We start from the raw sequence: 60,948 nt of genomic DNA, 5'->3' as shown, positions 1-60,948 counted from the left end.
AAAATGTTCACTTGCTGCCTAATATATCCCACCCACTAACAGGTGCCATGATCATCAGTGTTATACATATCACCTGGCAGTAGTCATAATGTTATGGCTGATCAGTGTATATATAAATGTTACCAGATGCTTTTTAATTTTGTAAATTAATCCACGAAAAATTAACATAGGCAACACATGATCACGTGTTCACGAAAAAAACATAATACCATGATAGAGAGAAAGTATGAAGGACAAAAATAAACAAATGCAGTTACTTTATTTGAAATGAAAGCTATGCTACAAGCAGAATTCGCCAATACTTCAGACTGAGCAAATAAAAAACAAAACAAAACAAGCAGCACTGAGAGAAACAGTGTATGCAATAACTTCCGTTTTAACACACAACAATTGGAATATGATGCCAAAATTAACTAAGAAACTGTGCCAGATTACTCAATACACCACAGATAAACATAGTGTTAATCTATATTATGACAAGTATTCCTTATATGTAACCATCTTTACATAGTAAATTAAGGTTACCGATCATACACAAGAACAGAATTGCTTGCACAAAATAAATACACTAATTAAAGACATTTCATCTATAAAGATCACATCAACAGTTTCATAATGCTTTGAGGCAGTAATGAATCGGATGAAGTTTTGCAGCTTACTTAGCTCACAGCCACTTATTGATAAAAGAACGTGTCCTTGTGGCAAGTTAAAAGCTTGGTAACATCATTTAGCAAGATCATTTACAAGAACGGTTCCTTAAACAGATCACATGGGTTTTGATCAATGATAGACTGACAATACTTAACATCTATCAATATAAAAATGGCCTTTACCGAATAGATTTCATCGAACATTATTCTTCAAATGTTGATAATCAGGTTTCAGATGATTCCTAGGTGATTTCCGTCACCTTTAATAAATGTATGTTAGCACCTAGAACAACAGTCTTGTAGTACGTTGATGTTTGCAGTTCCAGTTCAGCCATCTACTAGATTATTTGTTATCACAGTTTATAAATACAATCATTAAACTTAACGAAAAGTACACGTTTCTCTCTGGAAGGTTCTACACGTTTTTGCTCACAATGGTGACACCTTCATCTGACGTATACGGTGTCAGAATGCGGTGTGGGGACAGTCGGTGTTGGAGAATCGTACAGGTCATTTTTCGAACAATCATGTAAACTGGAGATCTAAGGCTCAAAACATACAGAGGGGGTTCAATTTCTACCACTTAAAAATGCTGACTCTACAGTTCTCTCTGGAAAAGAATGCGAAAACCATCCATGCATTTCAATACTGTTTTTAAACTAAATTCACTGTCACCATCTCGAGGGATGCTCCAGTGCATTGATGACCAAGTTGAATATTAAAAAAAAGGTTCTTTGACTCCTTGAAGGCCTTTGAAGGAATCCAGTCAACTTTACTGCAGACTTTGACATCCAATACAACTTCCTTTTCAAAACAGCATATAATAATAATAATAATAATAATTATTATTTAGCACAGCTTTGGCTAACATACTAGCATGTATGACTATATGACTGTACAAAGTTCAATGGAAATACACTTTATGACCAAAAATATGTGGGCACCTGACCATCACAATCATATGTGCTTGTTGAACAGAACATTCCATATTTAGTCCTCCTTTGTGGTCAAAATAATCTCCACCCTCTTCTCGAAAGGCTTTCCACTAGAATTTGGAGGATGGCTGTGAGGATTTGCTCATTCAGCCACGAGAGCATTACTAAGGTCAGGCACTGATGTTGGGCGAGGAGGCCCGGCGTGCTAATTCACCCCAAAGGTGTTCAATGGGGTTAAGGTCAGGTCTCTGTGCTGGCCACTTGAGTTCTTCCACTCTAGCCTTGGCAAACCATGGCTCTTGTCTTGTGCACAGGGGTTACTGTCATGCAGGAACAGGTTTGGGTCTCTTAGTACCAGTGAAGGGAAACTGTAATGTTTCAGCTTACAAAGACATCCTATGGAATTCTGTGCTTCCAACTATGCGGCAACAGTTTGGGGAAGAACCACATATTGGTGTGATGGTCACATGTCCACAAACTTTTGGCCATATAGTGTAGCTTTACCCAGGATGTGCTACTCGTTCCTCTTGTGCTCCAAGTGGTCACTCATGAGACGCAGGTGATGCACACTTGTGAGTTGTGTGGGGAGTTGAGGTGGTTGGGTTAAAAACAGCATTGAAACACATGGCACACCTTGCCAGAAAATATCAAGATGGAAACAGTGCCCATGCATGATAATGATTCTTCATCCTTTTAAGTGTAAAGGGTCCATCTGTGCATTATCAATGCAAGTGAGGATTCTTGACTTCCAGCGACCTCAAAGGAGCTCATTGTGTCCAGTTGTAAGGTCTCTGCGTGGCGTGGAGGCACGGGAAGACCCCCTGTCCGTACTCTCCGAGCTGGAGCTCAGGTGTTGCTGTTCGGAACTGCCACTGCTGGAAGTAGCAGTGGAGGAGGAGGTGGAGGAGGAGCGCGTCTTCTCCTTAAAGTCTGTGATGATGACTGTAACATTGCCCACCGTTATAGCCAACTGCTGAGCCGAGCTTCGGTCTATGTTCTTTAGCTTAGGCCTGCAACAAGAGAGAAGAATAAAGGCTAATAATTAGAAGCCATTTTATTTATTCATGTACGTAGTTTAATATTTTAACTGATCCTGGTTAAAGAACACACTATTGCAACCAATAAAACATAATAAATTTTGTCGGAAGGACCCTCCCATGGGTCATCACAGCAGTTATCAAGGCATGTCATAACTATACATGTTTACAGCAAAGTGTTCCAAGTCATTTATGCGGAATATGGCAACTTGTCATTTCTGTAGACTTCAATCTGAAGCAGAGGGAATATGCAGGTGTAAAACTAAGTGAAAGCAACACCTCTCTGTGCTTCCCAAGCAAGCTTTCAAGTCAGACTGTGAACCAGATATATTCTGAGGCACTCTGACATTTTCTATGCGACATTGCACACAATATGTGACTAACATTCAGACATGAGCTCCCTTGACACAAGAGCAGCGACATATTTTACAACATCGGTATGCTGTGCATGTGGAGATATATAGCTATGCATAAAACCAGATCAGTTGTTAGTTGACAATACACTGACAACCCTACACTCCAGGATGAAATGCAGGGTGCATAAGGCCAAATCTCTGTGAGACATGATGCAACACTAGGACACACTGACTGGCCTGCAAACTCACGATACCTCAATTCCTAAAGACTTGTGGGATTCACTGGAACAGAAGGTTAATCACCAGTATAGGCCCTATGAATTTTAGCTGAAATTGTGGGCCCAGTGAAAGGGTTGGCTTAAACCATCAGAAATAATCTTTACCCTTCAGGATGGGTGTGGTTATTAAGGGGGGGGGGGTCGCTACACAACCATCGATTATTAATTTTCTTTCCAGGGAGTTCTTACAGGGAACTTATATCCAATGCTAGTGCAAGGCTAGCAGTGGACAGATGGATGATGATAGTGTATGTATGCTATCTATTAAGAAAAAGGAGGTAAAAGCAAGTATAACTGTAATAAACTTACCTTGAAATAACTGATTTGTTGCTTTTAGTGGCTGATTTGCCAGACTTCATGCTGCTTCTTTCACTAGGAGGACCTTTATTAAGGATCTTGGGCCTGAAAACAAGAAGACAACTTAAATGAGTGAAAATAATAATGAATTTAGTTGAAGCTCAAACACATGAATGAAGAGAGACCCAATACACTCCCTGCCACCTTTGTGTTATCAGGTTACCTCCTAATTTATTGGTACCCTTCATAAAAATGGTTAACAATAAATGAACAACCTACAATGAGTGCTATTTTGAGCTTAAACATATGGGGATGATAACATGGTGCAGTACTAGGCTTAACACACATGCCTGCTAGACCTATAGCCCCCTGTTGTTTGAAGGTGTTTTAATAATTTGTCTTGAATATAGTGGAATATAGTTCAGATTTACAAAATATAATCCAGAAATGCTATTAAAATCAATGGACATGTTTATATTACAGTTTTGTACTGGCAAACTGGGTTAGTTGGAGTGGAAGTGGTGGGCGTTGTTCAAGCTTGCCTAGCGCACCATCAGGTTATAACCTTGGCACTCCATCGTACGCAAAATACTTGGGCATATAGACTGCACTTTTTCCATTCAGACCACAGGTTAAAAGCTGGAGACTAAGATGGCTGCTCCAGTGACACTTAGTACGGTCCCTAGCTGTTCCTCATTTGCTCTCAGGTTGCTTCTTCCCTGAAATCCTTCCAGACTGCTGTGGCATTATACTGTATAAAAACTGAACCGTGTAATTCAGTACTCAGACCTCTATACCCCTCCTCACTGTGTAGGGGGGGTTATGCTCACACATCCTCTTTCTCTTCCAGAGTTTGGAATTCTTTTATGACCTTCATTGTGCTGAATTATAACTTCTCATACATTTTATATAGGTCACTAACTATCTGTACCATGCGCTATGCCTAGCTCATCAGATTCCCCCACACAGATAGCTTACAAAGGAGTTTTTTTTTTTTACATGTGAGCAACCTAATATTTATACCCCAAAGGAAGGACATGGCTATAAGGAAATATAGAGTTGCTGAAAACAAAGGCTATACTTAAAGACAGACAAGAACACTGAAAAACAGCAAATTTTAATGTGAAATGTTCATGGCAATAATTTTGCCTCATGCATTTAGAAAGAAATTACTTTTTTCTTATGTAAATAAGAAATTATTATTTTGGGATCTTAAATGGTGCTGTATATCCTGGATTGTGCTGGATCTGGATCTGTACCTCTAGCAAAGTGCCACTTACTTCATCTTCTTCGCAGTAGGCTTTTTGTTGGCACCAGGCACCTTTTCCCTCTCTTTGTGCTTGTCCACCATTGCCTTCTCCACTTTGCCTTTCTTCATGTCCTCCTTCTCGGCCACTTGTGTCCCGGATGCTCCCGTATGATGTTCTTTTTCCATGTGTGGCCTATGTGAATGGACTTTATCTATAAGTTCTCTGTGCAGTTCCTGGTTTAGACTTGGTCTCTCAGGCCTCCGTTCCACTGGGGTTTGTACTAGCGGATGTTTGTCCAATCCGACCCGCTCCTGTCTCCTGTCCTTATGCGCGTGTCCTCTGTCCAAGTGACTGCTGTCTGGGCCCAGTCTGTCCGAGTCCGAGTTGTCTACGCTTGGCCTGTCCGAGTCGGAATTGTCTATGTCGTAGTGGTCGTCTCGCTCTGTGCGCTCCCTCCTGTCTTTCTTAGCTGGTGGAGGGGTGGCGTACTGCTGCGCTACTTGTTGCGCCACGAGCTGCGAGTTCAGACGAGGTTTTCTACGGAAGGAATAACATACGTGTTTGGTTCAAAATGCATGTTTTTTATTTTGGAATTTTACATGTACCTTTTGTAGATGTAGATGCTAAAAATTCCTAATATGATAGATAAATTTCAAATGAGTTTTCATTTACAGTAATTCATGCGTATATACAGTGGAATAAATACCGCATGTACACTACCAGTCAAAAGTTTGGACACCTTTTAATTCAATGTTTTTTTATTTAGGGATTTATTTTCTACATTCTAGAGCAATACTGGAGATTTCAAAACTATGAAATAACACACATGGACTTAAGTAATCCATATGTAATGACAAAAAGTCAGTTGTTATTTTAAGACACGAAGGTCAGGTGTTCTGGAATAGTTCTTGCAAGAACAGTATTGTCAAGTGCATTTGCAAAACCCATCAAGCACCATGATGAAACTGGCTCACATGAAGACCATCCCAGTAAAGCAAGACCAAAACTTACCTCTGCTGCAGAGGAGAAGTTCATTTAGAGTTACCAGCCTCAGAAATCACCAATTAACAGCACCTCAGATTAGAGCCGTTATGAAGGCTTTACAGAGCATCAGTAGCAGACATATCTCAATATCAACTGTTCAAAGGACATTATTGTGGATTTAGGCCGCCTTCAGCATTGTTTTACAATGTAGAAAGAAATAAACATCAGAAAAGACCATGGAATTAGACGGTGTGTCCAAACTTTTGACTGGTAGTGTATCTTAATCAAATACATTTCTGAAAAATGTAGATCAATACACTGAATTCACCCCATGAGCAGAAGGTGGTCTCTCCAAACAGGCTCTGGAAGAAAACATCAACTGTGCTAGGTTTGCAGAGGTGAGCCATACAGCCAAAGGGTTTATAGAGCTGCCTGAATGCACAGGAACTTGATTTAACCACCAGCTTCACTTATTAGTACACAGGAAGCCCAGCAGAAGAAGCGGATCCCCGGCATGTTTTAAACAAGTTTGAGAAGTAGACAGCTAGCCACCAGCTACCTGATGCTGCTGTACATTATCTCCTGCTTGTTTGCAGTGATAAGGGTGCTGGCACACAGCTAGAGTAACTACTAGCAGATAGGAAACATAGATAAAGGCCCTTTATTCTGTGAAGGCAAGCGAGATGACCAACACCGAATAAGCTACAGTAAATCCTGTGGAAAGAGAACACATACAGGCAACATCTCCATTTGTCCATGAATACGTTATAAAAAAAAACCCAAAAATTCATAAAATCCTGAGTATCTACTTTCATGAATGATTATCCACCACTCTGGAGTGTCACAAAGAAACTCAATGCTGAACATACACCGATTAGGCATAACATTATGAGCACTGACAGGTGACAGGTGAATAACACTGATTATCTTCTCATCATGACAACTGTTAGTGGGTGGGATATTAGGCAGCAGGAAAAATGAGCAAGCGTAAGGATTTGAGCGAGTTTGACCAGAGCCAAATTCTGATGGCTAGACGACTGAAACAGAGCATCTCCAAAACCGCAGCTCTTGTGGGGTGTTCCCGGTCTGCAGTGGTCAGTATCTATCAAAAGTATCCTTTAAGTCCTGCAAGTTGTGAGATGGGGCTCATGGAGGAGCTTAAAGGATCTGCTGTTAACATCTTGGTGCCAGACACCACAGCACACCTTGAGGAATCTAGTGGAATCCATGCCTCGACGGGTCAGAGCTGTTTTGGCAGCAAAAGGGGGACCAACACAACATTAGGCAGGTGGACATAATGTTATGCCTGATCGGTGTACATTCTGTTTGAAATCCTGCTGTGAAGACTGCAACAGTCTCAGTTTCAGCCTCAAGATTTCACAGAAAAGCCTGGATCAGTAAAGTCACCGTAAAAGCTGAGTGGTGAGGATTGAGTGGTTTGGTCTTTCGAAACCATTTCCAACACCGCTAGAAACACTTCACTATTTAAAAAAATAAATAAAAGGCTCCATGCCCTCAGTTCTTCTTTTCAAAGGCATCATCAATGTCACCAATGTAATGTTACCCACGGAGCTCAAGTTCGTTTAACACTGCAGTCTGCATTTCTCCCCATCAGTGCCAACATCCCTGTGATGTGATAATCTTGCGTGAACTGATCACATTCACTCTGCATAATTTAACCTAGTAGATTAGATGGGTCTAAATTAAATTTCACATACGCAATGAGACTCCTTTGGATAAGAAACTAAATATTTTATGTACACTATACATATTATTTTCTCTTAATTGTAATTAACCATATGCATTTCTTTTTTTCCAGAATGTAAGCATCACAAACTAGAGTTTTGCAGTGCTTCAAATATCTTGCCGTCCAAGATGTCCGTTCTCCTATTCTCCATTTTACTTAATGAAATATAATCATAATCAATATAATTAGGTTTTAAATCACCTTCATTATAGACTTTCGTTATGGTTTCGTAAGTAGCAAATCTTTATCTTCTCAGATTTAGATGCAAGGTCGTTACTGAAGTGGAAATAACCACAAGATGAAAATGGAACTAGGAATGTCACAAAACCATGATCCCATTCTAAGAGCTTTGGTTGGCTGGCGTCCTTTTTCTCACGGAGCTCATGGTCTGCTAGTTCCCATTGCCAAATTCTGGGGAAAACCACCGAGTTGAGTTTGCTAGACATGTACACCGATCACGCATAACATTATGACCTGCCTAATAATGTGTTGGTACGTGTTTTGCTGCCAAAACAGCCCTGACCTGTCAAGGCATGCACTCCACTAGATCCCTGAAGGTGGGCTGTGGTATCTGGCACCAAGATATTAGCATCAATTTAAAGGATACTTACAGGACTTAAAGGATACTTTTGATAGATACTGACCACTGCAGAACGGGAACACCCCACAAGAGCAGCAGTTTTGGAGATGCTCTGATCCGGTGGTCTAGCCATCAGAATTTGGCTCTGGTCAAACTCGCTCAAATCCTTACGCTTGTCCATTTTTCCTGCTTCTAACACATCAACTTTGAGGACAAAATGTTCACTTGCTACCTAATATATCCCACCCACTAACAGGTGCCATGATGAGGAGATAATCGGTCTTATTCACTTCACCTCTCAGTGCTCATAATGTTATGCCTGATCAGTGTAAATTTCAGCCAGTGAGTATGCTAAAAGCCAGAAAATGAGGATGACAAAACCTAAAACCAGCAAGTAGCTAATGTGATGTCTGGCCAGAATCTTCATTACACCTCGAAGGGTGGTTAAGTATAAGTGATGTAGACAGGTTGCACTAGCAGTAGAGCTAAAATGCCATTGCAGCAGTAAGAGCAAAGCTCGCAATGTGCTCATGTTAATCAAAGACGACAAAGAGGCTGTTGCTGCGGTCACAGGCACTCCAAACGCATTTCATTAAGCTAATAAACTTAATTTAATTGTATACCTTTTACTGTAACACTTTTGTACTAATCTTAAGGCTTAGCTCTCACACATACCCATTATATTTACACACAGAAGTCACAGGAGTGAAGCTCTACACTTCTCCTGTATAAGGAGATCTGCCCAGTGTTTCTAATAAAAAAAAAAAAAAAGTTTAGATTGTACAATAAATGAAGACTGAGGCACATAATACTAGGAAATGTTTCAATGATGTATACCTAACAAAAAAGGCAAAGCAAGCAAAAAGAGAAATGTTAGATCTGTTTAATTAGTCGTTAAAATCGGCATGTGTTTTAGCGAATTTCAACACAACATTTGCCTGAAAGTTGCATATCAGTAGTCTGAACATCGGTGCAAACTGTTACACCCCCCGAGATCGAGAGAAGCAGGAAGGAATATTCAGATTTTTTAATTTAAACACTAATTTAAACACACTTCTGTCCATTGCAGGGTTTTCGACTGAATCAAGCTGCTTATTTTAGTGTTTCTCATTCCTTTTGTGTCTGGCTGCAACTCACAACCCCCTCCCTCCCTCTGGACACCCTCTAAATCATGCTACAGCAACCTCCATTTCTACACACAGGGGACACGCTGAAAACCCTTTGGCTGAGTGCACCATGTTAACTCACAGCCATGCTCCCTTTTCAAGTCAGAACGACAATGTGATCAACACTGCAGCTGGGCCTCATTTATCAAGCTGGGTATGAAGGAGTTTAGTTGTGGATTGTTTGTACATTTGCACAAGGAATTTAGTCGTTATGAAAATCCCGTATAAAACATTCACCTCCTACTCGTGTAATTTTACGCATGGTACAGATCAGGCATGGAATACTAACTAACCCAAACCTCGGCTTGATCCGCTTTAAGTCATGTGACTTGGATTGCTGCGCTTTTTATGGAACATTCTGTTAAGTTTAAATCCATTTATGTATTACATGTACAGCTTTTAGCAGCTGCTGTGACGTACAGAAGAGCACTGAGGAGAGTCATTATCGAAAAAATATCCTCATGCGAGTCCACCAAGTTAGGCGGCACTAAATATGAAAAATAAAGGAACGCAAATCCATAAATTAAGACAAACAACACAAACCCTTTAAGTATGAGATATGGAAAGGTCAATAAAATGGTCAGTCTCTGCAGAGCCAAGATACAAATGCCTCAGCTAGTAAAAGATTTAGTGCTTGTTGCTTATTATTAATATTATTAAAACTACATTGACAAAGGTTTGCAGCCACCTGACCATCAAACCCACACATGGGCCTTCCCCACTGTTCCTAATGAACACCTTCGGGATTAATTGGAACACTGACTGCACAACATCAGCACTTGAACTCACTAATTCTAGTTCCTGTGGCAGTATGGCCAAAATCCTCCAGTCATGGTCCAAAATCTATGGAAAAGCTTTCCAAAAGGAAGGAAGGTTATTGGAACAGCAATTAAATGTGGACGTTTAAAAAGCATATATGGGTGTGATGGTCAGGTGTCCACATAAATCTAGCCATATAATGCATCATGAAACAGATATTTTTTCTTTTGGACTAGTTTATTTCTTTTATTTGTTAATCGAAAATTTCCCAGCATCAATTAAGCCTATGCTCCATTTCTGTGTGAAATAAAAATGTTCCGCGTAACTGACAAGATACGGAGATGTTCATTCCTGTGGCTTCTGCTAGCTTAAGGCAATTTTTAAGGAGACTGTATGTGTGCTCCCATTTCAGAAAAATCACTGATTCATCTCATCCATGTATGAAAACTGCTCTGTGATGCATTTTAAAGGACCAGTTTGTATTCCTGCTCTGTTTGTCTCTTTGTATTTGTGCCCTTTTTTTATTAAATTAACTTTAATGAGGAACATATTTTAATCTTATTGAAACGAATGGGCAAGGGCAGAGACGTACCATGGCTCTGTTTTTCTAGCACATTTTTGTGGCTAAAACATCAAACACCATGTTGTAAATGTAGGACACGTTGTAGGGTGTAAAAGTCAATTATGTAACACCGTATAGAATTGCTTTTTTTTGTGCTGGTTGTCAAAATTGATGCCTTACAGCGATTAACTTCTAACAACAACAACGAAAAAGCACAGTCTAGAACCCACCATTCCAGGTCTAAATCAGGAGTGAGGCAAAACCGGACACCGCTACACCATCATACAAGGTGGATCAAGATGGACAAACCGAGACATCAGTGTGTGTGTGTTCCTGACTGCGTGTGCGAGAGTGTCCTGCACACACAGTAGGCAGCCAGCAAGATTTATATACCAAGTCTGTATCAGTGGCCGTGACATGAAAACACAACACCCAGTGATAAAAACTTGCCCCGTGTTCAACATGGACAGGTATTTCTGTACCATCAAGTCATGGCTAATGCACGAGCAAATGACCTCACTAACCTACATCATGCCGAACTTTCTTGCACGTTTTAACCAAGTGGTAACATATACAAAGAGCTCCAATGCACTCGTGCAAACATGACAGCGGATGTGTGTTTGTGAGTAAGAATCAGGATGCTCCGGCATGCCCGAACAAATCGATACTGCATGCTTTGAGAATATCTAACTGTTCCAAGACGGTGGCTGGGTTTCCCCCCCCCCACTCTTGGTCCCACCAATCAGTGAATCAGTGCCACAAGGGACATCTGCTGCAGATACAGCGCTTCATCCACCTTTTTCCACTAGTCTCATCTAAAGTAAAGTAGCACTCTGTCTTTCATCTGCTGTTTTATACAAAAAGTACTTACAAAATTAGATGCAATCAACTAATGACAATTATGGCATACAATGTGATGAAGTGCAAATAAAAGCTATATATATATATATATATAATTTAGCAATTAATTTAAACAAAATCTATCATTTCACTAAGAAATTAAGTCTGGATGGATATTACCTCTGTATTGGGATACTGGGTTTGTGTGTCCTATGGGAATGCTCAAAGGACACCTCTGGCATGATTTATGGTATGTGCAGGTTATATATATGTAATTTATAAGGATCCACAGGACAAAAGAAATCCTTGACAGAAGTCATATGAAGGGTTAAGATGAATGACCCCGATACCTCCCCCCCCTCCTCCTCCTCCCACAAACACAGATGAAAATTTGTGAAGCTGGGGGAAAATAAGGAGGTCCAGAGCTGATGGAGAAAGTTTACCTTGTGGACGTGCCTTTGCGCACATCACACATGCTGCATTTGAACGCCTCGGCGCTGTTGCGGAACGTGCAGACACTACAGTCCCAAAATCCGTCGTCTGCACAGGGCTTGGCGTGTCTTTTTGGCCTGTAGGGATTTCAAAAAGAAAAAGAAAAAAAAAAAAAAGAAAGAAAAGATTTTGCATGTCATATGCATGGCTGTATGCAAACGTGTCACTCACCTACCCGTGATCCTGATCAGTATTGGCTCTAGTCATGCATCGAAATGAATTCAAGTATAAAAAGTAGAACCCAATTAAGGTCGGGTACATTACAACCGGACCACTAATAATTGCATTGTGTCATCGGAAGTGCGTGGATGTCAAGGACACGAGCACGGACTAGAAAAAAAAAGCACAAAGCACCGAGGAGGCGAGGCGTCTCCTGAATTCCTTTGTCTAAATCTGGACAGCCGGGAATAAGGATCCGCCATTGCTGCGCTTTTTTTCTCTCTCTCTCTCTTTAACATGCCGAGCGAAAAAAACACATCTCGGTCTCGAGTCCTCGCGCAGGCACTGCAAAAATGCATCTCGAAAGACGAGGTTTGAGCAAATACCTGGATGGGCTTTTCTTGTCGCCCATAATGGGAGAAGCGCTGTGTTCCTGCAGTAATTTACAGTGTGGCGCTTCCACACGCAGCCAGACTCGCCGCTGTAGCACAGAGCTGAACCCGCTGCGGCGCCAGGCGGCCACGCGTCACGTGACCGGCGCCTCCGCCAATCAGCGCTCTCCCGCGTTAAAAGTCCACAGATTTGAGAGAAATGGAGAAATGAATACACACACACACACACACACACACCAGTTTAGGGGGCACTGGGTTCACCATGGAAGGAGGGTGATGTGGTCGAGAGGAATTTTTGTTTGTTTGTTTAATGGTACGTCATATAGATAAATAAATGCTACATCATATTCAAAGGAGAACTACTTAACAATACATTATACTGCACTTTATTTGCATCAGAAAGACAAAGAATGAAGGGGCATTACGTTTACAGGTACATCATGCAGGTAAAGATAAAGATACCTGGTGTGCAATGTTAGATCATGTAGGGGTCGAGATAACAAGAGGACTACACTATATTGCCAAAGGTTTTGGGACACCCATCCAAATCATTATTTATTTTGGTTGAATTAGAGCGGATACTGTCTGCCTTTACATGCACATGAATTTAATATGGAGTTTGCCCTTTGCAGCTAAAACAGCTTCAACTCTTCTGGGAAGGCTTTCCACAAGGTTTAGGAGTGTGTTTATGGGAATTTTCGACCATTCCTCTAGAAGCACATTTGTGAGGTCAGGTACTGATGTTGGATGAGAAGGCCTGGCTCACAGTCTCCGCTCTAATTCATCCCAAAGGTGTTCTATCAGGTTGAGGTGTAGGTCAGTCAAGTTCCTCCACACCAGACTCGCTCATCCATGTCTTTATGGACCTTGCTATGTGCACTGGTGTGCAGTCATGTTGGAACAGGAAGGGGTCATCCCCAAACTGTTCCCACAAAGTTGGGAGCATGAAATTGTCCAAAATGTCTTGGTATGAAGCTGAAGCATTAAGAGTTCCTTTCACTGGAACTAAGGGGCCGAGCCCAACCCCTGAAAAACAACACCTGAATTCAATGATTTGGAGGGGTGTCCCAAAACTTTTGGCAATATAGTGTATTTAACAGTACACAAAGCAGAGCCAACTGCATAAAAGAACTGATATGAAAGGTTACATCATACATAGCCTACAACTCTTGCCTTCTACATAGCTGAACTCAAATGCCATTTTTGAGCAAGATATATGATTACAGACAGCAGGTTTTTTAAGAATACATTTATGAATTTGTGGATTTCTGATTAAACACTCAGGCGTCACAATACATTAATCTGAAGCAGATAGACTGTTTATAACTGCTTATAACAATTCGACTGGACTTTTAGAAAAAAAGATCATGCTAATTATTTATCAGCAGCAGATCCTTATTAGCAGAAGTCCTGTAAGTCCTGTGAGGTGGGGTCTCTGTGGATTGGACATGTTTGTCCAGCACATCTCAAATTCTCAATCATACTGAAATCTGGAGAATTTGGAGCCTTTGAGATGATTCTCAAACCATTCCTAAACAATTTTTGCAGTGCAGAAGGGCGCATTATTCTGCTGATTGAGGCCACTTCCATAAGGGAATACTGATGCCATGAAGGGTTGTACTTGATCTGCATCAATGTTTAGGTAGCTGGCAACATCCACATGAATGCCGGCGCATCACATTGCCTAGGCCAACTTCCCTTCTTCCTATAGTGCATCCTGGTACTATCTCATTCCCAGGGAAGTGATACTCACACACACACAGCTATCCACATGATGTAAAGGAAAATGTGACTCATCAGGCCAGGCCACCTTCTTCAACTGCGCCATGGTCCAGTTCTGATGCTCACATGCCCATTCTAGGCACTTTCAGCAGAGGACAGGGGTGAGCATGGGCACTCTAACTGGTCTGCGGCTACACAACCCCATGCACAGCAAGCTACTCTTCACTGTGTGTTCTGAAAATGTTTCAGTCATAACCAACATTCAACCTTTTCAACTCATCTGTGGGATCAGACTAGATGGCCAACCTTCACTCTCCAATTCATGAGTCTTGGGTGCGCATAACTCTGTCAACGATTCATTGGTTGTCCTTCCTAGGACCAATTTTGGAAGATTTTACCACTTTTAGACAATTTGGTCTGATTGTGTTCGCTCAGATTCATACGCTTGCCCATTTTTCCTGCTTACAAAATAACAAATTCGAGAACTGACTATTCACTTGCTGCCTAATATACCCCCACACCTTGACAGGTGACATTGTGATATTATCAATGTTATTCACCTGTCTGTGGTTTTAATGTTATGGCTGATCAGGGTACATAACCTCACTGAAGCACTGCAATGTCCTGTGAATTCATAGTAGTATTTTGTACTTGTTTTTACAAAAATGCTAGTACACTGATCAGGCATAACATTATGACCACCAGATTGAGACCTGGGGAGTTTGGAGGCCAAGTAAACACCTCAAACTCGTGGCTTGAAACTTGAACCATTTTTGCTTTGTGGCACCGTGCATTATCCTGCTAAAAGAGGCCACAGCCATCAGGGAATACTGTTCCCATGAAATGTGTACATGGTCTGCAACAATGCTTAGGTAGGTAGTACATGTCAAAGTAACATCCACATGGATGGCAGGACCCAAGGTTTCCCAGCAAAACATAGCACTTCCTCTGTTGGCTTGCCTTCTTCCCATAGTGCATCCTGGTGCCATGTGTTCTTCCCATAGTGCATCCTGGTGCCATGTGTACTTCCTATAGTGCATCCTGGTGCCCATTGCTCCCCATGTGCATCAATAAGCCTTGGCCGCCCATGACCCTGTTGCCGGTTCACCACTGTTCCTTCCTTGGACCACTTTTGATAGATACTGACCACTGCAGACTGGGAACACCCCACAAGAGCTGCAGTTTTGGAGATGCTCTCATCCAGTTGTCTAGCCATAACTATTTTCCCTTGTCAAACTCACTCCTTACACTTGTCCTGCTTCTAACACATCAACTTTGAGGACAAAAAGTTCACTTGCTGCCTAATATATCCCACCCACTAACAGATGCCATGATGAGGAGATAATCAGTGTTTTTCACTTCACCTGTCAGTGCTCAGAATTTTATGCCTGATCGGTATATATAATTAGCCTCAGCTTTCTGTTTTTGCCTGTCTGGCACAAGCAATTATACCATGGACACTGAGAACACAATTTTCTCCATTTTGATGTGGTTGATATGACCATTACCCAAATCTGCTGGCCTATATCTGCATGATTTTAGGCATCCACTGTGGGCATGTGGTTGGCTGACTTGGTAACTGAATGAATGACTAGGTGCACAGGTTGTATTATCGTTCCTAATAAAGTGCTTGGTGAGTTTATATTGTTGCTGTTAATTCTCCTCTGTCAGTGTGCAGGCCATGCACCTAAGGCAGAAGTGGGTGCAGGTTTTCATCAAGCAGGACACACCTGATTCCACATGTTTAATCGGTTTATCTTGGCTTTCAATAGACTCAGGTGTGGCTTCTGCTTGGTTGGAATGAAAACCTGCACCCACACCAGCCCTTTCTGGATAAGATCGGACACCCCTGACCTAAGGGAACTCATTGCAGCAGCAGCCCAGCCAGTGACCCTTTTAAACCAGAACCTGAGTGGTCTGAACATTACACCATCTTGGAAAACTGGGCATTTTTCATCCATACATTCATTTTCTATACTGCTTATTCTATACAGTGTGAAAGGGAACCTGGAGGGATGGAGAAGTCTCCAGGGACTCTAGACAGAAGGCAAGGGACACCCTGCATGGGGTCTCAACTCATCACAGAGCACAATTACACACACTGACACACCCATTCACACACAACAAGCAATAAAGAGATGACAAAGAGCCTACAGCGCATCACTTTAGCCTGGGTGAGGAAGCTGGAGTTCCTGAATGAAACAACTGAGACACAGTGAGAACACACACCGGGTAAAGGTGGAAATCAAACTAAGACACTGTGACCCCCCCCCCCCCAAAAAAATACACTACAATATACATATACACCAATGAGGCATAACATTATGACCACTGACAGGTGACGTGAATAACACTGTTAGTGGGTGGGATATATTAGGCAGCAAGTGAACATTTTGTCCTCAAAGTTGATGTGTTAGAAGCAGGAAAAATGGGCAAGCGTAAAGATTTGAGCGAGGTTGACGAAGGGCCAAATTGTGATGGGTAGACCACTGGATCAGAGCATCTCCAAAACTACGGCTCTTGTAGGGTGTTCCCGGTCTGCATTGGTCAGTATCTATCAAAAGTATCCTTTACGTCCTGTAAGTCCTTTAAGTCTTGCGAGGTGGTGCTCTTGGAGGAACTTACAGAACTTAAAGGATCTGCTGCTAACATGTTGGTGCCAGATACCACAGCACACTTTCAGGAATCTAGTGGAGTCCATGCCTCGACGGGTCAGGGCAGGTGGTCATAATGTTATGCCTGATTGGTGTATATAAACTATATATTATAAATTAGATGATTTTGAGAACTGTGGTAGAGTTTTAGCAAACCAATTGTTTTGAAACTAGGCTGAACCTTGATATAGGTTTATACAGAAAAACAATAACCCAATTTTATTCTAGAATAATCTGCCTCGTGAATGTTCCTCACAGGCACAAGATCACAGCTCCATTCATTCATTTAAGGTGGAACTACGAGGTCTAATAAGAAGCTGCGAAACTTTCAACCTTGTCCAAAGACTCGAAAAAAAAAAGTTTTTAAAAATCCATTCTGGTGCATATTCACAGGATAGGTCTGGTGTATAATTTTCTATAATATTTATATTGGAGGGATTTTAATTTTACTGCTTCTCCTAAATGGAGCAGCCGGCAGTGACGTCACCGGCGCCATATTGGTGTAGCTGTTGTCTTTCTGTTTGCAGCTGGGTTTTTAGGGAGCTCTGGGGAGAGAAATCACGCCACCATGGAGCTCAGTACACTTCTCGGCGCTTTCAGAGGTACTCTAAAACATTACTGTGTCTTTTGGGTTTGATGTTATTGAAGAAATTCCTGAGAAACTGTGAGTTTTTTCCTGTATTACGCTGGTAGATTAGCGCCAACGCTAAGGTTAGCTAGCTACCGGTTGTGTACGGTTAGTTAGCTCGCTACTAAGTTGGGTAGTTAGCCGGTAAGCTAAAGGCTAGGTCACTCAACTAAACGATCAAAAATAGAAAACGTGTGTGTTTGTTTTGTTTTTTAGTATATAACTACTTACATGCGTTTATGTTATCTCATTAACGCAGAGAAATCGCAGAGAACCGTTGTTTAGCACGGAGTTAGCTGTCAACTTTTAGTTCAGTGAAACTCACTTTGAAGCATCAGTTCATTTTCTGATATCGGAGCGAATGCGAATTGTTTTTCTGATTTTATTTCCTTTAATTTCGCTAAAGTGTGTAGGTTAGATCAAGAGTACTTCACTCCATGCACTGAAACACGTAAACGACTGTTTGTTTCAGATTTTGAGAAGAAAGGGAAAAAGGAAACATGCCCCATTTTGGACCAGTTTTTGTGCCATATAGCCAAAACTGGAGAGACAATGTGAGTTGTTTACAAAACCTTTTCTCATAATGAATGATTATATATATCCTTGCTTTTTATAGCATTGATGATTTCAGATCAGCAATCTGATGTCATTCAGATGGATAAATAAATAGTAATGACAGCAGACTGCACCGTGGCCAATGTGGAGTCAGCTTAGTTTACACTGTATTGCAAATAGAAATGCTTCACCGTTTCATTTTTGTCCTCTTTTAGGATTCATTGGTCCCAGTTTAAAAGCTACTTCCTTTTCAAGCTTGAAAAAGTCATGGATGATTTTAAAGCTTCGTCTCCGGAGCAGAGGGGTCCGGCCAATCCAAATGTTGAATACATTCCCTTTAAAGAGATGAAGGACCGGATACTAAAAATCGTGGATGGCTATAACGGGTAAGAGAGTGTGACGTAATCAAAGAGTTGTTGTCCCTCACCAGTACGTTTTTGCCAATTTAATCTGCCTTGCATGTTTTATGGTGCCACTTTGTTATTACATAATAGTAACATATTCGCCAATAATATTAGGCTATAATCATATTACTGGACCTGGCAATCTTTACACAGTTTAAGTAGAACCTTTAACAAAATACTCCGAGAGCCGTCGTCTTCTACGCATTTAAACGGTATGTCATCCCCAGACTCGCCCATCGTGTTGCCAGACAGAGAAGTGTGATTGGTCACTCCAGAGAACATGTCTCCACTGAGTCCAGTGACGGCGTGTTTTACACCACTGCATCTGACACTTTGCATTGCACTTGGTGATGTAAGGCTTGGATGCAGCTGCTCGGCCATGGAAACCCATTCCGTGAAGCTCGCTGCACACTGTTCTTGAGCTGATCTGAAGGCCGCACGAAGTTTGGAGGTCTGTAGCTAATGACTCTGCAGAAAGTTGGCGACTTCTGCGCACGGTGCTCCTAGCATGCACTGACCCCACTCTGTGATTTTACGTGGCCTACCACTTCGTATCTGAGTTGCTGTTCCCAACTGCTTCCACTTTGTTGTAATACCACTAACAGTTGACTGTGGAATATTTAGTAGTGAGGAAATTTCACGAATGGACTTGTTACACAGGTGGCCACCTATCACGGTACCACGCTTGAATTCACTGAGCTCCTGAGAGCGACCCATTCTTTCACAAATGTTTGCAGAAGCGGCCTGCATGCCTAGGTGCTTGATTTTATACACCTGTGGCCATAGAAGTGTTTGGAACACCTGAATTCAGTGATTTTAAGGAGTGTTCCAAAATGTTTGGCAATAATTTGAAAGGATTTCTACAGAAATTTTGAACTCTCTGATGTTACTGCTGCATTTGTCTAACTCGTAACTCCCACCCCCAGGTTAATTTTGGATAATAACATTGCAATTGTCTAATGAGAAATTGCAAGCAGCGTAAAATCAATATTGCATTTGTACTCCCACCTAATTCCCTTTGCATCACTGGTGAACTTAATGAAAGATAAGGGCTTGCTTGTAGGCTAAAACTGGGCAAGTTGATGCAACTTCATAGGCAATAATGATTGCCTATGCAATATGATTTATTAAAATCATAATAAAATGAAAACTTATTCTTAAATCTGCCCAAAAATCGATTTGTTAAAGATGCAATTTGGATAAGACGCACTACATGACTTCATTTTCTTAACTAGTTCCTCCAGGATTTTGCTTTTTTCTGACCAAAACTGATTGCAATTTTTTTCCTGTGATACTTATGTTCCATGCACGTGAATCGATGACGGCTTTGGCTGAATGTGTGTCTTGATCATGTCGCCCAACTCGTTTTGGCCCAAATCTTTGGAAAGCCCCAAGGAATATTGCCGAATTTTCTTGCTTTCGCATTAATCAGGAAATATTGGAGGGACTGATGAACATAATTCATTATGTTGCACATTTCTGTTCGGTTGATCAGAAGGGCAGGTTTCATTTGACAACTACATTTTCCACATTATTTATATGTTTTTGTTTATTTTTTATTATTATTATAGATAAAAATATTGTCCTTCTAAATGTGTAGAGGTCATGTTCATGGCGACTGAAGTTTTTGTGCTGAAAACACATGGCTTATGTGTAGACATTATTGCCTATGAAGTTGTTCGTTTCTAAGATTTTTAAGAATTTCTAAGAAAGGTATTGTTTAATTTCTATAGTTTTAGCTGACAGTTATCCTTGCAAAAGTTCAGAAGGGATTTTGTTGGAGTCCAACGTTTGGAGTCCAGTGTAGTTCACAGCATTTTTTTTTTTTAGTTCACAAAACATGCTGCTACAGATTGAAATGTTTTAAATGAGCTATGATTGTGCTTTTCTAGGTTTAATTATATTTCGAGGACATTAAATGTCACCTTCCAGCTGAATGCAGGTTGAGACTTGAACGCCTAAATGCTTAAGTACACGTTTCAGTTTTTACAATTGTCGATCGCTTTGTTCCAGGATCCCTTTCACAATCCAGCGTCTGTGTGAACTGCTCACTGAGCCGAAGAGAAACTACACAGGAACGGACAAGTTCCTCCGAGGTGTGGAGAAGGTAGGCTGTGTTCTTAGGGCTTGGGTTCTTAGCCACCAGTTTCTCAATCAGCTTTCTTGAAAGAACCTTTCTCTGTATTTCATTGCAGAATGTGATGGTGGTCAGCTGTGTGTATCCTACCTCAGAGTGAGTGAAATTGCCTTTTCTTTAAGTTCTACAGACAGGAGACAAAATAAAGGACAACATAAGGGCTTTTCATACACAAAGTTAACCCTGGGTCATTGTAAACACCGGGCAAACTGAATGCTCAGTTATCTTGTTTCATACTTTAACCCTGGTTTACAATTAATCCTGCATATGCCTAGTCTGATGTTTCACAATGTACATTCCTGGACTCAGGGTTAATGTCCTCCTTTGCATATTCGTGGTGATTGGATAAATACAGCGAGAAACTGCTTTACATAATGGCTTTTCTTACATTTTTGCATCATTTTAGGGGGAGGGCAGGTCTGAAGTTATGTGCATAAGCAGGTATTGTTAATACAGCTTTTTAATCTTTTTTTTTTTGCCACTGCAATGTGGGGTAAAGCTACAGAGCAGGGTTTCATAACCACCAGGTAAAAAGTGCTGCTTAACCCCGTTTCCAAATTCCCAGCGTGAATCGTTCTTCTGCCCAGGGTTTAGAACGACAGTAAACCAGGTGTAAGTGCAGTGTGAAAAGCCCTGCAGTGTCTTACTCAGGCTTTGAGTTTTTAAGTTTTTAGCACCGAGTCTCAGGAGCTATAATAGAGAGGTCCAAAGCCTTTCATAAAATCTCAATTTCTTTGTGATCAGGTGACTGAGAAGGCCATAGCATATGATTTACATAATATTCATACTCATCAAACCACTCAGCGTGCCCTGTGGAAGTCAACCTGGAAGAGATCATTTCCATTACAATAGAACTGTTTCATCGTTGGAAAATAAAAGCAATCTGTTTTGGGCTCCCGAGCAGCACAATAGAAAATGGTCCACTCTAGCATCAGGAGATGATGAATTTAAAGCCAGACAATACCTCAGCCTTCACAGACCAGGATTCTAGAAAGCATAATTCTCCAATACCCTCTGGGTGGGAGGCACAGCACTCTTTTCCCTGTCAATCAGTGACGCTTGGCGTCTGATCGCTCATGTATGCAGATGAAGGCAGATGCCACTTTCTTCAGAGAGGAAACGTTGTATTGCGCTGACCTGTGCCACTGCTTGAACTGGAGTGTTTGCCCCACCCTCTCTGGCTGCTAACGGTCATGTGGTAGGAGTGAGAGAGAGTTTATCTAGTGTGTGGGAATTGGTGAAAGAGAATTGGGGAGAGACTCAGTTAGAAATGCATTTTGAGTCGTCCTGTTAAGGATGCAAATGAGCAAAACCAGAACCACAGTGTTTTCCATTAATTTGTCACCTGCCTGTGTGCTGTGCAACAATTATTTCCCATGGATTAGGAATTGCTGGGTTTCACACTGGATGTTTGCTTGTAATTCAGCAGTTGTCTGGTTTCAGACTGCCATGATTCTGTCCCATCATCTTACATTATCTCATACAAATGCACATGGAGAACACAGTATAACTCACAATTTAAAATTATTATTATTATTATGGCTCTTATGCACAGTAAGGCATCTTGCTTCTTCATGTTCTCCTGTCACTCATGGTACATGTGTGTTGTGGAAGTTAATGATGTCATCCTCGGCTAAAGTAGGTTACTTTACTTCCTGAGCAAGTGTGGACATGAGTATACACGTTCATGGGAATCGCAGCACTGTTCTACAGTTTCGGGTTTGGTACCACCGTGTGTAATGACGACTCTTCATATTAAACTGCCAGTGTGAAAGCTTTTTTAATCTTTGCTGCACGGGGCTGATGGTGCTGCCACTTCTTGATGGTTTTGCCACTTGTTTAAACAGATATTGGACATAAAAGACAAAGAGGCGTTTGGCTGGAATGAAAATCTATAGTCAGCACCACCTTTTTGTAAATAAGTTTGTGGATCCCCAAAATGTATTGCATGAAAATGTGCTTAAAATGGAGTGAACGTTTTACCAAATGCCATATGATTTGTCATTGAAGGAAAAATGGCTCCAGTGGTGTGAACAGGATGAACGGAGTCATGTTTCCTGGAAATGCTTCTGCTCTTCCGGATAGGTAAGGACTGAGACACGCAGCAGGTAAAATGCTCCAAACTTGCCTTGCACTTACAAAATGTAATCATTGTTTCTCTTTTTCTGGAAGAAATGTGAATGGTCCAGGAACACCTAGGCCAATGAATAGATCAAAGCTTTCTCTGTCAAGCAGCATAACTGCCAATGGCCTCCCGGACAGCACAGAGTCCAGCGAGCAAGGTCTTCAACAGACCGAGAGAACAGTCAGGTAAAGGTGTAGAAGGCATCCTTATGGACAAACATAACACCTTACTGTTTTGTTTTATTGATTCATCAAGCAGTATTTCCTCTAATACATTCATTCGGTGATATTTTTTTTTTTTTTTCTTTTTTGCCAATTTAAACCTCTATCCTTTTACCTCAGTGATTCCTTGACGTCAGAGACAGTCTGCTCAAGCGAAGGGATAATGAAGGGCAAGCACCGCAAGGACGAGGAACTGGAAGAGGATGAGGAAGAAGATGAGGAGGATGAGAACAGGCATAATGCCAAACGGCTTAAGATTGATAAGGACACGGAGGAGGAGAATGAAGCCAGTGGAAAGGAGTTTTCTTGTCATGCTCCTGTTGAGAGCTCTACAGATGTGGCCGAGTCCTCTCCGCATGTTAGTTTGGAAGTGAAAGACACATCTGCTCTTGCTTCCGAAGATCAAGGTAAGCTTTTCCTCCAAGTAAAAAAAAAAATCCCTACCTAATGCTAATAAAAGTAAAATATTTACCTGTTACATTTTTTAAAAAATAAACTTACCAAGCAAGTCAGACTGGAATGTGACTTTTCTCATTTCTTTGCAGTTTCTCAGTGCTTGCTAGTTAGGCTAACCTCCATATCTAAAATAGCAATTTTTTTGGATCAGTAGTGAGAGGTTGGAGAGTATAGAGAGAAAGCAGCTAAAGATATTTTCAAAAGGATTCTGTGATGCTTTTGTTTGACCAATCAGTGAACCAATCGATTGTAGCTCCTCCTACACGTCCCAAATCAAATTTTATTTCACTTAAATTAAAAATTTTTTTTTTTTAATTACATTTCCTGATCTCTCCACAGAGCCGTCCAGCACACAGTCAGAGTCCAGAGATGTCACGGCTGGCGAGTCGTGCACGCTGGATTCTCCTGGCTCCCCCCACAGTAATGAAAATGGGTGTGAAGCAGAGCTGTCGGAACACAAGGCACAGCCGAAGAGGCTGGACCCCACAGAGATGGAGGAGGCTGAGGAAAACAGTGACCCAGTAAGCAGTAGCAGTAACAGTGGGAGTGAGGAAGGAGAGAGTCATGCAGAGTCTGCATCTTCGTCTCCCAGCAGTTACACAGAGCCGGCAGCAGAGGGCAACAGCGTTACACAGGACACCTCACAAAGCTCAGAGACTGCACAAGACTCTGTAGAGCAAGGCTGAATGCACTGGTTATGTTTTAGTTTTTGTGTGTGGTGGTTTTTTTTTTTTTTTTTTCCTGTTTAAACACAACACCACATCAGCCCCAAACTACCAGCAGCCCTGGAGTGCAAGTCTTAATACCTCACACTAGAGGAGGAGAGCATTCTCATGATAATGCAGAGAACCTTCTCCTCCTCAGATCTCTACACAAACCTTGCATGGCCTTCTGACAGCCACACTTCATGCTGTGTATCCGTTCTTTTTCTGGAGAATGATTTGAGCTTTTGTTTACTGACGCAAGCCTACAGTGGCGAATGTATGACGATGATCTAATCGCGGTTATCATCCAGTCGTCTCCAACCGATTTACCACAAATTTTTTATATAAAGGTGTTTGACTTGTGTGTCCCACCTTGTGTGTTTTTTTTTTTTTTTTTTATTAATTGATCAGGATGATGCCATCAGAAAGAGATGATTTAATCTACAAATCAGGATTAAAACATTCCAGGGGCCTCTTCAAAATAAAAAAAATACCACGTAGGATTAAACCACTAGAGGTTTTAATTCAAACACCATCTATTCCTGAACGAAGTCAACGTGTCTGTCTGGACGATTATGTAAACAAGAATCACTGGAATAAAGCATTTTCTACTTGTCAGATCATCATTTATTATTTTCCAGCAACAAAATATAAAGGTTAATGGACCAATACCTGTATTTCTAAAAATTAATTTCATAGGAACATGAGAAAATAACTGTATATCTTTTAGTGATTACTGTTCAAGCAGCAAGAGCCTGACCAAATGCCAATTTAGTTCGAATCGTATGCAGCATCACCTTTTTTTTTTTTTTTTTTTTTTTTTATTTATCTCTACTGCCTTCTGCCTTTGCTTTGTTGTGACACGAAAAGTCATCTTATAGTTTCTTTTCTTTTCTTTTTAAAATTTATTCTTCAACCACTCTGTTTTCCTGCTCTTGGAATATGAAAACTCTTATCTGTAGTGAAGTTAGGCATGCCTTTATTGCTCTCTGGAGGAGTGTGATCAAGCGTGGAGTAGAGGAGCACCAATTAAGTTCTTTCCTCTGCGCTTTCTTTCTTTCTTTCTTTCTTTCTTTAGAAAAGAAAAAGAAAAGAGTTATAAAATGTCAACAGCCTCTCTGTTATGAACACGGTAGCAACAACCTACTTTTTTTTTTTTTAATTTAAAGTTTTATCACACAATTTAGTACTTCTTGCTCTAGCATTTTTATGGTGCTGTTAAATGGACTGTAATTTCACCTGCGTTAGAGATCCATTCAGTTAGTTGGAATGTAAGTAACTGAAATAGCTGTTTGAAAATAGTATGTTTGTTTTTAACCACTATTGAGCAATTCTTATCGATGTCTGTAATAAGCTCTTCACATGACATTTTCTCTCCTAGGGAAAACATTTCTGAAAATGGTGATGAACTCATTGAACACTACCCCTCCTCTGCCGGCTTAGTAACATCTGAGCTAACATGGGCATAGGCCGTCGTATCTTTAACTAATTTCATAACTCCTTTTTGATATTTAGAATTTTTAAATTTCTATAACGTAGAATTTGTAGAATGTCATGAAGTGTTCAAAGCCTTTGTGTAATCAATTTTATGATTTCCCTGTGAACTGATATGCCTGGGCTTTCAATACAGTATTCAAGTAAAGCAATAAATGTTAAAAGTTAAAACGTTGACGAGACTTCATTTGTGCATGATGAAGTAGCAGCCATTAGGAAACAAATAAATTTTGGAACCCCGTATCTCGAGCTCTGTTTGATTTTTTTTTTTTTTTTTGATTTTTAGTTGGTTAGATTCATATCAATATAAAGACGAATATACAGATAAGGCATAACATTATGACCACCTGTCTAATATTGTGTTGATCCTCCTTTTGCTGCCAAAACAGCCCTGACCCATCATGCATTTACATTTACATTTCTGGCATTTGGCAGATGCTCTTATCCAGAGCGACATACAAAAGTGCTTTAAGTCTCTATCATTGAATACATTAACACTGGTTCAGTAGGTTACAGACTTAGGATACCATTAGCCTAAAATTAGATGGGTTTTTAAAAAAAAATTTTTTAAAACATGTAACAATACATAAACAGGGAAAGATAAGAGCTAGTTTAAGTGCTTCAGGAAAAGGTAGGTCTTAAGACGTCGATTGAAGACAGTCAGTTCATTCCACCACCTCGGTGCCAGAACAGAGAAGAGTCTAGATGTAAACCTACCTTTTGCCCTGAGAGATGGTGGGACCAGTCGAGCAGTGCTAGTGGATCGGAGGGAGCGAGGTGCAGTGCGAGGAGTAATAAGATCTTTGAGTTAAGATGGTGCTGGTCCATTCCTGGCTTTGTAGGCAAGCAGCAGTGCTTTGAATCTGATGTGTGCAGCTACTGGAAGCCAGTGGAGGGAACGCAGCAGTGGGGTGGAGTGGGAGAACTTATGCAGGTTGCAAGCAAGCTGTGCAGCTGCATTTTGGATCATTTGCAGTGGATGAATTGCATTCAGAGGAAGACCTGCCAGTAATGAGTTGCAGTAGTGCAGTCATGCACTGTGCAATGCACCTTTTTATCAGAACCAGCATTAACGTCTTAAGCAATTTGCTCGTCTGTTGGATCGGATCACACGAGCCAGCCTTCGCTCCCCAGGTGCATCAATGAGCCTTGGCCGCCCATGACTCTGTCGCTGGTTCAGCACTGTTCCTTCCTTGGACCACTTTTGATAGATACTGACCACTGCAGACCGGGAACACCCCACAAGAGCTGCAGTTTTGGAGATGCTCTGATCCAGTGGTCTAGCCATCACAATGTGGTTCTTGTCAAACTCACTCACATCCTTACGGTTGCCCATTTTTCCTGCTTCTAACACATCAACTTTGAGGACAAAATGTTGACTTGCTGCCTAATATATCCCACCCACTAACAGGTGCCATGATGAGGAGATCAGTGTTATTCACTTCACCTCTCAGTGCTCATGATATTGATCGGTATATACACTATATTGCCAAAAGTATTCGCTCACCCATCCAAATAATCAGAATCAGGTGTTCCAATCACTTCCATGCCCACAGGTGTATAAAATCAAGCACCTAGGCATGCAGACTGTTTTTACAAACATTTGTGAAAGAATGGGTCGCTCTCAGGAGCTCAGTGAATTCCAGCGTGGAACTGTGATAGGATGCCACCTGTGCAACAAATCCAGTCGTGAAATTTCCTCGCTCCTAAATATTCCACAGTCAACTGTCAGCTGTATTATAAGAACATGGAAGTGTTTGGGAACGACAGCAACTCAGCCACGAAGTGGTAGGCCACGTAAACTGACGGAGCGGGGTCAGCGGATGCTGAGGCACATAGTGCGAAGAGGTCGCCAACTTTCTGCAGAGTCAATCGCTACAGACCTCCAAACTTCATGTGGCCTTCAGATTAGCTCAAGAACAGTGCGCAGAGAGCTTCATGGAATGGGTTTCCATGGCCGAGCAGCTGCATCCAAGCCATACATCACCAAGTGCAATGCAAAGCGTCGGATGCAGTGGTGTAAAGCACGCCGCCACTGGACTCTAGAGCAGTGGAGACGCGTTCTCTGGAGTGACGAATCGCGCTTCTCCATCTGGCAATCTGATGGACGAGTCTGGGTTTGGCGGTTGCCAGGAGAACGGTACTTGTCTGACTGCATTGTGCCAAGTGTAAAGTTTGGTGGAGGGGGGATTATGGTGTGGGGTTGTTTTTCAGGAGCTGGGCTTGGCCCCTTAGTTCCAGTAAAAGGAACTCTGAATGCTTCAGCATACCAAGACATTTTGGACAATTCCATGCTCCCAACTTTGTGGGAACAGTTTGGAGCTGGCCCCTTCCTCTTCCAACATGACTGTGCACCAGTGCACCAAGCAAGGTCCATAAAGACATGGATGACAGAGTCTGGTGTGGATGAACTTGACTGGCCTGCACAGAGTCCTGACCTCAACCCGATAGAACACCTTTGGGATGAATTAGAGCGGAGACTGAGAGCCAGGCCTTCTCGTCCAACATCAGTGTGTGACCTCACAAATGCGCTTCTGGAAGAATGGTCAAAAATCCCCATAAACACACTCCTAAACCTTGTGGACAGCCTTCCCAGAAGAGTTGAAGCTGTTATAGCTGCAAAGGGTGGACCGACGTCATATTGAACCCTATGGATTAGGAATGGGATGTCACTTAAGTTCATATGTGAGTCAAGGCAGGTGAGCGAATACTTTTGGCAATATAGTGTATATATACAGAAAATACAATTTTCATTGACAGTTATGCCTTAACAACGTTTATGTTGGACATAAATTGACCATGTAACAAGATTACATAAAGCTAAGCGTATCTATCTCATTCTTAGCTATTCTTAGTATTGTACAACTAAGCCACATTGAAATGGAGCTTAAATCAGAGCCTTGTATGGCTTTGTGCAGGACGGGAAAGCCCTGAGGGGGAGCTCAGAGAGGTGTTGCACCTCCAAGACATGACTGAACATCTTCAGAGCCTCATAGGTGGCTCATCCCTCATAAACACATCCATAGAGCCACCCCAGTCGTAGCATGCCATAGGGTTCTGTATAGACAACATCAGCCATACCACATGTCACTGACAAGCATCATTAAGACACAAGCCAAACACTACAATTACATACACTGAGGCAGATATGCACTCACAGAGCACTTTATTAGGAACACCATATAATAATACTGGACAGTGCCTCCCTGTGCTCTTAAAACAGCGTCAATCCTTCATGGCATGGATTCCACAAGAGTAAGTAACCATTAGAAAATAGTAAATTGTGGACATTAAGGGATGCACATGACCAGTAACAATGATTGGTATGAGTGATTGGTATTAACAGTTCCAGAGTGTCCCAGGAAAACATTTCCCACCCCTTTGCAACATCTCCACCAGCCTGGATGGTTGACACAATCCCTCATCTTTCTAATCTTGGCTGACAGCATGTAATCTGCTGTGGTCTTCTGCTGTTGTGGCCCATTCGCCTCAAGGTTCGACTTATTGTGCATTCTGAGATGCTTTTCTCCTCACCACAATTGTACAAAGTGAACCAGTTTGGCCCTTCTCCCTTGACTTTTCTCGTCCACAAGGTTTCTGTCCTCAGATCTGCCGCTCACTGGATGTTTTTCTTTATTTCATGATTCTGAGTAAACTCTAGACACTATTGTACATGAAAAAGGAGATCAGCAGTTAAAGAAATATCCACAAATCAGCCTTCTTCTGTTTGATCTGAACATTACCCCGAAGCTGCCGAAATGTATCTGCATGATTTTAGGCTTTGCACTGCTGCCACATGATTGGCTGATTTTTCTTTTTTGATTTTCATTAACTGCATGAATGAGTTGGTATACAGATGTTCCTAATAAAGTGTCATTTGATTGCAAAAAAAAAATAAAAAAAAAAATCCTAAGGATAAACTCTTCCCCAGGAACCAATTTGCTAAAATGTACTGCCCATGAACCATCAACGCACATCGAGGTACAGATCCCATCTCAGGTAAGCCAAGCCACATTATAACCACACAGGTACCAGTGACCTGGTGAGAGCAGGGCTGAGCCTGTGAAGAGAATAGCACAGAGAGCAGCAAAAAAAATCCTCCCTCTCAAAGGTCATCATCTCCACCATACAACCACCGAGAGATTTCCAAGAGGATAAATTACAAGGAAATGCTTAAATGGCAAATGGTGCCCCTAGCACACCAGCCCAAACAAATCTTCCATGGCCGTGTTCATCTGCAAAAGGACATTGTCCACAACTTCACAAACAGTACCTAAAGGATGCATAGTACGCAGCCCTGGCAGCCTTAAGAGGAACAGTAGAAGAGCCAACCTCCATGTCCGGTACTACCCACAACAACTACAAGAGATCAGCACATCCTGCAGCCATGTGACTGCTGAAACAGAAGATCAGTGAGGGGTGCCAGTGCAGGTAGGTGATGTTTCCCGTTTTTGGAAAAATATTCTAGATACAGGTCTTGTGCATAGCCCACTTCAGGTCACCACAGAGATTTTTAGTTGGATTCAGGTGTGGACTCTGACTAGGCCATTCAAAAATTTTTGGTTAAGACATTCCTTGTGCTAAAAGATGAAATTCCTTTTCATTTTCAGCTTCCTAACAGACACCTAAGGGGTTTGCACTAAATCGGTGCTGGTGTTTGTAGCTAGTCATGAAAATCCTAAATAATCAGCTTTATTTGGGGTTAATCAAAATACTTTAATTTACTTATAATTTAAGATTAAATGTGATTGATTCAATCGGAACACAGCCACACCCCCAATTATAAAAGAGTGTGCATTCAATGAACCTGGTTATTATAACTGTTTTATTTTTCCTATTCTTTCTAATTGTTTTTTCACTTCATGTTTAGATGTTGTGATTTACATTGGTTTTGTTGTATTTTTACAATACAATAAAACTTTAGTTTTATGTATGTATGTGTGTGTGTGCGCGTGTGTGTACATACTGGGTACGTTCCTTCCACTCTATGCACTATGATGAGATCTCCCCTCAGGGTCCACACTGAGATCTACAGCTTACAGGACCAAAGACCTGAACCTACACACCAGACCTCCACCTAACCCTAGTACAAACTACTAGCAGTTATACAGCGGCTAAAATAACTATTGAACACGTCAACATTTTTCTCAGTAAATATATTTCTAAAGGTGCTATTGACATGAACTTTTCAGCAGATGCTGGTAACAACCCTTGCAATCCAGACATGCAAAGAAATCAAAGCATAGATGTCCATAAATGAAGTTATGTGTAATAATGTGAAACGATACAGGGAAAAAGTATTGAACACGCTTTCTGAAATTTACTTAATACTTCGTACAAAAGCCTTTGTTGATAATGACGGCTTCAACACACCTCCTGTATGGAGAAACTAGTAGCTCAGGTGTGATTTTGGCCCAGTCTTCAAATCTTGAAGGTACATGGGCCTCTTCTATGAGCTCTGATCTTTAGTTCTTTCCATAGATTTTCAATTGGATTCAAGTCAGATGATTGGCTGGGCCATTCTAGCAGCTTTATTTTCTTTATCTGAAACCAATTGAGAGTTTCCTTGGCTGTGTGTTTGGGATCATTGCCTTGCTGAAATGTCCACCCTTGCTTCATCTTCGTCATCCTGGTAGATGGCAGCAGATTTTTTTAATCAAGAATGTCTCGGTACATTTTTCCATTCATCCTTTCATTAAATTATATAAAGTTTGCCAGTAGTGTATGCTGAAAAGACACATGCCCCACACCATGATGTTTCCTGCTCCAAACATCATTGTTGGTCTGGTGTTTCTGGGGTGATGTGCAGTACCATTTGTACTCCAAACATGGTGTGTATTATGGCATCCAAAGAGTTCCATTTTGGTCTCATCTAACCAGACTATATTCTCCCAGTATTTGTCCAAATTTTGTGCAGCAAACTTTAAACCAGCTTCAACATGCTTTTTTTCCCCAGCAATGAAAAAGAGTCTTGCATGGCGAGCGTACATACAGGCCATGGCGGTTGAGTGCATTACTTATTGTTTTCTTTGAAACAATTGTACCTGCTAATTCCAGGTGTTTCTGAAGCTTTCCACAAATGGTCCCTGGCCCTTGGACAACTTTTCTGATCATTCTTTTCACTCCTATGTCAGAAATCTTGTGAGGAACACCTGGTCATTCAATGAACTTTATTAATCCCATGGGGAAATTCCTTTGCCATGTTAGGCAGTGGCCAGTTTATGGTGAAATGATGTTCTTTCCATTGGTCTCAACAGTGCTCACTGGAACATTCAAAAGTTTTGAAATCCTTCTGTAACCAATGTCATCAGTATACTGTGCAACAATATGGTTGTCAAAGTCTTGGGAGAGCTCTTTGCTTTTATCCATCATGAGATGTTTCTTGTGTGACACCTTGGTAATGAGACACCTTTTTCTAGGCCATCATTTGGGATTGAACCAGCTGATATTAATTTGCACTGACCAGGGACTTGATTGCTTTCTAATTACTGATTGATTTCAACTGATGTCTTGGCTGTCCATGCCTTTTTGCACCTCCCTTGCTTCACGTGTTCAATACCTGTGTCATTTCACATTATTACACATAACTTAATTTGTGGACATCTATGGTTTGATTTCTTGCATGTGTGGATTCCATGGGTTGTTACCATCATCTGGTGAATATTTCATATCAATAGCACCTTTAGAAATGTATTTGCTGAGAAAAATGGTGACATGTTCAATACTTATTACCCGCTGTATATTCAGACAGTGATACCTCAAAATGCCACGGACCTTTCCCACCACAACAGCTCTCAACAGCAAGATATAAGGGGAATTTATTGGGAGGTACACTTTCTGTTTAACATTAGACAACACAACAACAGATTTCAACCCCTTTTCACTCAGTACATTCACTGTTAAGCCACCGACCCCTCTGTCTGATCACAGCCAAATTACTATGCTCAATAAAAGGGCAGAGACAAACAGCAGTGCCTGCAGCCAGCCCAGCTGCTCTACAGCATAAGGAGAGGGTACAGATGGGCTAAAGACTGCAGCAAGGAATTCCAGAAAGCAATCGGCAGCACAGAAATCCAAATACTGTTAGACTTTTCTGAAATCTACATATACTCACAGTAATGAAAGCATCTGTTTGTTAGTTTTCGAACCAAACCCAAAATCTAAAACACTAACTGCAGAGTTAGTAATCCAGAAAAAAATGTACTATAACTTCTTGTTCAAAATGGTCTTCCAGAAAGACCTGGACATTCTGGATACTGAGCAGGATTCTGAACTGAACAAAGTTGTTGTGTAATGAAACGCACACACAGAAATATTCATGTAGCTATTCGACTTAAGGTTGAGTGTTTCGTTATTTTTCTGATATCTGGAATAATTGTTTCATAAAAACCTCAAAAGTGGAGGCAGCTGTAGGACCAGTGGTTTTCCAGTCATTAACTGGTGAATGAGTGACTTCCTTAGAGAGACTCATCAGGAGTGCAACAGAGGCCAGCGGTAGGTGCTGTACAGGTAAGTCTCACTCCCCTGATCTCAAGAGGCGCACGTATGACTGACACTAGTGGCTGCAGTCTTTAGCTTCTTTGTTAGTGCGCCTGACTCCCATGCCGGAGACCCGGGTTCGAGACCCACTCGGAGTGGGTAGGGGGTTACATTGGTGCCGTGACTGGGATGGGAGTGAGGTTTAGGGGGGTGAGTGTAATGAAGGCCAGTGGTAAGTGCTGTGCAGGTAAACCTCACTCCCGTGATCTCAAGAGGCATACTGGCGACTGCCGCTAACAACTGCAGTTTTTAGCCTCCTTGTTAGTGCACCCGACTCTCATGCCGTAGACCCAGATTCGAGTAGGACCCTGGGGTGGGGTTATAACAGCACTAACACACAATAACAATGCACAAACACAAAGTCCTGCAATACTAAAGGCTGAATACAGGCTCTTCATTGAGCTGGTCCTGAACCTCAGCTAACTACCAAACACTACAGTCCACTGACACACACTGCATCCCTAATAATTTAGGAGCATCCTGACATCAGAACAACCAGAGCAAACCAAATTATAAAAAAACAAAACTTACATTAAGCATTTGAGAAGCCTTTTTTTCACCCCAACATTATAGTACACTGTAGCAAATGATCTGAGCACAACGATCGTAATCAGACACCGGCACACACTACAGTACAGACTCAGAATAAACCTATTTAATCAATTTAATTCAACTCAGTTTATTTGTATAGCGCTTTTTAACAATAGACTTGTCTCAAAGCAGCTTTACAGAAGTATAGAAACAGAGAAAGTAAATTCCTATTTTATCCCTAATGAACAAGCCTGAGGCGACAGTGGCAAGGAAAAACTCCCTGTGATGATATGAGGAAGAAACCTTGAATGGAACCAGGCTACGAAGGGAACCGCATCCTCATTTGGGTGACACTGGACAGTAAATAATATAAATGTAAATAATGTCCTTTCTACAACAGCAACCAAGAGCTCTTGAGGAACTATTAGGTCTGTGTAGTTTCTGAGTTCATGATAGACACTAATTCTTTGCTGTCGCAAGCTGACTGATGTAATGGCAGATCTGTGATGGTGTGATAGTCCCCATGTAGTTCCCTGGTCACAGGCTGTCCACACAGATCTATCCACACCAGTACTGTCCACCACCAAGCGACCAGGGCTAGAGTGTCTGGATGGATCAGGCAGGTCTGGAAAGAATAAGTGGTCACACTGGAAACTCATAAACACTGAGAGCTCGGGAGTGGGATGTATAGCTTGACAGAGAAAGACAGAGAGAAAGATATTAGGTATGCTTGTGATCACGTGATGTTTAAAGTGCAGGCAGGGACTCTGGCAAGACTAGCTATGACAGCATAACTGAAAGGGAGAGCCAGAAGTTGACAGACATGAAGGCTTCCTGAGCGCTTGTCCTATTTAATCCTAATGACTAATGAGTTAATATTACAGATTCTTGGTTAATATTGCAGGTTTTGGTTGAGGAAGTTATATATGCAAAGACACTCTAGATGGTGCCATTTTGCTAAAAATTGGTTAGACCACTTTGGATGTTTGAAAGATCCACCTTCCAAGTTAAAATAAAGAGAAAGCATGATATTTTTCCTGAAAAGTATTATTTGATCTTGATGTCATGTAATAGTCAGATATGTATAACAAATCTTGAAATACTGTAATACATTGTCTACATTGAAAATTTGATGATTTGAAACAAAAGAAAGCCCCTACAAACATTGGTATGACTTGCACAGTTTAAATCTCAGCAGTGTCACTTGTAGTTCTGCTAATTGCGAAGACACTGGCACATTTTAATCACCTGCTCCTTCCAGCCATTCTTGTGTATAATATGTGATTTCAACCTGCCGCCTTTTGTAAGACAGCACACTCCATAGTGTGGATTTCTTTAAACATTTCACCATGTAATAAGCAGATTCACACAACAGTCTTCATGACTAATTAGCACAACACTAACACTAAACACTCTGCTTTATTCTACCCCATTTTTTCTCAGTTTGGTTCCCTTTTCCCCCCACCCACTTGTTAGTTCGTCTCTGTCACACCACACCCACCATCACATTCTGAATTAAACACATTTAGAGGAAAGTCTTAACTGCAAATATGAGCTCACAGATGCTGATGATTGGCTAGTGGCAGAAGAGAGAGAGTAGTGTCACCCCTCCCAGCTAAAGAGCATGGACACTTTTGCTCTCTTGGACTCAAAGTCACACAGGACCATGACATCGTCTAAATTCAGACTCACAATCTCCCGCTGATAGGACAAGCGCTTTTCTGTTGCGCCATTCTGGAGCTCACTAATAGGGCATGGTGATGTCCACCTCCCAGTGGGCCAGTCTGTTAGTCTGTTTAGAAATGGAGCCCCCTGTGTCTTTCTTCCATGACAGATGAACAGTTGGTCTGAGGACTGGACGGCTGCCGTCCAGTCTTAATAGTACCACAGTATGCATACCATGGAAGAGATTATAGCAGACTGTTGCCAGCTTCAGATGACAGGTGACCTGTAGCTCTGATCTGAGTCACAAGCTGTTACATGGATAGATTCAAATGGTGTACATGTGGTCTGATGTGCATGAGGTGAGAAGGGAACGATGGCTGCATGACAGGGGTTTTTATTTCAAACATTTTATCATGAAGTATCTTGCATGCATGTGGTAGAAGGTGTTACGTTGATTACCTGGTGGTTAGTTTGAGTGCAGCAGAACCTACTTTTTTCCCCACCTACTTAAAAATTACTATCCTCATTTTTACATGTATCCCAGTCTCATATCATCCGCCCATCCATCCATCCATCCATCCACCCACCCGCCCACGCATCCATCCATCCACTCACTCACTCCCTCCATCCACTCCCTTTGTCTAAGCACTATATCGTATCTAGGACTGTAATGAATTCCAGGAACACTGGGAACACAAGGTAAGAATATAGCCTTAGAGAGGATACCAGATCTTTTATTCCAGATCCTCCATCTTTTACATTTCATACTGACATTTTTTGAACAAAGAGTTTTGAAGACCAAGCCACATGGCAGGCTAATCTTGTATCTCATCTCCGCTCTATGTCTCGTCATCTTGGTGGCACGCTGAGAGCCTGCCCACGACTTCAGAACATGATGGCTGACATTTCTCTCCTGACGCCTCTCTTCATGAGTAATAAATCATAAAGTGAGGGTTGCATCACTGAACTCAGAGCAAATTTCAACAGTGTATTGATTTTTGGATGTGTCAAAAGACTTGTCTTTTTCAGGATTGAAAAGACAGGTCTAAAGTGTAAGGGTAAGCAGAAACACTCCTCAGAGGCATCTTAAGATAAGTCCTTCTGAACTCAGACCTATCATGGCACATTATTTTCGGAGCAAGGTGATAAGCAGATGATGGCATACAAATGCTTTACAGCGTTTAAATATTTAACACATGCTCATACATCAAGACCACATTATTCAGGTTTTCATCTGACAGCTAAACCAAAACACCAAAATAATAAAGAATACTGATATGCATAAAGCTCTTGAATCTGAGTTAATTAACTGCTGATTAACTGGCTGAAATATGGATTAAATGGATTAAATGTAGCATGTATGGTAAAAACTAATCTTTGAATAAACACATGATTCCAATTAAAAATTAATCCAGATGACTAGGGGATGTATGATCACAAATAACGGAGCAGTAACATGATCAGAGAGATATATTAAGATATTTATTTTTAGAAATATTTTCCTCCATGAAATACTTTCCTGTTTTTTTTTTTTTTAAAGCTTCACCATAGTAGACTGATACATAGCATTTCAGCGTAGCATCTCAAGACCAAAAGGCATTAGAGGCACTGTGAGGATCACATGAACTTTCTTAATTCTGCTCATTAGAACTTGCAGGCATTCTGCGCACTGTGTCACTGTATTATTAGGAACACCTATAATCCTGCTTAGTCATGCGATTATCTAATCAACAATCAGCAGCAGCACATTGCATAAAATCAGACTTCAGTTGATCTCAAACATCAGAATAGGGAACAAATGTTTGGCTACAACAGCCTAATGGTGTGTTCACAAATACAGTGACTTGCAGTGACAAAGTGACCGGAGACCATTCTACTGACATGAGTGACAGCTACCATTAGCGACTAGATGTGGATGTTAAAATTAAATAAAACTGTATTCAAATATAGTACAACTTAGAAAGCAAAGAGCACACACTACTTCTCCTTCATCTTGTATAATATACATGCTGCTGAATTATATATATAAACACTCTCCCTCTACAATGTTCATTTTAGCAGGAAGAGAACTGATTTATTGTCAACTAGAAATGCTAGCTCTACCCAATGATGATAAATGTTATTACTATGGCAACCAGTAGCAGGAACGCCTCCTGACGTCTTCCCAGTACAGTGACTGGAGACTTGCAGTGATAAAATCTCTGTGTGTTAATGTAGCGTAAGACAACATCGAATTCCAATCCTGTGAGCCAAGAATCTGAGATTACAGTAGATACAGGCTCACTGAAAACTTAAAAAAAAAAACATCCTCTGGTCTTTTTCCAATTTTCAACAGTCCAGTTTTCGTAAATTCATGCCCACCACACCACCTACACCTATTTTGCCAAAAGTTTTGGGACACTCCTCCAAATCATTGAATTCATGTGTTGTTTTTCAGGGGTTGGGCTCGACCCCTTAGTTCCAGTGAAAGGAACTCTTAATGCTTCAGCTTCATACCAAGACATTTTGGACAATTTCATGCTCCCAACTTTGTGGGAACAGTTTGGGGATGACCCCTTCCTGTTCCAACATGACTGCACACCAGTGCACAAAGCAAAGTCCATAAAGACATGGATGAGTGAGTTTGGTGTGGATGAACTTGACTGGCCTGCACAGAGACCTGACCTCAACATGATAGAACACTTTTGGGATGAATTAGAGTGGAGACTGCGAGCCAGGCCTTCTCGTACAACATCAGTGCCTGACCTCACAAGTGTGGTTCTAGAGGAATTGCCAAAAAATTCCCATAAACACACTCCTAAACCTTGTGGACAGCCTTCATAGATGAGTTGAAGCTGTTATTGTTGCAAAAGGCAGGACAACACTATGTTATATTCATATGCACGTGAAAGCAGATGTCCCAAAACATTTTGGCAATATAGTGTACCTAAACATTGTTGCAGACCAAGTACACTTCTGCATGGCAACCATTTTCCTTAATGGCAGTAGCCTCCCTGCCACACTGCGGAAATTATTTAGAAATGGTTTGAGGACGATGACAAAGAGTTCAAGGTGTTGACTTGGCCTCCAAATTCTCCAGATATCAGTCTGAGCATCTGAAGCCTGAGATTCCAGTTTTTGGCTGACATAACTGTAACTTGATGTGATCTTCTGCTGTTTTAAGCATCAAAAACATCACTGGATTGGGTTTTTGTATTTTTCCACACTATTGTGTGCAAACTCTAGAGACAGTTGTGGTGAAAATGCCAAGAGATCAGCAGTTTGAAGTTGAATTGGAGTTTCTGAAATATTCAAAACAGTCTGTCCGGCACCAGCAACCATGGTCAAAGTCACTGAGATCACATTTTTTCCCAATTCTGCTGTTTGATGCGATTATAAACAGAACTTTTTGTCCTGTATCTACATGATTCTTCTGTTTGCATAATTGCATGCATTACAGGGTGTACAGGCATTTCTATTAAAGTGGTCTGTGTGTGTAAATTAATATAATTTATAATCGCACCATCACACTAGAATGAATTGTGATCATCATCAACAACAACATCAACATCATCTTTTTCTATTTATTTATTTATTTTTACAGTTTTGGATTAGAGGGGAAATATTTAATTTATTAGTATGATAGGAGTTTATGATGTTTATTAGTAGGATGTTTTGAAAAAAAAAAAAAAAAAAAACCCTGCTCAGTAAGCATACCTGATTTAATGGAGGTAGGCTAAATACTTAGTTGTGGGATAACAAATTAACATATAAGGGAATTCAATAAACCCTTCCTAGAAATGCTGAATTAAAATTCCAGGAGCATTTGAAAAGCATTTGGAAATATAGCTATGGAAGAATGCCACAGAAACATTAATAATACCACAGAAACGTTAATAGCTTGTGAGGCCAATGTGAAATATTAAATAGGCCCATGTTTTAAAATGAATGTTTCTAGCTATATGTTTTACCAGGTCACTGTCCTTTCTTTCTCCTTCACATAAAACCTTCATTTCTGCCCCAGAGCTTGCCGAATGATCAATTATTTACTTCCTATTCCAGCCTTCCTGTCAAAAAATGATAATCACTATTTATTGCCGAAGTAAAAATCTGACTACACAGGCTGCATAGGTTACAGGAAATTGGACACATGGACACGTGTCCTGTGGCATATCTCTATATATTTCTCCTTACGCTTGCAAAGATGACACTGTGTATGAGAATATGCACATATACAGTATATACACACATAGAAGAATATAAATACATGTACACCTACTCATTTATACAGTCATCTAATCAGCCAACTGTGTGGCAGCAGTGCAAAGCATAAAATCATACAGATACGGGTGATGCAGTTATAGCTTTGGGTAACGTTCACATCAACCACCAGAATGGGGAAAAATGTGAACATAGTGTTTTGGAATGATTGATGGTTTCAGACGGGCTGGTTTGTATTTCTATAAATGCTGATCTTCTGGGATTTTTACACATAACAGTCTCTACACAACAAAGTTTAGTCATAAAAGTGCATCAAGGAAAATGCCTCCAGGAAGGGGCAGGTCTATGGATGAAAATGCCTTGCTGATGAGAGAGGTGAACAGAGAATGGCCAAACAGGTTGGAGGTGACTACAGGCTACAGTAACTCAGATAACCACTCTGTACAATTGAGGTGAGCAGAAAAGCATCTCAGAAGATGTTGAACATTGAGGTAGATGGGGTAGAATAGCAGCAACAGACCATGCTGGGTTCCACTTCTATCAGCCAAGAACACTAAGCTCAGTTTGTAGTGGGAAAAGACTTACCAACACTGGGCAGTTGAAGACTGGAAAATGCAGCCTGCTCAGATGAATCTCCAGTTCTGCTGAGTCAAAACTGAAAAAATGTAGCATTAACAGCATGAATCCAATCTGCCTTGTATCAAGAGCCCAGGCAGGTGGAGGTGGTGTAATGTTGTGGGAAGTGATTTATTGGCACACTGTGGACAATTAATAGCAATCAATCCTCACTTGAAAGCCACAGCATATTTGAGTATTGTTGCTGACCATGTGCATCCCTTCATGGCCACAACTGACCATCTTCTAATGGCTACTTGCAGTGTGGTGGTAGCTCAAGTGGTTAAGGCTCTGGGTTGCTGCCACCTTTGGCCCCTTAAGCAAAGCCTCCAACCCACCCTGCTCCAGGGGTGCTGCATCATGGCTGACCCTGCGCTCTGACTCCAATTCCCAAGGATGGGATATGTGAAGAAAGAATTTGACTGTGCAGTAATGTATATGTGACAAATGTATATGTAACTTACTTCTAGTATGATAATGCACAATGTTACAGATGAACCATGTCGGCTCAAACCGGTCAAGACAACGAGTTGTTCAGTGGCCTTCCCAGTTACTTGACCTGAATCCAATAGAACATCTTTGAGATGTGAAGTAGGAGATTCAGAGCAAAGGTTTATTGCTCAGATGTTGCTTTTCCTAAAGTCACCTAAAGGAGACTTACTGGTGGTTCTCAGATATCTCTCACAGTGTCTCAGATGTTTCTCCTAAAATTCCTTAGGAGAAATAAAAGCAGGTAGGAATGAAAAAGAAAATGGGAGATCTCTTTTGTCATTCTGTAATATCGTTCAAGACTCCATTGAAGGAACAGAGGTTGCTCTTTTTAATCTCAGATATTATATGTCTCATTTAGATATCAACATTGTCCTCACATGTCTCTTGTTTAACAAATGAAACACTAGCATAGAGGTGCTTAATGGTTGTTGTATCACCTTTTTTCTTTGCTTAATATGTACAACATGCACCTAGTATTAGTAGAGTGGTGCTTTATAAAGTGTTGAATATACAGTACATATGATATATTACTTTAGTGATATAAAAGCTTTGATACAGGATTTCTCTTATCTTGTAATTAGATTAGAACAGTTAAATGGTCTTAAACTTTTAGATAATACAGCTGAATTTCATGGTTTCTGGTATATCACAGTATGGTCAGTTTCAGATGCTTGGCACAAAGAGAAACTAACATTATTTCTTAAATTTTAAACACTACAGGCTGATTGGCTAATTGAACTCGCTTTTATAGACATGTATCCGTTTAATGCTTGAACTATCTGTATCTCTATAAGATTTAAAACGAAGGCAGACATGGCCTATTTTTTAAACGTTGTGGGAAAAAAACTCCAGAGCTTTAAATGTCAGCACTGTCAGCAAGGTGTGTCCTACATGACTCAAGTTCATAAATGGTCTCAACTAGTACACGGGTCTGTTTTTAATCCCAGTTTCCCAGTTACTTGTACCTGCCTGAGATATTTTTATATTAAAATGGGTTGGTTCTATTTCTTGAAACATAAACAATCTACTATCCTAATTGAAACCACTGTGACCCGACCTGTTGTTAAGGATGAATGGTGCGTGTTCTTGTTAAAAACAGGCACTTTCTTTGTTCCTAGGCTTCATGTCTGCCCATGTGCTTGTCTCGCTTGCTTGTGCAACATTTTTTCCCAGTCCCAAAGTCTCAACCAGACATCCGGTAGCAAATCTTCGTAAAAAAAAGAAAAGTTCAGTTCCTATTAGTATCTCCGTTCTTATCTGTATAGAACACAATACCTATTCATTCCAAATAATGTTATATTGCTACTGTGAACACACCATTTTACATCTATTGCAAGTGGCCAGAGGCTATTATTTGAAATAGTTAAATGAGTAAACAAGGTTGAATGTTTGCAGTATTAGACAAATGGTCTCTTGCTGTGAAATAACGCAGCTCTTAAACAAATTTAGTGATGAACCAACAACACTCTAATAGAACCTTAAAGACTCATGAAGAAATTATACTTTTATTGTACTATAATAAAAATGTTTTTTTTTGGTGAAAAAATGATCTATGATGTTCCAGTTTGGATTATGTTAATGGTCATTTTTCTATAGAAATAGGTGTATGGTGGTCTATATCAGAGAAGACGAATTTTCCCCAATCTACAGCAAAGTCAGATCTGGTTTAGTAGCTAAAATGATTGTCTTGTGTTTGGACAGCGATCAGTTCTCTGCCTCACATTTTCTGTACATTTCTTTGCTCTTGCTGAAAGTCCACATTTAAGTGAATGTGGCAACTCCAGAGCTGTAATCACATGAGCATGTCCTGAATTAGAGGAACAGCATTTTAGGCTCTGTCACTCTAGCACTGATAGAAAACAATGCGATCTGACAGCTTGTGTCAAAGGACAGGGCAGTAGACGCATATAATAGCCAAAAGTGCTACCTCAGCAGCTTCAAATGTTTAGCACTTCTCAGCCAGTACTGAAGGGTAAGAGGGAGGTAAAAAGTTTTACATTCTAAAATGCTCTTTTTTGTGTAAGTGAGAAAGACTAATGAACTAATGAAAAGACCAGATACTGCAGATCATGCGACAGAAAAAATGCAGCATTGGTTTTTATGCAACTGAAACATTTTGCGACTGAAACTGAACTTTTTTTTTTTTTTTAATGGTGTCTATAAAGGTTATCAGTCAGCCAGATCATTTTAAACATCTCATAAATGTAAGGCAAGGCAAATGGACTTGTGGGATAATTCGAAAGCACTTTTAGTACTCATCGTTTAGGCTTTATCTGTTTAACTCAATAAAAGAACTTATATGACCCCTTGGATGTGTAATGAAAAGTCTTCACGATTAGTTCATTAGTGCAATAGATGTTGTGCAGTAGACAACTGCTTTGAGGGTTGAAATCGGTGGGTAGCTGATTTCTTGAGACTTTGAAGAGGCCCACCAACTGCATAAAGCCCCAACAAGAGTTTAAGGCAAAGTAGTGTTTTGGGCTTCTGTAGCTTGTTAGAAAATGCAACAGAAAAAAATTAAAGGAGCAAGCTTTATTAATCAAGAGAGTCTGCAGAGATGTGTGGATGTCATTAAAAAAATATATCTAATGTTAGTCCCCCAACAAATTAGCCTTAAAAATGAAGTGTGTCCATGTTTTATATTACTGTTATAATGAATTATTTTATGAATTTCTATACTCCTTATCTGCACAGGGTCAGAGGGAGCCTGGGGTCTATAGAAACAATAGAATAAAAATGATAAAATTAAACTACTATTTATTTCTAACATTTATCCCTAATGAGCAAGCCTGAGGCAACGGTGGCAAGGAAAAACTCCTGGGAATGATATGAGGAAGAAACCTTGAGAGGAACCAGGCTCAGAAGGGAACCTCATCCTCATTTGTGTGACACTGGACAGTAAATAATATAAATGTAAATACTGTTCTTTCTACAACAGTTTATAGTCACCTATCCCAGTGGAGTCTGGGCAGGTGAAGCCCTGGATGAACCCTCACAGGACACAATCACACACTACAGACAATATAGAGATAGCAATCAGCCTGCAACACATGTGTTTGGACTGGGGGAGAAAACTGGAGTACCCAGAAGAAACCCCAGAAGCATGCAAACTCCAGTCACATAGGGTGGAGGTAGAGGTGCGCGGCAAATGTGATAACCACTAAACCACCATGCCTCTCACTCATAATAATAATAATAATAATAATAATAATAATAATAATAATAATAATAATAATAATAAAAGTATGTTTCTTTTTAATACAGTGAATATAAGAACACTCTATGGTGACACTGGCCCCCTTTGCTCTCAAAACAGCCTCAATTCTTCATGGCATGGATTCCATAAGATGATTTGCATGAGTCTCGTATTGATCTTGGCTAATGGCTGTTGTTGTTCCCCAATGAGACAGCCTTGAGACACTAGTGAAAAGGAAGCAGAGCCTTCTATTACCTGTTGAAACAGGGGAAAAGCTGCACCATTTCAAGCTTAGAAATATTATTACAAAATCATTCAAAAACTGTAAGCATTGCTGTATACCTGGGCTAGTAGAGCAATGTTAATTTTATTTTGATGCAACTGTGTAACTTACTTCTAATAATAATTCTTAGAGATCCCTCATTGATCTAATCTAATGCCTTAAGCTTAGCGTGTTTGCTCACTTAAATGCAGTAAATTCCAGCTTTAGACAGTATTAGTCAACATAAGAAAGATTTCTCTTTGTCTTCCTAGAACAAATAATAGAGGGGCCTCAAGACAGCGCTCTCTTTCTCAAGTAGCTGTTATCTATGAATGCAAATAGCTGTAATGACAAAAAAGTCGGGAAGGAAACTCAATATGTCATAGACAGAAAATGGTAAAACAATATGGTTGTGGAACAAATATCGTTGATATTCTCATATTTGATCTGCCACTTGCTGAGTCCTGCTAGAGAGTCACACCAGAGAGAGAGAGAGAGAGAGAGAGAGATGGGAAGGAGGGATAGTTAGCATATACTAAAAATAGGCTTGGTGCTGCGTTGCTGCCTAACACAAGGCTCAGGTGTTTATTTATTAATTTCTTTTTTAAATTCAAACATCTGTTCCTTATGTTCTGCATCACAAGAGCCTGAATGGGAAAGGGACAATCAATAGCTAGTGACTTACTCCAAATGAGCCAGTTTGTCCTCAGATTCTAAGATAACCAGATGCACGCATAACGACACAATCTGATGTGGTATAGCCAAATATTTGAGTTATCATGAGTGATATTTTACAGCACATATTGTTGATGAAAAGACTTTCTTTTCCATCAGACTGCTTTGAGGATGTGTGAAAGGAACGTTTCAAAGGAATATGCAGTAATATTATGGGAAGTGAGCTACAAGAGCAGATGTTTGATAATGGTTTCTGGGCAAACAATAAACAGTGTGTGTGTGTGTGGGGGGGGGTGCACAGTTATAGTATTAGTTTGTTAGCAGGTAAGAGTTGAGAATCATGAAAGAATCTTTGGAAGAACTGATAAAATTAAAGGTCCATTAGTTACCACAAAGTACCATTAAATCTGGGATAGATTAGTCTAGGGCCTCTGGGCAGGAGCCCTTGCTTCACCTTACTGCAGAGGAACCAATGGAGGGAACCCTGACTACCTCACCCCACAACCCAACACATGCATAAATGCATGCATTACTGATTCATGCATACATACACCTTCATTATGAGTATTTGAGAAGACTCTGTGTTATGCAGAAGGGAGTCTTTTATGCAACTGGCTTTTTTTGTTCTTGCTTTCTTGCGAGTATTTCACAAACTCGTCCAACAAAGCATCAAAGTCCTGCTCTTTAACAAGCTTCAACTCAATGAACAAAATTGACAGCGGATTGAGTCATCATTTGTACATTTTAGTCTTTTTTTGGGGAGAATATGAACATTCTCTCACTTTACTGTCCTTTTTAAATTTTCTCTTTGTCAATCCATTTAGTGTGTAACCATGTTTTTAATGGGTTTAACTAACTACAATAGTCTCCATTTGCAAGATTCAGAGATGCTGTACTCTCAGGCTATGTGCTGTACTCTTAGGAGGAGGGATATCACACATGCCCGGTTTTTGGACACATGCTGTCAGGCTACTGCACTCTTAGGAGGAGTGACACTGCTTTTGTGCTGCTCAGAAAGTGGGTAGTACATAGATAGAAAATGCTCTGAACAGGTTTACGCATTCTTTCCAAAGCATGTGAATTTTTAAATCTGATCGGAAAACCTAGCATAACACACAATACAACAATACAGTATATACTAGTGTATTCTAGTCTGAAGGCTGCAGCAATACCCTTTAATGACACCATCATTCTCTTCAAACCTATGCTCTTCAAACTGCCCCCTCGTGGCCAGGTCTGCAACCATCTCTGCATTAAATTAAAAATATAGTCGACATTAATAATGTTACAAATTACTGTTACTGCTTGAAATGACTCATTTATAATTTATTAATCATGTGGATATGGGTGGATTAGTCTCGTGACAGCAAGTACACAGCTCATTCAGATCAATTCAAAGATGTGTCCCAAATCGCAAAACGAACACAGGGTAGCATGCCTAAACAGATGATAGTGGGGTAGTGATATACTATTTACTTTAAGAATATACAGTTTGGGATGCAACCCAAGTATTCACAACTGTCAAAGTTACTAGAGACTAAGATTTACATACAGCTATTTTACAACTTCACACATTTGATGTTACTATACATTTCAAGGAACAAATTAAGCGATGAACAAAACATCCAAGGAATCAATGAACTTTGGTCCCAAATGGTCACCCCAAAACAAGAACAAAGGAATTGGTGAAGGTGTCGGAGGCATCAAGTACATGTGTACATCAGTAAGACCTGAAAGGTTGTCATAGAAGGAAAAAGCTCCTACTCCAAGACTCCAGACTTACGCTTGCAGGTGATCACCAGCCTTTTGGAGGAGGGCCTTTTCTTTTCTCAGATGAAGCAAAAAAATGTAACAGTTTGGCCATAATGATGTGTTTTGAAATGGCCTCTTATGGAAATAAAACTAAATGAATGAGTTTATTGCTGAACCCCTGAAGATGGTGCTGCTGCCAGAGGAGAATATATCTTCATGACCAACTAGCCCCAATGCTGACCGCCATCTTCAACTTGTCAGTGGCACAGATCATTGTTCCACATGCCTCAAGCAATCCACAATTGTCCCCAATCTCAGCTCCCGCATGACTCAAGCACTGCTACAATAACACTCACTTCAATAGCTGTGAAGTGCTTCAATGGGCTAAAGTATTTCATCTGTTTCTTCCTAACAAGTACCTCAACACTCTGCCTATCTAAATAACAGAACCACTGACAATACAATAGCCTGAGTACTTTGTCACACTTAGATCAGAGGAAACTCTGCGAGGATGCTATATATCAACTTCAGTTATACATTAAACATCCTAGACCCATCTGGGCTTATCTTGAATTTCCTCACAGGCAGAACACAAGCAGTGAGGGTGAACCGTCATTTTCAGGGTCTCTCACTCTCATCACTGGGACCCCTCAAGGATGTCTTCTCAGCCCTCTCCTGTACTCCGTCTATACACACAACTCCAACGTTATCTGCAAATTTGCTGTTGACGCCCTGTGGTCTTCAAAAATGATGAACACTCTTGATCAAGGGGACCTGCTACGTCAAGTGGGTACCACACTTTAGAGAAGAGAGGTAGATTTGTATTTCACCACCTTTGAATGCGTCACTGGTAAATTGCGTTGGTCAAAGGACATGTGGGGGCACAAGAGGTAACTTCTGCACTTCTAATTGAACAATCTCTTGATTATTATATGCAGCTGCAGTGTTAAGTGTGAATAAATTGGTTTTTGAAGCTTACTGCCAATGCTTCTGAAATTTAATGAAAGCAGCCAAACAAACATATGTTGAGTTTGCTTGAGAGTGAGAGAGAGAAAAAACTCTCTTCGAGAAGTAGTGTCTCTCTTGTAAGATCACAAACCTTGAGCTGTTACAAGAGCTTATCTTGCTAGAAGAGCTTAAAAAGTGTGCACCTGAGAATGTAGTTGTTCACTTGAATGAGCAAAACACACTCTCTGAAGCAGCAGGGATAGCAGATGAGTTTGCAGACTGAAAGAGAGATTTCTTATGTTCTGTCGGAGAGAACAGAGAGGGGTCATGGATCTGTTGCGAAACACTTTGATAACAAGCACTTTTGCTTCTACTGCTTAAATTCAGGTCACCTGATTTCTGATGGCAAAGTGTGGAAATGGAAAAAAAATCTAGAAGTGTGGCTTTTGCTCAGGCTGTTTTGGTCCCGGAATGTTCTTCCATGCTATCTAAAAGTTCTGGGTATAAATCATTTCTCCTACTGACTCCCCTGATAAGTCTAATTCGATTTTAATGGACACTGGTGCAGCACAATTGTTTATTTTAGCTGCCATTCTTGCTAGAAATGTACTGATGTTAAGGTGTCGATGCATTATGGTTCACCTTAAGTCTGATCTGGTTACATGTACAGTTCTTCTTGGAGTACAAACTGCACAGCCCATGGGTCGTATAAGCCTTTTCTTAGGGAATGACTGGTGGTGAGGTTTTTCCCTATTCACTTGTTAATAGGCCTGACACATCAATCGACTATTGAACTGAAACAATTTAAAAGTGATAGAGAACACTTTATTACCACTCAGCGATCTGACCTGTCTCTAATGTCTGGTTTTGAAGCTGCTGTTTAGTTAGATGATTAAAGTCTCAATTCTGATTCCTCAGTCTGTGGAGATACTAAAAATGGTGTCTTTTTTATTACCATCTCACTGCGTGAATCAAATTAAGTTCTTATTTCCCAGATATTTGAAGTATGGGACTTTAATCTCCACTCACAGGTCTTGGTTTTTTATTTAGAGGATGCTTAGAAAATACTCAGTAATATTGAGTTTTTGGTAAATTAACTAATGCCTCATTTATATTGAACATGGTGAAACATAATGAGTTCATGAATGCTGTTGTTAGAAACTTTCTACTTGCCTTGTAGTAAGGTTGTCCAAGGGCAAGTGAAACCTGCTGAAGAAAAAGTTGCTGCAGCTGCAACGGTTTCCAGGTATTGTAAGTTTCCTTTCCTACTGTAGGTGCCCCATTAACAGAACTCCTCTGCACTTCTAGGAAATCTGCATGAAGTCCTGATTGTGTCTGTAATTTCATTGCTGCGAAAAACCTATTATGCCATGCTGATATTATTTCTGCTTGAAATTGTACTCTGTTGTTCAAGTTGCAGGTGGATGTGAATATTTCGTGAGCAGGAGCAGGAGCTGTACTACTACAGGAAAATTCAAATGGCATAGAACATTCTGTATGTTACTTGTTCAAGAATTTAGAAATAGAAAAAGGTTTTATTTGTCACATATACATTACAGCCCACTGAAATTCTTTCTTCACATATCCCAGCCTTGGAGGTCGTGGTAAGAGCGCAGGGCCAGCCATGATACAGCACCCCTGGAGCAGATAGGGTTAAGGGCCTTCCTCAAGGACCCAACAGTGGCAACTTGGCAGTGCTGGGGCTTGAACCCCTGATCTTCTGGGCAATAACCCAGAGCCTTAACCGCTTGAGCCACCACCACCCCCAGTTAACCAATTTAACAAAGTACCAGAAACACTATAGTACATTATAGTGAAAGAGCCTTAACCCTAGTCTCGCTTTTAGCTTTGCAGCAGTTTAAGATTTATCTGTGCGGTATCTGTAATCAGGTGGTGGATCACAACCACTTAGTATTCTTGTCAAGAATGTGTAACTCGAATCAGTGCCTGATGCAGTAGGCTTTGATCATACAAGTGTACAATCTTGACATTCAACATCACAAGGGTACTGAGAATGTTGTGGCTGATGCAGTTTAAAAATTATAGTGTTAATAAGCAGTGAGTGTTAACAGTAATTATATTGAGTTGTTTAACCCAAACTGATGAATTTCTAGGAGTAATGTTTGTAACATATTGGTGAGAGTGAACATGTCCAGAGATGTATTTTTTTTATTATCGTTACCTGTGTGCTTTATTGTTATTGTCAAATGTTGGGCTTGCTATGAAGAACTGTGTTATGGTATATTGTGTTGTGTTTCTCTCGGTGTTTTCTTCCTCTCAGTTTCTCTTTTGGCTCCTCCTTAGCATTCTCTCTAGCAGGTAGCAGATAGCCAACGGCTGCACATGCTTACCAATTAGGTGTAAGGCAGGAAAAACTCACAGACTTTAAGAAACTTTCTTCCAGTGAGCTTTCTCTGAAGCTATTTTGGCAAACTTTGTCCTGTCCCAGCTCATTCTGCTTCATACACTTTTTGAGTGTGATTTCAGGCTACTATTTTGTTGATGGTGTAGCTGGAAAGCTTAGTTGAAGCTTCTCCCAGGTATTGTTACTTTAATTACTGTTAGTGTTTCCAATGTTTCAACCTGTTGTTCATCTTAAACATGGTTTATTAAGTTGTGTAATATTTTATGGAAATTGTAGGGAGAAAATACCACATTTTTCCTGTTTGTGAGCTTAAATAAACCCTTTGAAGTGACCATGCTGTGTGCTTGGGCAGGGTACAGACCATTGCTCTTTAAAATATGGTCATGTTCTGTAGTGTCCTCTAAAAAAATCTTAGGATGGATGTAATGGACTCATATGTTGAAATTACCGCACTTCAAATAACTAGGTATTGAGATTTTAACTCCTCCTTAACTTCCTCTAAAAAACCGTAGACCTGTGAGTGGATGATGTATTGGACCCCTGTGTATAGAGTCCCACACTTCATATACTCTGCTCAAAAAAATCAGATCTCAATGGGGAAAAATATCATGCTGGATATCTATACTGATATGGACTGGTTAATGTGTTAGGAATGAAAGGGTGCCACATCGTTTGATGGAAATGAAAATGATCAACCTATAGATGGCTGAATTCAAAGTGAAAAAATGATGCAGCAGGCTAGTCCATTTTGCTGAAATTTCATTGCAGCAACTCAAAATGGTACTCAGTAGTGTGTATAGCCTTGCGGCATCCGATGGACTAAAACATACTGTTCCAGAATGCAAGCATGGGGGCCATTCAATGGTTTCAGTTCCTTCATCCTCCAGGAACTGCCTGCATACTCTCACCACATGAGGCCGGGCATTGTCGTGCACCAGGAGGAACCCAGGACCACTGCACCAGTATAGGATCTGACAATGGATCCATGGATTTCATCCTGATACCTAATGGCAGTCAGGGTGCCATTTTCTAGCCTGTAGAGGTCTGTGCATCCCTCCATGGATATGCCTCCCCAGACTATCACTGAGCCACCACCAAACCAGTCGTGCTGAATGATGTTACAGGCAGCATAACGTTCTCCATGGCTTCTCCAAACCTGGATATGTCTGTCACATATGCTCAGGATGAACTTGCTCTCATTTGTGAAAAGCACAGAGTGCCAGTGGAGCACCTGCCGGTTCTGGTGTTCAATGGCAAATGCCAATCGAGCTTCACAGTGCTGGGCAATGAGCACAAGGCCCAGTAGAGGACATTGGGCTCTCAGGCCACCCTCATGAAGTCTGTTTCTGATTGTTTTGTCAGAGACATTCACACCAGGAGGTCATTTTGTAGGGCTCTGGAAGTGCTCATCCTATTCTTCCTTGCACAGAGGAGCAGATACTGGTCCTGCTGATGGTTTAAGGACATTCTACGGCCCTGTCCAGCTTTCCAAGAGTAACCGCCTGTCTCCTGGAATTTTCTCCATGCTCTTGAGACTGTGCTGGGAGACACAGCAAACCTTCTGGTAATGGCATGTATTGATGTGCCATCCTGGAGGTTTTGGACAGCCTGTGCAATGTCTGTAGGGTTCAGGTATTGCCTCATGCTACCAGTAGTGACACTGACCCTAGCCAAATGCAAAACTAGTGAAAAACAGTCAGAAAAGATGAGTAGGGAAAATTGTCAGTGGCCTTCACCTGTAAAACCTCATGCTACCAGTAGTGACACTGACCCTGTTTTGGGGGTTGTCTCATTTTTCCCCATTAAGTGCACTTGTTGTTAATTTTATTATCACCAAAGCAGCTGAAAAAGATTAACAACCCCTTCTGTTACTTAACTGAGCAGATCAATATCCCAGGAGTTTAATTGACTTGATGCTAATAAGTGATTAATAAGTGTTCCTTTAATTTTTTGAGCAATATATCTGGGAGTTCAGACTTTAGGTTAGTTCTCCAGAGACCTAAGAATCAGACTTGATGTTCAAATTGCCCCGGTGGCTCCTTACTGCCTTTGACAGGACCAGCAATGCTTCCTGACAGACATCATTGTGTGATATAGAAACTTTGGTGTGATCAATTGAGCATACTACTGGTGAACATTTGCTAGAGATCTACATCCTGTGATGCTGAGAGAAGGCAAGAAGGACCATCAATCTAGTCACCCTAACCACAGCCTGTTTTCACAGCATGAGAACTAACACAGTGTGTGTTTCAGGAGGAGCTTCTTTCCATAAGCAATCAAGACTCTAAAAAGGAACTCTGATCAGGCAGAAGTGCCTATATCTCCATTTTGTAGACACACACACACACACTCATCTCCACTTACAAGGACCAGAACTGTGCTTTCATGTCATTCATTCCAACAGCACAACAAAACCCACACCACCTCAGGACATTCATGTACATAATGGGTGTAATGTATAACATGTGCACTCAGAAAGGTTTATTCTGTACAATTATATTTATTGTTATTGTCCTGAACTGTTGTGTAAATTGTATTTTATGTGCCTTATATGTTCTTCCTTTTTGTGACGTTTACATGGCTTGGGAATTTCCTATTAATAATTTTATTGCTGTATAGAATTATATAGCTGTATAGCTCTTTGTATGATGAATAAAGATGAACTGAAGTAGAGAAGTAGAATTGACTTAAGTGAAACAAATGTGTGGGGCTGTGAAAAAAAATGAGTGTGAATATCTTTAGCCTACTTTTGGCCTCAACTGTACTGTATGCAACTATGTTGAAAGAGTAAAATCTTTCAAGAGCTTGTCATCAGCCAGTTACCTCCTAGTATTTGCTGTATAAATGTGCTCATTTGTCAGTACCATAAACAGCAACTATTCTTCTACATGCACTCGTCTCCTAATATTACACCGATCAGGCATAATATTGTTACAGCTGCCTAATATTGTGTTGGTCCTCCTTTTGCTGCCAAAACAGCCCTGAACTGTCGAGGCCTGGATTCCACTAGATCCCTGAAGGTGTGCTGTGGTATCTGCTACCAAGATGTTAGCAGCAGAACCTTTAAGTCCTGTAAGTTGTGTGGAGGGGGGCCTCCATGGATCAAACTTGTTTGTCCAGCACATGCCACAGATGCTTGATTGGATTGAGATCTGGGGAATTTGGAGGGCAAGTCAACACTTTAAATTCGTTGTTGTGCTCATCAAATCATTCCTGAAGCATTTTTGCTTTGTGGCATGGCGCATTATCCTGCTGAAAGAGGCCACAGCAATCCGGGAATACCGTTTCCATGAAAGGGTGTACATGGTCTGCAACAATGCTTAGGTAGGTGGAACGTGTCAAAGTAGCATCCACATGGATGGCAGGACCCAAGGTTTCCCAGCAGAACATTGCCCAAAGCATGACACTGCCTCTGCCAGCTTGCCTTCTTTTCATAGTGCATAATGGTGCCATGTGTTCCCCAGGTAAGCGACGCACACACACATATCTACTTGATGTAAAAAAAAAAACATGATTCATCAGACCAGGCCACCTTCTTCCATTGCTCCATGGTCCAATTCTGATGCTCAAATGCCTGTTGTTGGCGCTTTCGGAGGTGCACAGGGGTCAGCATGGACACCCTGACTGGTCTGTGGCTATGCAGCCCCATACACAACAAACTCCAATGCACTGTGTATTCTGACACCTTTCTATCAGAACCAGCATTAACTTCTTCAGCAATTTGAGCAACAGTAGCTTGTCTGTTGGATCGGATCACACGGGCCAGCCTTCGCTCCACATGTGCATCACTGAGCCTTGGCTGCCCATGACCCTGTCACCGGTTCACCACTGTTCCTTCCTTGGACCACTTTTGAGAGATACTGACCACTGATACTGACCAAAAGAGCTGCAGTTTTGGAGATGCCCTGATCCAGTCGTCTAGCCATCACAATTTGGCCATCATTCACTAGCTTCCAACAAATAAATACTTTACCTATTCATCATGAATTTAAAGTAATCTCTCCTTCTCTTTAATTACATACAAACAAACAAACAAACAAACAAACCCAAAATATGTAAACACTCAACATAACACACTAAAGTTCATATACAGGCATATACAGGTACATGGTTCAGTACCATATCCCTGTACAAACAAAACTAAATGACAAGGGCTCATAATATCCATGAACAGTTTATATAGTATAAAGCTAGAAAGAAATGAAGAGAAGGAAAAAGTTATACATGAACCTAGACTGTGCTTGAGCTCTGAGTCCTGAGTCCTCATAAGTGTGCATACAAATTTCATACCAATTCCAAGCCATCATACCTTTCACAGCACTCCAAATCACTATTAGAGGATTGCCAGAGTGAATTACAGAAGCACAGGAACATCATATAATGTATTTTACATCACTTGACTGATCAAAATCAATCAAACAAACAAACAAAAAACAAGCAAGCAAAATCCTGCACATTGTAAACTTAAATGGTAATTGGTTCCAGAAACTGTTGTAATTGTGTTACTCCAATTGAAATCCATTATTGTGTTCAATAAAGCAAGTAAATTGTCTTCCCTTTGGGTTGTAAGGTTTGGAGTGCCCTGGCATTTCGAAAGATCAATTCAGATTTGAAAAATGGCAAAAACCAGACAGAAACACAATGGTCTGTTTTTGTTTTGCTCTTCCGCATGTCAGATACTGAAGATTTCATACACAGATGTCTACTATTATGTTTGGAGATGAGGTCAAATTGGATCTAACCAGGTTGGGAAAAGAAGCAAAAGGTTCAGGTGCACATGGAGGATAATTACATTACTGTCTGTAGTTTGAGAAACGGACGCCTTATAAGTCTTCTGTTGGCTGCTTCTTTAAATAGTACATGCAAAATACCAGTTTTTATCTTCAACAGGGAAAAGATGATGCTGGCTTTACAGGGAGAGAAAAGAAAAAAAGTAATTGTGAATAGTTCTTGGCAAAGAAAAGGTTAAAAATGATTAACAATCATTGAAAGGACTTGAAAATAGAATTATAGCGGGATGAATCTGAGGCTTTTGGGCCAATCAGGTGAGCGTATGTGAAACTCAGACTAAATGAAAGAAGCTAGATAAACACTGCATGCCTTCTGCCAAGTATGGTGAATGACATGCAATGCAGTGAAGTGGCTTTGGTGCTAGAAAGCATTTCATAGACTACATTTAAACTATAAAGTTTACCACAGTTTAACTTCATTACTTCATTCTTTGCAGGAAGACAACAATCCAAATCATAGTTTTGATGAATAATAATAAATAAGGTTGGTGAGAACCAGGAAGCTGGTGTACTATCTTCACTAGATCACAACACTACAGATACACTTGTGGGATACTGTAAGGTCAGAGAAAATGACCTACAAGCCAATCACACCTCTTGGAAGAACTACAGAGGTATGGAGTGAAATTTCCTCACAAACTCAAGAAATTCTATATGATGGTATATTTATCTGGGTGTAAATTTATCTGTGGGGCTAAATTTGATTCTGTTGCTAGGCATTGGAAAAAGAGAATAAAGGGAGCTTATGAGAAATGCCAATATGCAAAAATACTTATGTACCAAAATAGGAAGTCATAGAAGCGTCTGCACTATTTACCAGTGCATACTGGTATGTACTTCCTTACATTCTGAAACTTATAGAGAATTTAGAGAGAATTTTCATGTGCCAAGCACCAACAGTAAAGTCATCACTTCGGGTGACAATAATTCTAGTATATGACCTCATATGATCTCCTATTGCATGAGTCCATGGTTGTTTATTTGTAAATCATTTATCTAGGTCTCTTTGTTCTATGGACACCTTTCCTTCAGGTACTTTCCTCCCCCAATCTAAAGTCTGCAATGGTTTGCCAACCAATCCATGGTGTCCCCCAACTTGTGCCAAGAGTCCCTTAGGATAGACTCCAAGCTCCCTGTAACCTAAGTAGGATAAGTGGTTCAGAAATTGGCTGGATGGATGGACTGACGAATTGTGAGGCCTTGTGAACATTGACATGATTTGTACCTTGCCCTGTTGTGTTTTTCATCCTTCACTAACTCAAAAATATTGACTAATGCCACAAAAGAGCATTCAATATTCATGTCTTGAAATGAGATGGTTTCCTGTCATTATCTGGTCCTGGAGGAATTTAGGTCAATATAAGGGCAAACAATATTGTATTCAGATAATCAGATTAGTAGGTTATTTCTATTACAGAAATAGTATGCTCATTGAATTAATTTCAGATTTTCTGTCTGATCTAAAATATCAGTTTTGCATGTACTATACTTGTACAGTATATAAGAATTAATTGAAGTGGCCTCAGTGTGAAACAAATTCGCAAACTATGAAAAATTGTTACTTTCAAGATGATTCTCACTACATATACCCAGTCATTTCTAAATTCTCAGTACAACTTCAACCTTATTTTGGGAGGTTTTTTTTTCAGTAATCAGTTGAGAACATAGTCAGCATGGAGCAGGATTTCTAATATGCCTGTGCATTGATTGGAAAGATAAAGAATAGCTCTTCATTATGAACACAGGTCCTGAGGGTCCGTGCACTGTTAACTTCAGACACACAGAGAAATATGGATTTCTGCACAAGTCACACTGCTCCAATATATTCCAGGTTTAATATGCTCAAGGACCTCTCCTAATGACATGCCTAAACCCCCACCCCAAGTCATTTCCTTATTCCCAGCAGCATGCATCTCTAAAATAGGAATGCATGGCTTTGTGAACAGGATCGATTTGGTGAGAATGTTGGATTACTGTTCTAATAACATTCAGATTAGGTCTACCATCACACTGTACACAGGATTTTCTTGAGATCCTGGGTTTGACACAACATTAACTTCACATCCAACTTCAAGTGCTACATCCCGATCTTGTGATGTAGTGCAAAAAAAAAGGTATACTGTATATATTGCAGTGTATTTTTTTTAGGATAGATGGAACAGCTTTAGGCTAACAAGCGGGTGAGCTGTCAAAAAAATGAAATCATAAAGAATCCCCTAGTGCCTAAAGAGCACGCAATACAAGCCACACTCGTTTCTGATTGAACGGGAGCATGCATTGATTGCATCGACCTTCTGGTCTCAGCAGCACAGGATTTAATGTAACCCTGCAATCTGAAGAGCTGCCTGATGAAAAACGAGAGGAACCTGTGCTTCCGCATTTCTCCTCCCACTCTCCCACATTGCTCTGTTTTTACTAGCAGAGTCATTAGTGCATTAGCAGCAATGAATGCGCTCTTTCCTTTTGATGGCTTTTGGGACTGGAGCTTTTCTGCTTAAAGCTGAGCAAAAGGATTTGCAATGTCTCTAATTTATTTCCGCAGTTCACATCATTCAATTTGTATTCAGCGGCTTTCGAGCCAGGGAACAAAATATCATGTTGGGAAATACAGGGTAAAATCAGAGCATCAGAAAGTCATGTTTTCTGAAGCTGCAACCTTTTACATTTTAAACAGTCTCCCAAGCCTTGATTACAGGATTACATGTTATTCATGTTTCTCACAGCAGACAAATGCCATACAATTCTAAAATCCGAGCTGAGAACTTGGTAAATAATGTATTAATGTTATATGTCCAAGATGTATATTACAGAAATGTGAGATAATACACCACAATGCCGGTTTAAATCTATCTTGTTATATTTGCTTCTCTGAATCAGGGTTCACTTCACTGTTTAATTGTACTGAGTTCAATTATATTTATCGCGTTCTCTGTTCAGTTGCCTTCTCTTACTTCTTATCACTAATTCCTGAATTATTAGCATTAATTATTAATGCCTTCAGCTAGCTTTACTGCAACTTGCAAACTGATTTGGCTTAGTTACAAGTAGTTTAACATTGTACAAACTGATGATTGCCTTCATAAACTCAGAACTCACACAGAAGCAATCACACATTCAGTTCAGTTCATTTTTAATTGTGTTTGCGTAACGCTTTTAACAATGGACGTGGTCACAAAGCAGCTGTACAGAAATATGTAAATTATTATAAATAATTATAAATGAAGAATGGGATTATAAATGAAGAATAAATTTAAAAATATATCACTAATGAGCAAATCAGAGGCAAGGAAAAACTGATTGGGTGTAGATGAGGAAGGAACACCCAGACTGGAATAGGAACCCATCATCATTTGGGTGACACCAGATAGTGTGACTAGAAAGAACTCCCTTCTAAAACCCTTCCAAATACTACAAGATTATACACCGACCAGGCATAACATTATGACAACCTGCCTAATATTGTGTTGGTCTCCCTTTTTGCTGCCAAAACAGCCTTGACCTGTATACACTGCGTATTCTGACACCTTTCTTTCAGAACCAGCATTAACTTCATCAGCAATTTGAGCAACAGTAGCTCGTCTGTTGGATCGGATCACACGGGTCAGCCTTTGCTTCCTACGTACATTAATGAGCCTTGTCCGCCCATGACCCTGTTGCTGGTTCACCACTCTTCCTTCCTTGGACCACGTTTTGCTAGATACTGACCACTGCAGACCGGGAACACCTCACAAGAGCTGCAGTTTTGGAGATGGAGAATCCCAATTTTTGGAGAATCACAATTTGGTCAAACTCACTCAAAGCCCATTTTTCCTGCTTCTAACACATCAACTTTGAGGACAAAATGTTCACTTGCTGCCTAATATATCCCACCCACTAACAGGTGCCATGATGAGGAGATCATCAGTGGTCATAATGCTATGGCTGATCAGTGTAGTTTATATAATATAGTTGCTGTCAAGGTTAAAAATCTCAGTATGGAATAAAATAAAGAAATATATCACATAAAGCAAAATTTTAATATGGAGTGAAAGAACATCTTCAGTGCACCCATGTATTTAATATCAAGTACTTCAGCACCACAAATGGGAGAACACAGTATTTTATTGCTTGAAACTATAAAAAGATGTGAAAGTTTATGCTTGAAGAATCTATGAACAAAAAATCGTCTCCATCTCTTATAAGCGCCTCATGTGTCACCACTCTCAGCTACTGCATATCATGCAGACTCGTCACAAAAATGGCAGGTGATTTTGAAATACTTCTTATGTTTAACCTTCAAAACATGCCACATGGCAACTGTTGCTATGCAAAGGTGCAATGCTTTTAGCAATGTTGAGGGAAAAAAAAAGGAAAAGAAAAGAGGCAGCATGTTTATTCCTTTTTGCTGATTTTTATATTCAGCTCATGTTTGCTTGACCTTGCTCAGAAGACCACTACACAAATATTCGACTCTTTTCATACTGTGACTGACGTTAAAAGTTCGGGGCTCTTTTCCATTGAAAAGACTGAAGTAGACTGGTGTATTTATTCAGGTCCCAAGTGATACAAATATTAAACTCCAACAAAAGACATGATATACAGAATAAAGCAGAAAAAAGTGGTACAATGTGTCCTTCCATGGGGTATTTCAGATTTTTGGCCCTGACAGTAGTTTCACAGAGAACATATAGGAAAAATACAGAAACAAAACATATTAGCGGCCAGGTATCAAGCAACCACTGATAAAAACTAGAAGAAAAAACAGGTCTACAAATACTGAAGAATAAGAAACATAAGAGCTTGGAGAATATGACAGAAATGTGTAGTTAGGATTAAAAATAAAATAAAATAAAATAAAATAAAATAAAATAAAATAAAATAAAATAAAATAAAATAAAATAAAATAAAATAAAAAATATATTATTATTATTATTATTATTATTATTATTATTATTATTATTTTATGTATTATTAATAAATAAATAATCAATAAAGAAGACAAACAAAAGGCACAACAACAAACTGTTTGAGCTTTTTAAAAAAATGCTTTTTCAGAGCTTTTTTTAATACATTTTCTTAAGCATAATTGAGACTACAGTTTTCATTGTGTGTTTCATCAGATGACACCTAAATTTTTTGGCTATGCACACTACTGTAAAATATGGAGATGGATAATTGATGCTTTGGGTCTTTCTTGGCTGGCTGGTGGTTCAGGGGCTCTTGTAAAAATGAATGCCATAATAAATTCTGCTGAGCATATTTTAGCCCTAAGCCTGGTTACCTCTGCATAGAAGTTAATATTTGGCCAAAGGCATATCTTTTACCAAGATAATAACTGCAATGGTACAGCACAGAATCTCAAAACCGTGCCATGTCTAACATTAAGAAGGCAATCCTAAGAATCTAAAAGCTCTGCATTGCGGAGTGGTACAAGATCCCTCTACAGGGAAGCGAACTTGAAGGTGCATAAAAACCTAGAAAACATATTAATATTTGGAAAAAAAGAAATATATCTGAATAAAAGTACACACTGCTTAAAAAAAATCAGTAATATACTGTTCATATATTATATTTTATATGTACTAATATAAATATTTGTATATTCATCAAATTAAAGATATGATTATTTCAGTTGTATATTGTATATGTGTAATTATTCTAGCGAGTGTTACTAGTTAATCTACATTTTGATCATTAACCCCTGAGAAGTCTTTGTTAAGTAATAGACTGTTGCATATACACCGATAAGGCATAACATTATCACGCTTGCCCATTTTTCCCCACTTCTAACGCATCAACTTTCAGGACAAAATGTTCACTAACTGCCTAATATATCCCACCCCACTAACAGTACCATGATGAGTCAGTTTTATTCATTTCACCACTCAGTGGTCGTAATGTTATGCATGATCGGTGTACTATGTGTATTGTGTGTTCTGTATATTGTTTGTATAATTGCATGAAAGGTTCCAAGTATTAAATATGATTCATAACTCAATGCTATTCAAATTATTTTTTAATTACGTACAGAAAATGAATCTGAGCCAAATGTTTCTGGAATTGACCCCTTAGTGAGTGAATTATGATGTAATTTTAATCTGTAAAATCGTTAAGAGAATTATTCTTAGATGGCGAGCTTTGATTGATTTCTAGCTCATCAGCCGAGTGATGCAAAATTGTGGAATTAAGGAGGCAGCAAATGTAGCAAGCACGAAGGGGTTAGTGTGGGTCTGCACTGAGAGGGAAGCGATTGCAGATGAGCTAGAAGAGTAATGACTAATGTGGGATACTTGGGTTCATGCTGTGTTTTTTGAGCAGTGTGTTTATTTGTGTGGAAACAGGGGTGTAGACTCTA

At 40.3% G+C, this 60,948-nt stretch overlaps 2 protein-coding genes across 4 annotated transcripts; one reads left to right on the top strand and one right to left on the bottom strand.

The window, feature by feature from the left end:
* Positions 1-242: 242 nt before the first annotated feature.
* On the bottom strand, positions 243-12,619 carry rybpa (RING1 and YY1 binding protein a). Of its 2 annotated transcripts, XM_058410478.1 has the most exons (5): positions 12,479-12,619; positions 11,885-12,010; positions 4,834-5,340; positions 3,566-3,658; positions 243-2,595 (listed from the first exon to the last, which is right to left on the bottom strand). In XM_058410478.1, exons 1-5 carry the CDS (start codon positions 12,502-12,504, stop codon positions 2,343-2,345), a joined length of 1,005 nt encoding a protein of 334 aa, XP_058266461.1. In that variant the 5' UTR covers positions 12,505-12,619; the 3' UTR covers positions 243-2,342. The 2 variants fall into 2 exon arrangements, with proteins under 2 accessions (XP_058266461.1, XP_058266462.1); XM_058410479.1 differs by lacking the exons at positions 11,885-12,010; positions 12,479-12,619 and adding an exon at positions 6,116-8,236.
* Positions 12,620-17,307: 4,688 nt separating this feature from the next.
* ppp4r2a (protein phosphatase 4, regulatory subunit 2a) lies at positions 17,308-25,820 on the top strand. 2 transcript variants are annotated; one of them, XM_058410495.1, is made up of 9 exons: positions 17,353-17,462; positions 17,961-18,042; positions 18,259-18,429; positions 20,461-20,554; positions 20,643-20,680; positions 22,595-22,669; positions 22,757-22,894; positions 23,051-23,337; positions 23,726-25,820. In XM_058410495.1, the coding sequence occupies exons 1-9, from the start codon at positions 17,429-17,431 to the stop codon at positions 24,070-24,072; spliced, it is 1,266 nt and encodes a 421-aa protein (XP_058266478.1). In that variant the 5' UTR covers positions 17,353-17,428; the 3' UTR covers positions 24,073-25,820. The 2 variants fall into 2 exon arrangements, with proteins under 2 accessions (XP_058266477.1, XP_058266478.1); XM_058410494.1 differs by lacking the exon at positions 17,961-18,042 and having other exon boundaries at positions 17,308-17,462.
* The last annotated feature ends 35,128 nt before the right edge of the window (positions 25,821-60,948 follow it).

The sequence above is a fragment of the Hemibagrus wyckioides genome, linkage group LG15 (genome assembly GCF_019097595.1).
Source record: "Hemibagrus wyckioides isolate EC202008001 linkage group LG15, SWU_Hwy_1.0, whole genome shotgun sequence".
Classification (NCBI taxonomy): Eukaryota; Metazoa; Chordata; class Actinopteri; order Siluriformes; family Bagridae; genus Hemibagrus; species Hemibagrus wyckioides.
The sequence above is the reverse complement of the archived record's forward strand: the minus strand, read 5'-3'. Positions and strand labels throughout refer to the sequence as shown.

Coding starts and splice junctions, on each gene's coding strand:
- rybpa (XM_058410478.1), bottom strand. CDS start 12,504: ATGGGCGACAAGAAAAGCCCATCCAG. Junction 12,011..12,478: donor GACAAGAAAAGCCCATCCAG/GTATTTGCTCAA, acceptor AAATCCCTACAG/GCCAAAAAGACACGCCAAGC. Junction 5,341..11,884: donor CGCAAAGGCACGTCCACAAG/GTAAACTTTCTC, acceptor TTCCTTCCGTAG/AAAACCTCGTCTGAACTCGC.
- ppp4r2a (XM_058410494.1), top strand. CDS start 17,323: ATGGAGCAGCCGGCAGTGACGTCACCGGCGCCATATTGGTGTAGCTGT. Junction 17,463..18,258: donor ACTTCTCGGCGCTTTCAGAG/GTACTCTAAAAC, acceptor GTCCTCTTTTAG/GATTCATTGGTCCCAGTTTA. Junction 20,681..22,594: donor TGTGTGTATCCTACCTCAGA/GTGAGTGAAATT, acceptor TTGTCATTGAAG/GAAAAATGGCTCCAGTGGTG.